The 72,089-nt window shown below is 36.5% G+C and overlaps 1 protein-coding gene and 1 pseudogene across 1 annotated transcript; both read right to left on the reverse strand.

Annotated features, from left to right (window-relative positions):
- Window positions 1-12,046: 12,046 nt before the first annotated feature.
- On the reverse strand, window positions 12,047-19,438 carry LOC127123361 (xylan glycosyltransferase MUCI21-like; annotated as a pseudogene).
- A 9,239-nt stretch (window positions 19,439-28,677) lies between these two features.
- On the reverse strand, window positions 28,678-35,848 carry LOC127123362 (xylan glycosyltransferase MUCI21-like). Its single transcript, XM_051053586.1, has 4 exons — window positions 35,806-35,848; window positions 35,660-35,709; window positions 31,700-31,799; window positions 28,678-29,909 (listed from the first exon to the last, which is right to left on the reverse strand). Exons 1-4 carry the CDS (start codon window positions 35,846-35,848, stop codon window positions 28,678-28,680), a joined length of 1,425 nt encoding a protein of 474 aa, XP_050909543.1.
- Window positions 35,849-72,089: the final 36,241 nt, after the last annotated feature.

Here is a 72,089-nt window from a genome sequence, read left to right on the forward strand (position 1 = left end):
GTACAAGTCAATTGAATCTTGGCCAATAAAAATGCCATGCTAGCAACATATCACCAGCCACGCATGCAAAACCCTAAAATTAACCAGACGGGGGAGCAACCGTCTTCTCCGGCGAGACAGGCGGTGCTCCGCCACGAAAATTCCCAGAAATGACCAAACCTTATACCAATGGAAAGATCTTTCCACGTAGAACACAAATCTACAATCACCTAAGCCTAAATCATCACCTATTGGACGGATCGAAGGAAAGAAAATTGGATCTACAAACTTTAACTTGACATAACTCATTCAATACTTAGCCAAATCAAAAACTATTTAAATCAGGATGATCAGCAATGAAAACTCTACAATATCATGTGCATAAAACAAAGAATTATGAGTTTCGAATTCAAACCTGCTTGAAGAATAGTCAATGGAAACAGTAGATTCAAGGCTTTGCAAGTGTTCAGATCTGCTCCTTTACTCTTGTTATGAAGTCTGGTACATGAATTGAAGCTTGACACGACCTAGATCTAGCTCAAATGGAAGTTTCCATGTTCATGTTCTTGATCTTGATGTGCTTGATTCTTGGCCAAAATCTTCAGATCAATGCTTGATTCTTCATCAATCACACTCAATAAACCAGAATATGCAAGAAAATCAATGAGTTGTGTGCAAAAATTTGAAGTTTCAATTGAGAGAAAATTTGGAGGGAAAGAAAATTTTGAGATCTAGAATGTGTAAGAATGAGCAAAACAGTTACAATTAAGCTTATATATGACATGTTAATTATGCTGTAATCATGATTAGGCATTGGCTAATGAAAATTTAATGAAAAATGAGGTGTATGACCAAATTGGAAAATTCACCTTATGCATGGCAATATGAACGTGAACAGTGCACATGCATGGTCCAATTACACTTAAAATCATCTCATGAGCATGATGGAATGATCAAAAAGCTTGTAGCATCAACCAATTTCAAATTCTTCATTTTCCCTCCAAAACACTCATGTATGCACCAATGATCATGTGATATTATTTCATGCAATGCAATGATGGATTTGGAAAATATAGGTCACAAGAAGCAAATTGCCAAAAGAGTGGCTCAATTTGGAGTTTTTAGCCAAAGTTATGGCATGTTGAACCTCCATGTACACTTTGTCATCATTTGAGCATAACTCCTCAACCATTCATCAGATGCTCATGATCTTGGACTTTTTGGAAAGAGGAGAGAAAGATCTTCAACTTTCATGTTGACCAAAAATTCATTTGAAGCTTATTTGATGTTGGAAAGTCAAGTTGAATGTGGTCTAAAAACTTGCCATTTTTGGAAACTTTCAATTACAAGTCACTTTCCAATTTTGGAAACTTTTGTCCTGACCTCAAAATCTTCAAGGTATGTGTTTGTAATGACAAGTAAACCTCTTTTGGACATGAATGAAGTGTCTCAAACCATTTCTCCCCCTCCTAGCCCTTAGTTGACTTTCTGTTGACTTTCTAGTTCTCAGATGACCTAGAAATGCTCTGATCAGCTTGAGCCTCCACCACTTGAGGAAATGGCTCAGAAATGAAACCCCAGCTTATACAAGCCCAATATAATGATCATATGACCCTTATCCCAATAGAATCCTCATCTCCTTGAGAAACCCTAGCTGGAATAGCAGTCATTGATTAGGGTTGACCAGAGGTCAAAACCCTAATCCAGAGGAACTGAAGCATGCACAGTGGAGCCCTTAAAGATGACATAATCATGATGATGGTAATATACCCTTGCCAACAAGATAATTCTCATCCTTCTTGAAGAACCAAGAAAACCCTAATTGAAGCACAAATCCTCAGATGGTTGGTGATCAATTTATGGAGACCCTCAGGCTTGAATCTCTCAACCTCTCTATCTTCTGAGAAAAACTTTGGAGGATGACCTTTTTATTTCTCATGATATGCAAAATGCAAATGCCTAATGCCCTACAAATGAAATGCAATATGCTAAACTAGTCCCAAGAAGAGGAGGGCAAATTTTGAGGTGTTACACTCGCCAACCAAAATTTTATCTGTGACAATTTTGTTATTCAATTCTAATCATTGTCTAACTTGTTTATGCGAGGTAAGGCCTCAGCGGATTTTCCTTTTGACGCAGATCCAGAAAGAACTCTTCGCGCTAGACTAAGACAAGATAAGAGAAAGAAACTGGAATTAGCAGAGAAAGCGGAGGGAGAAGTTGTTTCAGTGCACTAAGAGAATTCCGATTCAGACGCGGAAATAGTTCCTGAAATCATGGCTGCTAATCCACCACCACCAGAGAGACTCCTCGGTGACTATGGTGGAACCAACACCCCGGGTGGTCGTATGACAATTGTCAACCAACCGGTTAATATGGAACAATTTCAGCTGCATCCCAGCACCATTAATCAACTCGAAAGACGGTCCTTCTCTGGAAGAGTGAATGAAGATGCCAACAAGCATCTGCAAAGATTTTTAACCATGAGCACAACACTGAAAATGCCTGGACATAGCGAAGAAGCAGTCCGACTTCGTATGTTCCCATTCACTTTAGCAGATGAGGTTGAAGAGTGGTTCTATTCCTTACCTGCTGGTAGTATCACTACATGGGAGCACATGGAAACAACATTCTTGCAGGAGTATTTTCCCGCATCTGTGTCATTGCGTAAAAGATATGAGATCCTAAACTTCAAACAGAAGGAGGGTGAGTCACTAGGAGATGCCTACAAACGATTCAAGAGAATCCTAATGGCTTGTCCTACTCACAACATGGATGAAACTGAACAAATGCAAATGTTTGTCAATGGTCTTCGAATTCAAACGAGACAAATCCTTGATTCAGCAGCTGGTGGCTCAGCCAACTTTGCAACAGCCACCGGTATGAAGAAGATAATTGAAGCTATTGCCTCGAACGAGCATTTAGAGTTATATGACAGGGTATCAAGCAAATCTGCAGTTATTGACTTGAAGCTTGAAACAAACAAACAGGTGAAAATTGAAGAAGCTGTTGCTGCGGAGGTAGAGAAAAGGTTGAAAGCACTAAACATAGGTGCTCAGAAAGTGGCTCAAGTACAACAGGCACCGAGTGAAGTGTGTGACATTTGCAATGGACCACACAATACTGTTCATTGCTTTGCGACACCGCAACAGATTGAAGATATAAAATTTTTAAAGCAGAACAATCCCTACTCCAACACATACAATCCGGGGTGGAAGAATCATCCCAACTTTGCATGGAAAGATCAAAGAGGAAACGTGCAACAGCAGGCACAGGGTCAATATCAAAATCAATATCAGCAGCAGCAACAACAGGTACCTAAGAAGGCAGATTGGGAGATCGCAATTGAAAAGATGGCAGCTCACAACATCCAATTCCAAGAGGAGACTCAAAATAATCAGAAGAACACTACAGCATCCATAAAAAATCTTGAAATTTTGATGGGTCAAATCGCCCAACAATTAGCCTCAAACTCCCATGCACCTGGCACGCTTCCTAGTGGGACAATTGTTAATCCCCGTGATCAAAGTCACATTAAAGCTGTGGTCACCAGAAAAGGAAAAGCTAAGGAACCACAAGTTGACGAACAGGTTGAAGAAGATGGATTGTTGGAAGTTAACTTGGAGATTAGAGAAGAGCCAAAACAAACCGAAGAAGTAGTGGTCAAGCCGACAAGCCAGCAAGGGAAACAAAAACCAAAGATCATTCTTCCTTTTCCGACAAGAACAAAGAAGAAAGATCTCCATGATTTTTTTTGTGAGAAATTCTTAGAATTATTCAAGAAGCTCGAGATCAACATACCTTTTGCTGAAGCTCTGGAACAGATGCCGATCTACGCCAAATTCATGAAAGACATCATATCAAAGAAAAGGTCGATCGACAGCAAGCCAATCATGCTAACTGAAACTTGTAGTGCTATTTTGCAGGGCCTAAAAATTCCGATGAAGAAAAAAGATAGAGGTGCAGTCACTATTCCTTGTACCATTGGAGATAGATCATTCAAAAAGGCAATGATCGATTTGGGAGCAAGTGTGAGTCTAATGCCCCTCTCAATTTACAAAAAACTTGAGTTAGGGGAGGTGCAGGATACTCGCATGACACTGCAGTTTGTGGATTATTCTATGAAGAGACCATATGGTATAGCAACAGATGTTCTGGTGAAGATTGATAAATTTGTATTCCCGGTGGATTTTGTGATACTCGAGATGCCTGAAGATGAGGAGATTCCTCTCATATTGGGAAGACCTTTCCTGGAAACTGGAAGATGCATGATAGATATTGAGGAAGGAACCATGACCCCCAAAGTTTATGATGAAAAGCTCAAAATTGATGTGAGGGATACTATGAAATTCAAGGATGACGAAGGGGCGAGTAAAAGTATTGAAGTGTTAGATACAGTTTTTGCTCAATCTATGCAGATTACAACACCCAAGCTTCCTTTGGAGAGAGTTTTGAGTTTATCTATTTTTGAGTTTTGAGTTTAAAGGAACAATTCGACCTAAAACATCTTCAGAATCAAAACAGGATATAAAAAAGGGGATAGAGTTGAAACAATTACCAGAACATCTCAAATATGTCTTTCTTGACAATGAGGAAAAATGTCCAGCAATCATCAATTCAGGTTTGAGAGAGACCCAAGAAGGAAAGCTAATCAAAGTCCTAAAGAAATACAAGGGTGCTATTGGGTGGGCGATGGACGATTTGAAAGGAATCAGCCCGACGATGTGTATGCACAAGATTTTGATGGAGGATAATCAGAAACCGGTCGTCCAACCTCAAAGAAGACTGAATCCAGCTATGAAAGAAGTTGTTCGCAAGGAGGTTGTGAAACTTTTAGATGCGGGGTTAATTTACCCAATATCTGACAGTTCGTGGGTGAGCCCAGTCCATGTGGTACCAAAGAAGGGAGGGACAACTGTGATAAAAAATGAGAAAAATGAGTTGATCCCCACCCGTACGGTTACAGGTTGGAGAGTTTTCATAGACTGTAGAAGACTCAACACTGCTACAAGGAAGGATCATTTTCCTTTACCTTTTATCGATCAGATGTTGGAAAGATTGGTAGGTCATGATTTCTACTCTTTTCTGGATGGGTACTCAGGGTACAACCAAATTGCTGTGGCACCTGAGGATTAAGAAAAAACAGCGTTCACATGCCCGTATAGAATCTTTGCTTATAGAAGAATGCCATTTGGTTTATGCAACGCACCTGCGACATTTCAGAGGTGCATGACATCCATATTTTCCGATATGCTTGAGAAGCATATGGAGGTGTTTATGGATGATTTTTCGGTTTTTGGATCTTCTTTCGAAAATTGTTTGTATAATCTTTCACTTGTGCTGCAAAGATGTCAACAAACCAATCTAATTCTGAATTGGGAAAAATGTCACTTCATGGTGAGAGAAGGGATAGTATTAGGTCATAAAATCTCCCATCAAGGAATAGAAGTTGACAAGGCAAAAGTGGAAGTAATCGCCAATCTCCCTCATCCTGTGAATGAGAAAGGTATACGGAGTTTCTTGGGACATGCAGGATTCTATCGTAGGTTCATAAAAGATTTCTCCAAGATCGCAAAACCGTTGACCAGCCTGCTTGTGAAGGATACTCCATTTCTGTTTGACAAAAAGTGCAACGAAGCCTTCGAGACTCTGAAAAATAAATTGGTGTCTGCTCCTATAGTGATCTCGCCTGACTGGTCTCTACCCTTTGAGATAATGTGCGATGCAAGCGATATAGCAGTATGGGCAGTCTTGGGGCAAAGAAAAGACAAACGCCTCCACGTCATCTACTATACTAGTCATGTGTTGAATCCAGCCCAGATGAATTATGCAACCACAGAGAAGGAGTTATTGGCTGTGGTTTATGCCTTTGACAAATTTCAGCAATACTTGTTGGGAACAAAGGTAATTGTTTATACTGACCATGCTGCATTGAAATATCTTTTTTCTAAACAGGACTTTAAGCCAAGGCTGCTCAGATGGATCTTGCTGTTGCAAGAATTTGACCTTGAAATTCAAGACAAAAAGGGGTGTGAAAACACCGTTGCTGACCACCTGTCTCGAATGTCTCCGATTGAAGAGACGGAAGAGGAACATCCCATAAAGGACGAGTTTATAGATGAAAGAATCCTCGCGATGGTGGGTGTTCCTTGGTTTGCTGACTACGCAAACTACCTGGTAGGTGGAATAATTCCTGACGACTTTGATCATAACAAAAAGAAAAAGTTTCTTCATGATTGCAGGTTTTATTTGTGGGACGAACCATTCTTGTATAAGAAAGGGGTAGACGGACTAATTCGTCGATGTGTCCCTGAGGAAGAACAAAATGAAGTCTTAAAGGCATGTCATGACTCAGATTATGGGGGACACTTTAGTGGAGACAAGACAGCCGCAAAAGTCCTCCAATCATGGTTGTACTGGCCCACGTTGTTTAAGGATGCCCAAGTCGTTGTGAAGGAATGTGACAGATGCCAACGGACAGGAAATATTTCTAGGAAGAATCAGATGCCTCAAAAGGGCATGCTTGAAGTGGAATTATTTGATGTGTGGGGAATATACTTTATGGGGCCATTTCCACCCTCATTTGGAAAAAATTATATTCTGGTGGTTGTGGACTATGTCTCCAAATAGGTGGAAGCCGTAGCCCTCCCTTCTAATAACGCGAGAGCAGTGGTAAACTTCCTTAAACAAAACATTTTCTCAAGGTTTGGTGTGCCTAGAGCACTTATCAGTGATGAAGAAACATATTTCTTGAATAAGCTCATGGAGAACTTATTAAAGAAATATAATGTGAATCACAAGATTGCCACACCATATCATCCCCAAACGAGTGGGCAAGTTGAAGTGTCTAATCGGCAAATTAAAAAGATTTTGGAAAAGACAGTGAGTGCTTCACGGAAAGATTGAGCAATCAAATTAGATGACGCGTTATGGGCGTACCGAACCACGTTCAAAACACCAATTGGCATGTCTCCGTATCAGCTGATTTATGGTAAGGCTTGTCATCTTCCTTTGGAATTAGAGCACAAAGCCTTTTGGGCATCCAAGTTCTTAAATTGTGATCTTGCAAAAGCCGGTGAATCCCGAATTCTTCAACTTCACGAGTTAGAAGAATTTTATAATCAGGCATATGAGAATGCAAAGATATACAAGGAGCAAACACAGAAGTGGCATGATCAGAGAATCATCAGGAAAGATTTCTGGGAAGGACAACTGGTATTGTTGTTCAATTCGCGGCTCAAGTTGTTTCCTAGGAAATTAAAGTCAAGATGGTCTGGGCCATTTGTCGTGCATAAGGTTTTTCCCCACGGAGCAATAGAGATTAAGAACCAAAACAATGGAGATATATTCAAGGTGAATGGCCAGAGGCTGAAGGCATATTACAGAGGCCAACAACCCGGATTGATTGACCATATGCGCCTCGCCTAATGAGATGGGCAACCATCGAGCCATGCGACGTTAAACGAAGCGCTTCGTGGGAGGCAACCCACATGTTCGATTGTTAACTTATTTTGTTTTTTTTTCTTTTCTTTTCTGTATGGGTATGAAACGTTGTTGCAGGTAAGGAGAAAAGATGCCATAATCATAATCACTTCTCAGCGACAGGATGCCAGACCTAAGAAGCTTTGCAGAATTCAAAAATTGAGGAAAACAGGGCATCCACACGGCCACCCGTGTGGTGACACACGGCCGTGTTAATCAAAATAGTGGATTAACACGGGCGCCCGTGTGGTGACACACAGCTGTGTTAATTAAAACAGAGGATTAAGACGGGCGCCCGTGTGCAGGAACACGGCCGTGTTGTTTGTAACGGGTAAATTTTTCAAATTTTGTGATTTTGGGTATTTTCAATGTTGGGCCCCACTTGCTATTACATCTCTTCCCCACCACTTATTCTCACTTTTTCTGATTTTGGAAACCTCTCTCTCCCTCTTCCTCCATTGTTAACCTAGCCTCCATCAAATTAAGCTTCACTTTTCTCATAGCTCCACTCACTTTAACCTCATCTCACCTTCACAAAAATTGTTCCTCTCGCCGTCCTCTACACAGTGACGGTTGCAGTTTTCACTAACCTGTTCTTAGGATTTTGAGAAATTTTTTTCAGGTACCATTATGCCCCCAAAGCGTGCAAGCAAGGAGAAGGAGGTAGCCACGTCTTCTCGACCAAAACAACGGGTTAGACGCTCTACGAATCCTCAGGGCATTTTGTTTGACCAACCAAATCATCAAGAGAGGTATGTGATTCTCGCTAAACGTAAGCTCATTCTGACTCGATATATGTGTGATGCTACACTGGATGAGTTAGGTTTAAAAGAAGAGGTGCACCGCATGTTTCATAACATCGGTATGTTGGAATTCATGTAATTCGAAGCACCGACCTTCGCTCGGATCACCCTTGAATTCTTGAGTACGGTTGAGTTCAAGATGAGGAGAAGGTGGACAAATTCGGAGATGGAATTTTATGGGTAAATCACTTTCCGCTTGTTTGATGAAGATCACAAATTATCTGTTGAGGAACTTGGGAGTATTCTGAGACTCCCGGTATCTGGACCCGGAACCCCTTCAGACACTTTTTCTACGATTGATTTCTGGCAGGCTATTACAGGCAAAACTGGATATAACCCTAGCTCGGGAAAAGCTTCTGGAATTCATAACCCGTGCTTCAGGTATGCACAAAAAGGGTTAGCATGCACTTTGTTCGCGGGGTGATAGTACCGGGGTTGCTGCGAAGAGAGAGTTATTTTTTCTGTATTGCATGGCCCACAATGAGCGAATCAATGCAGCGGCTTTCGCCGCCAATCATTTGAAACAGGTTGGCCATGCAGCTACTGAGGATATTTCTGTTGGTGGTATGATCACGCAGATTGCGGGCCACTTTGGGTATGATCAACTCTTGATGGAAGAGACTGCAGTGATGGGCAAGACTAAGATTGACATGCACACGCTAGTCAATCAGCAAATGATTGCCATCAGGCCGACTCATTACGCTCTGATGATTCACAATGTGGAAGTGCTCGCACTACCAGCACCTGGGTCCATTAGCATTGCCAATGCTGCTAACTGGTTGTACACAGGTTCATCCCAAGCTGTAGGGGAAGATGCGCAGTTTGACCATGACCTTTCAGGTGAGGACATGGAAGAAGATGAGAGGCCAGCTACCCACGGTATGCCACCCCCACATGATTCGAGCCTACATGGTGAAAGCTCCTCTTTTATGTCTCAGGACCAGTGGGGTTGGATCCAGACGGAGATGGGAACTCTCCGCACCGAGCAAACCAGACAAGGTGCGGAATTAGATAGGCAGAGTGTGGAACTGTTCCGGCAAGGGACAGTCATGGATGACATGCAGGCCATGATGCAACGTCTGATGTTGCATTTCCCGCACGATCCCCCGCCTCCTCCACAATAGTGATCACTGTAAGTCCCCTTCGTGTTTGAATTTAAACATTGAGGTCAATGTTTAGTTCAAGTGTGTGTGTGTGTGGGGGGGGGGGGGGGGTTTCTCCTTTCATGTTTTTATTTTCTTTCAATTTGTTTTGTTTTTGTTATGTTATCATTATATTAGTATGTTTGTTTGTTTTGTTTGTTTTCTGTTCTTTTGGACCTACTGTGTGTACAGAGTGATGAGAAACGGTTGGACGAGCCCGGGATCAATGGTAGTGGATGAATGACACCCCTCAAACTTAGGCTGATAAGGCACCCCGGAAGTTGATGCAACCTTGAGAAAAGAAGTCAGACACAATTTGGGGACACCGGACCAAGAGAGCGGTATGGAAAGACCAAGTCAGAAAAGAACCACATGACACGAGGAGACTTCAGAGCTTGCAAGCTAACCAACATGGTGAGATCACAAAAAGTCAAACACTAAATATCAGCATGAGAGTTCAGCCAGGTATGACTTTATCACTCTGATTTTGCGTATGTCCTGTTGACACATCACAGCATGACAACATACACTGAGGGAAGTTGTTTGTTTAGCCAGGGCCTTTCTAACCATCCTTATCTGTATGTTTCCCTTCGTGAACCCCGTTGAGCCTTAGCCATTTTATTCATCATAAACCCCCTGTTAAGTTTTAATCTCATAAACCCCCTTTTAAGTTTTAATCATTCGTTTTTTTCCATAACTCGGTATGATTCTGTGAACTGCAAAATGTGCAATAAAACTAAGTTTGGGGTGGAAATCTTGAAAGAGAAGCAAGTGCACAATAAGAGATCAAATCTTGAAAGAGAAGCAAGTGCATAATAAGAGATCATACAAAAAGAAAAATAGTATGTATTTTCTTTAAAAAAAAAAGAGAAAAGAAAAAACAAAAGAGAAAAATGCACTTGCCGAGACTTGAGACTCTAACACATATAAAATGCTCAGAAAATTTGAGTAGAAAAAGAGTCAAAAGAATGAAATTAACCCCCAGAGTATACGTGATGCACGAGAAAAAGAGAAAGAAAAATCACACAACATGACTACCGAGTTCAAAACCCTTTGTTATCCAATTTTTTGTTTATCCCACCGTACCCAAGCCCCGTTACAACCTAAAAAGACCTCGAAAAGTGTGTGGAATCTGCTGTGGTAGTGACATTAGAATGTATTCAAAGTTAAGAGTTTGGTATTGCATACTGTGCTGTGAGTGTACACACCTAACCCTGAGAGATATTGTGAGTGTGTGAAAAGCTTGCAGGTGAAGAGGTTTCTGATGTGGAAATGTGGTAAACTGCCTGAATCGGAGAGACCTGAAACTCGATTGGAAAGGAAGAACACAAATGGAGAAAGACTAGGTTGCATTGTGGAAAATGAATTCGGGGGTGACCTTTGTTTGGACTCAATACATCACTTGAGGACAAGCAATGAGACAAGTTTGGGGTTGTGATCGGTCACCATTTCCATTGAATTCCCGCCGCTAATCCGACATATTTTCATCACTTTGGTAAGATTTATGTTTGTTTTTAGTTGCTTTGGAGTCATTTATCATGTTTTGTTGGTTTGGTATCGCATTGCATTCGATTACAAGTTTATGTCAAAAAGATCTCGTTTATGCTTCGTTTGGTAGTGTCATTGTTACAGGCCATTGCAAAGGTTTAAAAGCAATAATGATGAAGTTATGGATACTCAGAAAGGAAAAAGTATGAAGAAACAACAGGTCAACACGGGCACCCGTGTGCCACAACACTGCCCGTGTTGTTGATTAGGCAGAGCAACATGGGAGAAGAAAAATAGAGATCAACACGGGCACCCGTGTGTCACCACCCGGCCGTGTTGATTAAAACAGTGCATTAACACGGGCACCCGTGTGGAGGAACACGGCCCGTGTTGTTGCCTCTGTAGCTTGTGCTGAAAATAATTATAAGGGAGAGCAACACGGGCACCCGTGTGTCACCACACGGCCGTGTTGATTGGGTGCAACTTGGAAACCCTAACTTTTGCTTTGTGAACCGATTCTGCTCATTAAGGGTAGTTTGGACCTTTTGCTTGGAAGAGATTCATCTGAAGCTATAAGAAGGCTTGGAAGAGAAAGAAGAAGGCACTTTTTAACGGACGAAAGAAAACATTGCATTGGAGAAGATAACTAATACGAAGGATTTGAAGACGGTGAGATTCAAGGGCATCAACCATTGAAGATCAAAATCTCCTAATTCTTTGTAATGTCTAATCTTTACATTATGAATTCTTTAAGTACTATGAGAGGCTAAACACCCTCGATGCTAGGGGGGTGGTCCTGATGTTATCGCATGTTATGAATTTGAACAAATGATTTCTTGATTACTATGTTACTTATTTCAATTTAATTGTGTGATGTTATTATGCTTTTTTATCGGACAAATACAAATTGATCTATGACTTTCAATAACAGGATTGTGATTTTTAGGGTTTTTCACACAATTGGGTTTATGAATGCATCATCTAGGACTAGTAACTTTCGTAAATCACCGTAAACCTTGATATTATGTATGATTAAAACCAATGATTAATTGAATGGACATTTGAGTAATAATTGGTAGTTTAATAGTTTCTTCCTTAAGGACTTAAGTAAGAACATTCTGAGGTTAGGTGATTGAATGTTTCATATGTATTAAGGAAATCTTGACTGAATTCATAACTGGTTAAATCAACCACTCACCCTAGCATCTTTTATCTTAATCAATTACTTTTACTATTTTTGTGTTTACTATTATAAATTCCAAAACAACCAAACCATTATCCTTTTGTTCTGATAGAATCAAATTAAAATAAGTATTTCCTACGCAATCCCTGAGATCGATACTTGGAAATAAAACTCCTTATTACTACATCGGTAAAAATAGTACACTTGCTATTTTTCCGATCAAGGTTATAATAGAGAAATTGATCATCATATTGAGTGCTATGTGTGACACTCATCTTTTGTTTTGTATCGACTGATGTTAGACACGATTTACAAGAAGATATTTCAACGTGTGTAAGAATTTCTTCGACATACTTTTTCGATGAGAGAAATAAACCTTTTTGGTTGTGAGTGACCGCAATATCCAAGAAGTAGCTCAGGTGCCCCAAATATTTCATAACAAATATGGAACTGAGAAGTGAAGTGATAGATTGTCACAAAGCATCAGTAGATGTAGTAAGGATAATATCATCAACATAAAGTAATATGTAGGCCATGTGATTATCTTTCTTGTAGATGAAAAGGGAGTGACCACACTTGCTTTAAGAAAAACCAGTAGATAAAACATAGTCGGAAAACCGCTTATACCAAGCTCGAGGAGCATGTTTGAGTCCATATAGTGATTTGTATTTGGGTTGGGTTAAGTTTGAGTCAGTTGACTTGGATTTGGGTTGGGTTAAGTTTAAGTTAGTTGACTTGGATTTGGGGGCACCGGTGGAGCAGATGAGTCAGTTGACTTGGATTTGGGTTGGGTTAAGTTTGAGTTAAAAGGTGGTCTATAATATAGGGGGATAAGTCATTGTCTAAGAAGGTATATGTAGTGGGTTGAGGGGTATGAATATTTACATAAGGAAAAGAGGTTTCGTAAAATATAACATGATGAAGAATGATAATTTTATTTGAAGATAAATCTAGACAAGCCTCTATGATTTGACGGGTACGCAAGAAAGACGTGTGGTGTAGAGCAAGGTTTAGTTTCATGTATTATAATGGATGAAAAAAAAAAGGTATTTTTTATACAAATATTAAGAGGTGACTCAAAATTGATGGGTTTGCTAGGTAGAATATTCAAAAGGTGTGTTGTCATTTCTAGAGCATGATGCTAAAAATATGCGGTTAATAATGCATGAACTAATAATGTTCGAATAATATTGTTAATTGAATATATTTTTCGTTCGGATTTATCATTTTTAGAAGATGTATAAGTGCAAGACAAATGAAAATGGGTTCCATTATTTTCATACATTTTTAAAAAAATAATATTAACATATTCACGACCATTGTCACATTGAATGGTTTTTTATTTCCGGTTGAAATTGTGTGTTTATGTAAGCTCGGAGTTTTTGAAAACATGAATATACTTGAGATTTATTTGAGATGGTAAATGTCCACAAAAAGTTGAATAATTATCCAAAAATAGAATATAGTATTTGTGCCTAACGAGCTTAAAATGAGTGATGTCAATACATCGTTATGTAAAATATCAAATGGTTACAATGAACAGGCTACCCAAACTATTCAATTTTGAGTAAGAGTTCCCAATGAACAGGCTATCCAAACTCCTCTCCCGAGGGACTTAAACTTTCCTTGAGCAAGATCCAACACATGAATCTCTCCTAAGAGGCACAACTGAAGTCTATCCTAAGTGACTTAATTAAAAGTCTTATCCAAGTACTTGATAGAAGTCCCTCCCGAGAGGTCCAACGCCTCTCTCAAGGGACTTATAGTCACATCATCCAGGCTTAATATAACTTCTTATTTGGGACTTAAAGTTCCCATCAAATAGGCTATTTAAACTTCTTGCCTGAGGGACTTAGTGTTTCCTTGGGAGGGACCTAAAACATGAATCTCTCCCAAGAGGCTCGACCAAAGTCTAGCCTAAGAGACTTAATTAGAAGTCTTGTTTGAAGGATTAAAAGAAGTCTCACCCAAAAGGTTCATCGCCTCGCCTGAAGGACTTATAGTTTCATAAGCCAGACTTAATATTACTTCTCCTATGGGACTAAGAGTTCTCATCAAACATGCCATCTAAAATCCTCGCCAAAGGAACTTAGAGTTTCCTCGGGCGGGATTCAACATACAAATCTTGCCCAGAAGGCACGACTGAAGTCTATCCTAAGAGACTTAGTCTAAATTTTTGCCAAAGGGCTTGATAGAAGTCCCACCCGAGAGGTCTAAAGCATCGCCTAAGGGACTCACAGTCTCATTAGCCAGGATATGTAACTTCGCCTGAGAACCTAAAGCCCAGTCTTCCCGGTTCATCACACATATCACCAAGAAACTTAGAAACTTAGGCCTCGGGATACTCCAACGCTCTATGGTCTAAAAAACATTTCCTTATTTATCAAAATCCCTCATGCTTGAGGGATGTGTAATGTTATATTGTAAAGGCACTAACAAGGGTAAGAGCTTTACATCCCCTATGAGAGGTGACACACTTATTTCACCCTCTAAGCGGTACCGTCTCGCCCCAAGTACATTCTACTCACCCAGTTATGGGAAACAGGGGGAAGGATGTTCCTTGGTCAGAGAAAAGTCGTGGTCAGTAGCTGATCCATGTCTTCCCTAGGAAATAGGGATTAAACGATCCATCGATGATTTAGTGGACATGGATCCTTCCCAAGGAAAGCCTAGGCCTAAAGGTCTATACAAATATCTCCCCCCTAATGGGAGAACGAACATATGATAACTTACACATAACATTTTAAGCAATACGCTTACATATAGAGCCTCTCACATCACGTGAACAGATCCTATAAACCATTGTAAACATAGTAAAACCACCATATATGACTACTCGCCACCGCGGGAAAGCCCAATGTTATAAATTTATTAAGGCCTCTGAGTATCCCTTACCTTTGTAAGGATACCACACACACCTTAACTTTTTGACCAGTACAATTTTTTTTCTTCTGAGTTATATTAAATGGGATTGTAAAGTAATTTCTTCTACTTAGTTGAACAATTATGCATTATGAATAAGGATTTAACAAACTATCATTCAAGGTCTAAATGTTAATTATTTTATTAAATTATTAGTGTTGATTGTTTTATTATTGTTGCTAAAAAAGATTTAAATAGATCAATAAAAATTGGATTAAAATTTAGTTAATTAAGAATGCAATGTCAATAAAATTTATTGAACACAAATTTAATTAATTAATTATTTAATTAAATAAAAGACACAAAAAGATCAAATTGGGGGAAGGGTGTTACAAAAAAAACCATGGAAAAAAAGTCTAATAAACTATCTAACTAGTACTAGTATTCATAAATAATTTAGTTTTTTTGGTACACTTCAGTTAAACATTTTTTAAATCTACTTAAATCAATGATCACATTTTGTTTCTTCAAGTACACTAGTTGATTAGATTATTTTCCATCACGAAAAGTTTATGGATCATTAATCACTAAACTATCAGTTCCATATTTCCAAGATAAGCTCATTTCATTTGCCTCTACTTTGTACTCAACATATTTCAATCCTAAAATTTTAGTTGGTTTGTTGTAGTAAGTTTTTGAAGCCCACTCAAGTCCAATAGGCACAATCTGAACCAACATCGATCCTTGTCTAAGAAATAATAAATTTGTTAGATCTACACCATGCACCCCTAGCATCACATGGCTTGAATGAATCAACCTATAAGTATCAGCTACTGAGGAGTCTCTTGTTGTCTTTAAAGCATGTACATTGAATCATATATCTTCAGCTAACTTGATGACTTCTTCTTGATTAAAAATCACACGCGAATGTCCTTTTCTATTCACCAATGTTAAAAGGGGTCTACCCATATTGTCGGGATACATTAATGAAGTGTCTTTTTTTTATATATATGCAATTTTTAGGAATGCATGAATATCAAAGAGAATTTTAGGGTATGGTAGCAATTTAGGGTCTATTATCAATTGTTCATGCTTTATCAAATCTATAATTGCTAAGGAAAAACAATGTGTTATCGTGTTATGTTATTTGTTTGGATGATTATGTGGTGGGGACTAAATGCAGATAATAAATCAGCATACTTTATAAACCACCATACCTTACTGTCCATTATTATACGTATTGCATCTTCGTCAGGAGATAATAAATAAATGGGGATGAAAAGTGGTATGAGAATTCCATTCATATCATGGTAGAAGTTTGTAGAAGTTTTCGGTGTAACCATTCCCCCACTAAATACTAGTGCAAGGTTATGATGTGTTACACCATATTTAGATGAATATTTTTTAGGATATGATGTGAGGGTGATTTCACTAATTGGGATGAATTTTCTCATAGGTGTGAGGTTGAGTACTTGCATTTAGGTTCAAGGTAAAAAGAGTCAAACGAAGTTTGATTTAAATGTGTTGGACCATTCATTGTACATATATCAAAATCTTTAGGTTTAATTGCAATTTTGATCTTCTTTTTTTTTGGATTTTGGTCCCTTCATTTTAAAAGCCACGATCTTAGTCCACTTTTTAAATTTTTGTTGGATTTTGGTCCTTTTACAAGACTAAAATCTAACACAAAAACTTAAACAAGAACAAAAAAAAATATGATTTTTAAAATAGTGGGTCAAAACAAAAAAAAGAGTAAAATAGAGATATCAAAATTGCAATTAAGTCAAATCTTTATTAGAACGGCCACATGTGATTATTATAGTATTAACTTTCCAATTCAAATTTATGTGCAGGGTTTGAGAGCATTTGCCTAATTACATTTGCATAAAAAAATATGATTTTGTATAAAAATAAATAACAACTGATATCTAATATTTTAAGATTTTGTAAATATTTTTTTTCCATAATTACTTGTTATTATATTAAAAACCAAAATAAACCTAATTGATTTTATTATATTATTATTGACTTTTTCTAAAAAAAATAAAAAATATCTATGTTATACAGGCAAAAAAGAAAAGAAAAGAATGTTATATAAATAAATTATTCTAAAAATACGCTCAATATATGGTTAATGTAGAAAAGAATAAAAAAAAATTCTTAAAAATAATGCAATAAAGTTAATAAATAATTAAAAAATATTATCATAGTACATTCTTCAATTACTAATATAAGTAAAAATAAATAAATTGTTAATTAAACAATTGATGTATACACATAATAAAAGTTAATTTTATTTATAATAACAAATAAATGGTCTAATTAATAAAAAAGGACCGCAAATTAAATTATCATTGACTTTAACTTCAATTGTAAATATTAAATAAGTATGAGTAGAATCAAAGTTGAGTATTGAGTCAAAAATAAAACTTTAGAATTTTGTTATAGACTCGTAAAATTTAACTTTTTTATAATATAATTTTTTCAGAAATTATATATATTTTGTGCTCTTCTCAATATTTAGAAAAATATATTTAAAAGAGCGTTGTTGAAATTTCTAAAAATAAAAAATGGTTAAATGTTAAGTACATATTTTATTATAGAGGAGAACTTAAAAGTCTGTTATCTATAAGTATAATTTTTAAAAATGTTCTTCTCATTATTTTTTTAAAAAATAACATAATTAAAAAAGCATTCTAAAAATTTCTAAAACTAAAAAATAATTAAATATCAAATATTTTAATATACAAGAGACCTTAAAAGTTTGTTGTCTATGGACCTTAAAATTTCTAAAACAAAAAAGTAATTAAATATCAAATAACTCAATTTATTTTCTTTTTCAAGGTTGATCCACCCTATAAAAAAGTTCATTGGATCTTCAATATTTATTGAATAACTATATTAGGAGATTTGAAGAAAGATAAGAATAAAATTAGACAATTATTGATGACTGCATTCAAGAGAGTAACCCCTCCTCCCAATGATAAATTTCTGCCTTGCCAAACTACCAACTTCCATCTCAGCTTGTCCAGTACAGGATTACAAGTAGATCTCCTCCTCGGGCTCACGCCAATGGGAGTTCCAAGGAAATTAAAAAAAGGGAAGGATCTTATTTTGCAAGCTAAAAACATATAAGTTGCTTGCAGATATGAAGCAACAATGTTAACTCCAAATAAGTTGTTTTTATTATAATTTACACTCATACCGGAAGTCATTTCATACCCCCTTAGAATAGATTTTATACTCCAAATATTTTCTAAAGAGTCACCCGTAATAACAACCGTGTCATCCGCGAATTGAAGCAATTCAAATTTCAGGTCAACATCGAACTTAAATCCCTGAAAATGACCTTGATGAGACGAATTAGAAACAAGAACTGCAAGATCTTGCACTGCCAATAAAAAAGAAAAGGAAAAATTGGGTCTCCTTGGAGAATACCCCTTTCAATGTCAAAGTCTTTGCTGGGACTCCCATTCACAAGGACCGACATCGAGCTTGAGAAAACTAGTGCTTTCATCCACCGCATTCAAGAATTTCCAAACCCCGGTCTCTTCAAAATAAAATGGAGATACTCCCAAGAGACATTGTCAAAGGATTTTTCAAAGTCAATTTTCAAAAGACGGCATTTTTTATTAAACATTTTAGAGTAATCCACCACATCGTTCAAAACCATAATGCCATCAAACATGTAACTTTGAGCAAAAAAAAGTCGATTGTGGCTTAGAGATCAAACCATTCATCACCTTCTTCAATTTATTGAATAAAAGATTTGCAAGGATCCCATACAAACTTACAATCAAAGAAATAGGTTTGTATTCTTTCACTAATCAAGGGTTTTCCTTCTTTGGAATAAAAGCTTAAAACAACGCCATAATTTTCTTAGGAATCTCGACGTTCCAATAAAATTCATTCACAAATCTCATGGTGTCTTTCTTAAGAATCTCCCAACAAAATTTAAAGAATGAGCTTTTGGGCCTGGACTCTTATTCCCTAAATCTCTCAAAATCACATCTTTTACTTCCTCGAACAAAAAATGAGCTTCCAATCCTCTAATCTCATATGAATTTAGCTGCTTAAAGTTAACTCCTTCAATAGTAGGTTTCCTCTTGTGAGACTCTTTAAATCTTTCTTCAAAGTGATTATGGACTACCAGCTTAATATCCTCAACTTTAGACACCCTTTTTCCTTATGTATCAAGGCCAACAATGTTTATTTCTATAGAATCTAGTCTTCATGAAACCCTAGAAAAATTTGGTGTTTGAGTCCCCCTCTTTAATCCACTTATGTCTTGATTTTTGTCTAAGAATGCTCTCCTTAAAATGCAAATATTCTCAAACTTTACTAGAGGCTTCACGCCTAAGCTCTGCCAAGCTAAGCGGATCAATGACCAAAGACTCGTCAGCTACTTGATGATCTAAATCATTGAGACTCTTCACCGTTTCTTCCAGCTCTAGGTCTAAAATACCAATAACCTCCCTATTCCACTCCCTAAACTTCATATTTAAGATCTTCAACTTTTCTAACAAAATGAAATCCGCTTTGCATGAATCTTAGAAGCTTTCCATATTTTTTCCACAAAAGGAAGGAACTTAGGGTGTTCCAACCAACAATTGAATATTTTAAACTAATTTGGGCCCTAATTTTACTCATTATACTTAATCCAAATTGGGCAAATGATCCGATAAATCTCTATCATAGAGTCACCAGAAGATACAACTTCAAAGTTAATTCGAGGGAGTTGGGAGAAGGGGACCTGGTATTGAAGTAAGTAGTTATGCCCACATAACATGGAAAACTACAAACCAAATGAAAGGGACCATATAACATATTTCAAAAGTTTCCATATCGGGTATATAAGTTACATCAAATTAGACTGACAACTCCTACCTAGAACTTGGAACATTATCCATCTTTAAAATTATTTTAGTTAGTGTTGGTTCTAAGTGTTGACAGCAATTTTGGTAAAACAAAGAGTGTTCACAAGATGTTATGTGTGATGTCTTAACATGAGATATCCTATGTACCTGCTGGAGTTCAAAAACATGATCATGCAGAATTGTTTCAGAATGTCATAATGACATGGCATCTGATGATATGTACCTGCTGGAGTTCAAATGGAAAACATGATCATGCATGATTGTTTCAAGATGTCATATACAATGTCATGGCATCTGATATGGTTGTACCTGCTGGAAATTAATAATGGAGTTATGGACTTATGCAGGATTATTCCAGGATGTCAGACCCGATGTCATGACATCCTGTACACATAACATTCAGTGTGAATGTCTGGTGTTTTGTGATTGCACAGTTAATGACAATCTATGTATGATTGAAGATCTGATTTGCAGGCGCATTCAATCATGGATTACAACCTGATTTACTTATTTTCCAAGGAGATCTAACCAGCTGTCATGAGAAGATTTGATTGGAAAATAGATTTAGGGTTTTCAAGATGTCCAAGCCCATCTGAAAGCTTCTATAAAAAGGGACTTGGAGAACCTATTTTAACATACAACCAATACAGAGCGAAATATTGAGAGAGAGCTAGGGTTTGTATCTTGTTTAGTCGTGAGACTTGTAAGCCATTCAAGTCACCATTGATGATTGAATTGGTCTGATTTGTGGTTGTAATTTGTCACTCTAAAGCTGTTAAGAAAGAGTGTGTGTCTACTTGATCAAAGTTGTGAAGCAAGATCAAGTGTGTGTCTTCTTGATCAAAGCTGTTAAGCAAGATCCAGAGTGTGTCTTCTTGATTGAAACTGTGAAGTAAAATCAAGAGTGTGTTATTGAAAAGTGTTTTCTTTTTTCAAGGGATTGTTGTTTAAGATCACAGGTGTGATTGTAAGGAAGTAAGTGGGTTCTCATATCTAAGAGTGCTTAGGTAGAAATTGCACGGGTAGAGATTAGGTGAGAAAGACTGTAACTTGTTGAAGTGTACGGAGAGTCTTTGAACTGATTCTATTTTAGTGGATTTCCTTCCTGGCTTGGTAGCCCCCAGATGTAGGTGAGTTGGACCGAACTGGGTTAACAATTGCTTGTGTCTCTCGCATTACAATTCTTTATCTTTATCCTGTTTGCATAACTCAGATATTAGTGTCGTGACATTACCTTCGACATCTCATATCTGATACCAGAATTTCAATTGGTATCAGAGCAGTCATCCTGCTCTGGTTCTGGGTGAGATCTAGGGACAATACTTTCTGGTACAATGGAGAGAGATGGAGGATCTGTTCACAGGCCACCAATTTTGGATGGATCCAACTATGACTACTGGAAACCTCGAATGGTAGCCTTCCTAAAATCTCTGGATAATAAGGCTTGGAAGGCTGTGTTAACATACTGGGAACATCCAGTTGTTACCAAGAATGGAGAAGCTATTATTGATAAGAAGGTTGAAGAACAATGGACCAAGGAGGAGGATGACCTAGCCCTTGGGAACTCTAAAGCATTGAATGCTATGTTCAATGGTGTAGATAAGTATATCTTCAGATTGGTAAACAACTGTGAAGTGGCTAAAGATGCTTGGGACATTCTCAAAACCACTCATGAAGGCACCTCTAGAGTGAAGATGTCTAGACTACAACTTCTCACTACCAAGTTTGAAAATTTAAGGATGAAAGAAGATGAAAATATTCAGGAATTTCATATGAATATCCTTGAAATTGCTAATGCCTCAAGAGCCCTGGGTGAGAAGATGTCAGATGAAAAATTAGTGAGGAAAATACTCAGGTCACTCCCTAAGAGATTTGCCATGAAAGTGACAGCCATAGAAGAGTCTCAAGACATTTCCAATATGAGAGTTGATGAGCTAATTGGATCCCTTTAAACATTTGAGATGGGAATGTGTGATGGATCTGAAAAGAAAGCCAAAAGCATAGCATTCAAGTCAAACACTGAGGAGGAAGAGGAGGAAGGTGGTCCAGATATTGATGAAGATCTGGCAGATGATGCAGCAATGCTGGGAAGACAGTTCAACAAGTTTGTGAAAAAGATGGATGTAAGATCTAAGGTTAATGTCAAGAACATCGCATCTGACATTAGTAAATCCAACAATATTAGAAGAAGAACAAGGTCAGATGAAAAGCCCAAAGAAGAAAAAGGAGTTCAGTGATATGAATGTGATGGGTATGGACACATTAGAACTGAATGTGGAACCTACCTCAAGAAGCAGAAGATGAGTCTTGCTGCCACTTGGTTTGATGAGAGTGAAACAGAAGAATCTGCAAATCTGGCAACTGCCTTGACTGGAAGATGGGGTTCTGATGAAGACTCAAGTAATGATGAAGTAACCTTTGAAGAGTTGGCCACTACCTACAGAAAGCTGTGTCACAAAAGTGTAGAGTTGTGTAAACAGGTTGAAAGCCAGAAGAAGGAAATAACTCAACTTGAGAATGAAAAGGTAGAACACTTGGAAACCATCTCCAAATTAAAAACAGAAGCAGTGGTTCTGAATGCCAAGCTAGATGAAAGTCAACAAGTTGAAAGCTAGAAGATAGTACATCTGGAGAATGAGAAGGCAGACCATGTGGAAACCATCTCCAAGTTAAAAACTGAATCTATGTTCTTGAATTCTAAACTAGAAGAGATGACCAAGTATGTAAGAATGTTAAACAATGGATCTGACTCCCTAGACAAGATTCTCCAAACTGGAAAAATAACAGGAGACAAATCTGGCATTGGGTATAATGAATCTAAGCCTGAGTGCAGTTACACTGGTTGCAAACCTCAAGCCAAACCTAAATGTAGCCATAGTAAAAGCAAACCTGTGATGTCACATCATATGTCACAACATCAGAAGAGAAGACAGCAGAAAGGGAAACACCAAAGATGGAGATGCCATTACTGTGGGAAATTTGGTCACCCGAAGCCCTTCTGCTATAAGCTGTATGGTTATCCTAGCCCTGTTCATCATCAGACTCACTATCAACCCAGACCCAAATAGCACAGGCCTGTCAACAAGAAGGAATGAGTTCCTAAGACTAATGTTACAAGTCTAATAGCTCACATTCCCCTCAGAGTCTCAGCCAAAGAAGATTGGTATTTTGATAGTGGATGCTCTAGACACATGACTGGAAATAAAGACCTGCTAACTGACCTTCATCCTCATGCCATAAGCTATGTAACCTTTGGTGATGGAGCAAAGGGTGAAATCAAGGGGATAGGAAAGCTTGAATGCCCTGAAGTTCCGAAACTTGACAAGGTCCTACTTGTCAAAGGCTTGACTGCAAATCTAATAAGCATCAGTCAACTATGTGACCAAGGTCTAAATGTTAACTTCACTAATCTGAATGTCTGATTACCAACAAAGAAAGTGAAGTAATCATGGAAGGAGTCAGAACCAAAGACAACTGTTACATGTGGAACTCTCAAATTAGTCACTCCTCAAAATGTACCTTAGTCAAGGAGAAAGGGATGAAGATGATTATATCTGCTAGAGAAACTCCCAAATTGAAAGTTTGTGGGAAATGTCAGACAATGATGTCACACCAGAAACTCAGACTTAACATCACTTCCAAAGGGTTGAAACTCCTCCATATGAAGTTGATGGGACCCATGCAGGTGGAAAGCCTTGGTGGAAAGAAGTTTGCAGTGGTGGATGATTTCTCCAGATACATTTGGACCAAAAACAAATCTGATGTGGTTGAAATCTTCAAAGATTGTTGTCTGAAACCTCAAGGAGAAAAGCTCATGGTGGCTCAAACATATGTGGATAATATTGGGTTTGGTAGGAGGTCAGATCAGATGGTAGAACATGTTGCTCGTCAAATGAAGTCTGAAGTTGGGAAGAGCTTTGTTGGACTTGGGCTACAAGTCAAGCAGATAGAAGAGTCTATTTTTCTATCTCAAAGCAAATGTGCCAAGAACAATGTTAAGAAGATTGGCATGAAGAGTGCAAGGACTCCTGCTCCTACACATTCGAAAGTATTCAAAGATGAAAATGGTGTTTGTGCTATATATAAAGCTGAATACATAGCAGTTGGAAGTAGCTGTTCTCAACAGGGTTGGTTGAAACTAATGGTGACTGAACACAATGTCACACAAGATGTCAGGACAGTGTACTGTGACAACCTGAGTGCTACAACTATTTCTAAAAATCCTGTTTAGCACAGCAGGACAAAGCACATTGATATTAGTCATCACTTTATTAGAGAACTTATGGAAGAGAAAATCATAGCACTAGAGCATGTTACTACTGAAATGCAATTAGCTGACATATTTAGAAAAGCTTTGGATGCTAATCAGTTTGAATGTTTAAGAGGGAATTGGGGATTTGTATTCATGAGAATTTATAGCAATTAAAGTGGAAATTTGTTATACAGAGGAGAGTTGTTATAGAAAGGGAGATAGGGAAGGAGGCTGTAGAAGTGAAGGAGGTTATGGAATTAATCAAGTTTGTTGGTTTGATGAAAACAGTTAGTGCATTGCCCCAATGTTTTGAAGGTTTAGTGGAGGAGTTTGTGGTGGTGAATATCCCATAGGATATTTTTGACAAGAATAACAAAGAATTCTGCAAGGTCTTTGTGAGAAGAAGGTGTGTAAGGTTCTCCCTAACTATAATGAATAAGTTCCTAGGGAGAGGAACAGAAGGAGCTGTTGAGTTAGAAGCCACAGACAATGAAGTCTGTAGGACAATCACTGCTGGTCAAGTCAAAGAATGGCCAAGAAAGAAGCATGACACTGATGAGAGAGTAATTGATTTGGAGGAAGCGAGTTCAGAAGAGGAAGATGACACTTTGGTTCATCACTTGAAACCAAGTGTTGCAAAGAAAATGAAAACCAGGAAAGGCAAGATTGTGGTTGAGATGTTGACAGCTAGAACTAGTAGGAAGGCTGCTGCTGTAGGTCCTTTTAAATCATGGAGTAAAGTAGAGGTTCAGAAGAGGAAAATCAGAGAAAGCTTTGATTTTAAAGATGATATCAAAGACGATGTCCCAGACATCTCACCTGCTAAAAGGCAAACTGTTAGAAAGTCTCCAGCTAAGGTTGCAACTGTGCATTTCGACAACATTTCCTTCCATCTGGAAGATGGTGAAGCCAAGGAGTCAGATGCCCATACCTCAAGTGAGAGGTCTAATTCTCAAGATCAATCTAGTGGCAGTTCTGAATCTGAAAGTGAAGAAGATGCTACCTCCTCAGACTAAGTTGTGGTGATGGTCTCCCTGTTATGATGACATGTGTGCTGTTCTGGATGCTGTTATGACTGTTTTGGAAGCTTGGATATTTTGTTTCTGTTGAAATGTTTGTATTTTGTGGCAGTCCTTACTGATGCCTTGATGTAATATTTGGGCTCTTAATGAGTTCCATGGATTTCTAATTATCTCAGCTATTACAGCTGTGTATAATTATGGTGTGTATCTCCTAGCATTTATGTTTTAAGTCACCTTTGGTCAATTTTGACTAAAAAGGGGGAGAAGTGATTATGTGGAGAGCTGCAGTTAAATATGTGGTTATAGATATCTGCAGTGCTGATGTAGCTAGCTAGGCTAAACAGATGACAGCTGATGATGTTGAATAGAATGATGTTCTATGATGTTCTGTTCTGTGATGTTGGAGGAGATGTCTGATGTAAGACAGAATGATGTTCTGTTCTGTGATGTTGGAGTAAATGTTTGATGTAAGACAGAATGGTGTTTTGTTCTGAGATGTTGGAGGAGATGTCTGATGGTCTGTGCAAGCTCTGTGTTGTACAGGTGATGTTGAAGGAGATGTCAGAAGGAGGTTCTAAATGTTAACATGTTGAAGGAGATGTCAGAAGAAAATTCTGAATGTTAAAGGAGATGTCAGAAGGAAATTCTGAATGTTAACATGTTGAAGCAGATGTCAGAATGATATTCTGATTGTTACAGGTGTTGTGGTTACATGTGCTATTATTATTAAAGGAGATGTTTGTATTGCACAGATTTAGGGGGAGAAGTAGTACCCTTGTGCATTTGTGTGTTTTACTAGTTGCCTTTATAACTAGTAATTCTGTTTGTGTAGCACAAATTTAGGGGGAGAAGAAGTACCCTTGTGCTTGTGTGTATTACTAGTAGCTATAGCTAGTAATTGTGTTTGCTGCTGCTGCTATTTAAATTGTTGTTTAACTGTTGATAGTTTGCTTGTGAACAAAATGGACAGATATATGTTTTAGCCAAAATTTGCCAAAGGGGGAGTTTGTTGGTTCTAAGTGTTGGCAGCAATTTTGGTAAAACAAAGAGTGTTCACAAGATGTTATGTGTGATGTCTTAACATGAGATATCCTATGTACCTGCTGGAGTTCAAGAACATGATCATGCAGGATTGTTTCAGAATATCATAATGACATGGCATCTGATGATATGTACCTGTTGGAGTTTAAATGGAAAACATGATCATGCAGGATTGTTTCAAGATATCATACACAATGTCATGGCATCTGATATGGTTGAACCTGCTGGAAATTAATAATGGAATAATGGAATTATGCAGGATTATTCCAGGATGTCAGACCCGATGTCATGACATCCTGTACACAGAATATTCAGTGTGAATGTCTGGTGTTTTCTGATTGCACAATTAATGGCAATCTATGTATGATTGAAGATCTGATTTGCAGGCGCATTCAATCATGGATTACAACCTGATTTACTTATTTTCCAAGGAGATCTAGCCAGCTGTCATGAGAAGATTTGATTGGAAAATAAATTTAGGGTTTTCAAGATGTCCAATCCCAGCTGAAAGCTTCTATAAAAAGGGACTTGGAGAACCTGTTTTAACACACAACCAATACAGAGCGAAATATTGAGAGAGAGCTAGGGTTTGTGTCTTGTTTAGTCGTGAGACTTGTAAGCCATTCAAGTCATCCATTGATGATTGAATTGGTCTGATTTGTGGTTGTAATTTGTCACTCTAAAGTTGTTAAGCAAGAGTGTGTGTCTACTTGATCAAAGCTGTGAAGCAAGATCAAGTGTGTGTCTTCTTGATCAAAGTTGTTAAGCAAGATCAAGAGTGTGTCTTCTTGATTGAAACTGTGAAGTAAAATCAAGAGTGTGTTATTGAAAAGTATTTTCTTTTCTCAAGGGATTGTTGTTTAAGATCACAGGTGTGATTGTAAGGAAGTGAGTGGGTTCTCATATCTAAGAGTGCTTAGGTAGAAATTGCACGGGTAGAGATTAGGTGAGAAAGACTGTAACTTGTTGAAGTGTACGGAGAGTCTTTGAACTGATCTTTGAACTGATTCTATTTTAGTGGATTTCCTTCCTGGCTTGGTAGCCCCCAGATGTAGGTGAGTTGGACCGAACTGAGTTAACAATTGCTTGTGTCTCTCGCATTACAATTCTTTATCTTTATCCTATTTGCATAACTCAGATATTAGTGTCGTGACATTACCTTCGACATCTCATATCTAATACCAGAATTTCAGTTAGATTATTGTAATTTCTTGAGATACATAATTATTTTTACCTATGAATAATTTCTGGAATGTTTATGATCCACACAAATATTTTCTCAATATTTTGCATGTTAGACTTCATGGCGAATATCATTTCCGCCTTTCAAGGCAATATGTTGTATGCTGGACTTCGTGGCAAAGATCACTTCCGCCTCTTAAGGAAATATTTTGTATATTGGACTTCATGGCGGATATCATTTCTGTTTCTTAAGGAAATACTTTGTATGTTGGACTACATAGAGAAGATATTTCCTACCTCTTAAGGCAATATTTCATATGCTGGACTTTATGACGAAGATCTTTGCCGCCTCTTAATGCAATATTTTGTATGTTGGACTTCATGGAAAAGATCCTTGCCGCCTTTTAAAGCAATACTTTGTATGTTGGACTTCATGGAAAATATTCTTGCCACCTCTTTAGGTAATATTTCATATGTTGAACTACATGGGGAATATCCTTGCAGCCTTCCACGACAATATGAATGAATTATATAAACTCCACGCCCGAGGGACTGAGAGTTTCCTCGTGTCAGATCCAACAAATGAATCTCTCCCAAAAGACGTGATTGAAGTCTAGCCTAAGAGACTTAATTAAAAGTGTTGTCTGAGGGCTTGATAGATGTCCCACCTGAGAGGTAGGACACATTGCCTAAGGGACTTATACTCTCATCAACTAGGCTTAATATAACTTCTTTTGTGGGACTAAGAGTTTCCATCGAACAAGCTATCCAAACTCCTCGCCTAAGGGACTTAAAGTTTCCTTGAGAAAGATATGAGTAGGTCCTCTAAACCACTGTAAAACAACCATATAAGGCTTCTAGCCACCGCGGGAAATCCCTTACCACCCAAAAATGTTATACACTTACTAAGGCCTCTGAGTATCCCTTACTCTTGTAAGGATACCACACACACCTTTACTTTTTGACCAATATAATTTTTTTCTTCCGAATCATATTAAATGGGATTGTAAAGTAATTTCTTCTACTTAGTTGAATAAATATGCATTATGAAGAAGGATTTACTTATTTGAATAAATATGCCTTATGAATAAGGATTTAACAAACTATTATTCATGATCTAAATGTTAATTATTTTATTAAATTATTTGTGTGGATTGTTTTATTATTGTTGTTAAAAAGATTTAAATAGATTAATATAAAAATTGGAATGAAATTTAGTTAAATAAGAATGCAATGTCAATAAAATTTAAAGAACACAAATTCATTAATTTATTATTTAATCAAATAAAGGGCACAACAATCTCGATCAAATTGAGGGAAGGGTGTTACAAAAAAAACTATGGAAAAAAAGTCTAACAAACTATCTAACTAGTACTAGTATTCATAAATAATTTAGCTTTTTTGTACACTTCTGTCAAGCATTTTTTAAATCTACTTAAATCAATTATCACATTTTGTTTCTTCAAGTACACGAGTTGATTAGCCCATTTTCCATCACGAAAAGTTTCTGGATCATTAATCACTAAACTATCAGCTCCATATTTCCAAGACAAACTACTTTCATTTGCCTCTACTTTGTACTCAACATATTCCAATCCCAAAATTTTAGTTGGTTTGTTGTAGTAAGTTTCTGAAGCCCACTCAAGTCCAATAGGCACAATTTGAACTAACACCGAACCTTGTCTAAGAAATAATAAATTTGTTAGACCTGCACCATGCACCCCTAACATCACATGGCTCGAATGAATCAACCTATAAGTATCAACTACTGAGGACTCTTTTGTTGTCTCTAAAGCATGTACATTGAATCCTATATCTTCAGCTAACTTGATGACTTCTTCTTGATTAAAAATCACACGCGAATTTCCTTTTCTACTCACTAATGTTAAAAGGGGTCTATCCATATTGTCAGGATACATTAATGAGGTGTCCTTTTTTATATATGCATTTTTTAGGAATGCATGAAAATCAAAGAGAGTTTTAGGGTATGGTAGCAATTTAGGGTCTATGATCAATTGTCCATGCTTTATCAAACCTATGATTGCTGAGGGAAAACAATGTGTTGTTGTTATGTTATTTGTCTGGATGATTATGTGGTGGCGACTAAATGCAGATAGTAAATCAGCGTACTTTTTTAACCACCACATCTTACTATTTATTATTACAAGAATTACATCTTGATCATGAGATAATGAATTGATGGTGATAAAAAGTGGTATGAAAATTTCATTCATATCATGGTAGAAGTTTCCGGTGTATCCACTCCCACTAAATACTAGTGCTGGGTTATGATGTGTTATACCACATTGAGATGAATATTTTTGTGGATGTGATGTGAGAGTGATTTCACTAATAGAAGACATTGCATCTTTACTATTTTTTAGAGGATAAGGATGAATTTTCTCATGGGTGTGAGGTTGAGTTCTTGTATTTGGGTTCAAGGTATAAAGAGTTAATGAAGTTTGATCTAAAAGTGTTGGATCATTCATGGTACATATATCAAAATCTTTATTAGAACGGTCGCATGTGATTATTGTAGTATTGACTTTCAAATTTGAATTTATGTGTAGGTTTGAGAGCATTTGTTTGGTTACATCTGCATAAATAAAAAAATTGTAAATATTTTTTCCCATAATTACTTTTTATTATATTAAAAACAAAAATAAATCTAATTGATTTTTTATTGATTTTTTCTAAAAATAATAATAAAATATTTAAGTTATAAAAGGCAGAAAAAATATAGAATGAAATTATATAAATAAATTATTCTAAAAATATGCTCAACATATATGGTTAATGTAGAAAAGAATAAATATTTTTTTCTTAAAAATAATACAATAAAGTTAATAAATAATTTAAAGAGATTATCACAATACATCTTTCAATTACTATTTCGAGAAAATTTAGATACGATTCCTTAAGGGGGTGGTTTTAATTAAATTCAATAAAAATATGACAAATATACTTCAGAAAGTGAAAATAGAAGGAAATTACATATAGGAAAAAATTATACACTTATTATATTTTTGTTGAAAAATAGTCAAAATCATATCGAAAAAATTATCTATAATATAAGTTTTCTCCTTACTATTATAAGGAAAATTAATTTTGTTTTTTGTAATTAAACAATTGATAATATATACATAATAAAAGTCAAATATATTTATAATAACAATCAAATGGTCTAATTAATAAAAAAGGACTGCAAATTAAAATCATCCTTGACTTATATTGTAAATATTAAATAACGACTACTATAAGTCAAAAATAAAACTTTATAATTTTGTTATACACTCGTAAAAGTAAAGTTTACTTTTTCTATAAGAAATTATTTTTCAGAAACTGTATACATTTTGTGGATTGTGTGCTTGAGAGGCTGACCAAATATATCAATATCTAGACTGAAATTTATAATTAGGTCTTTTAAACCTAACAGTAACATTTTTAGTAAAATAAATATATTTTAACTTAATTTTTGTAGGTTTTTTAAAGTATAAAATCATTTATTAAATTATTGTAATTGATATTTTAAAACTGATTTGAAATCTATAATAAAATCAATTCATAATTGCTCAATATTTAAAAAAGTTATAATTAAAAAGCATTGTTGAAATTTCTAAAAATAAAAATAACTAAATATCAAGATTTACTATACAAGAGAGCCTAGATATTTGTCATCTATGATTAGTAATTTTAAAAATGTTCTTCTCAATATTTTTTAAGAAATCATAATTAAAAAAGAATGGGCGAAATTTCTAAAATTAAAAATAATTAAATATCAAGTATTTTACTATAGAAGAGAACATAAAAGTTTGTTATCTAAAAATGTAATTTTAAAAAATGATCTTCTCAATGAATTTTTTAGTTAAAAATCTTAACTAAAAAAGCATAGTCAAAATTTCTAAAAATAAAAATAATTAAATTCAAGTATTTTATTAATATAAAAGTTTGTTATCTATAAATGTAATTTTTAAATTAACAATACACATCTTAAAGACATGTTAGTACTCAATTGCCATGAAAGTTAATCAAACAAGTTATTGAATTTTTTTAAACTATAGAACCAACAAAAATCTATCACATGAGTAAAATAATATATATATATATATATATATAGCCATCTAAGAATTGTAAGCATCTAAGAAAAACAGTAAGCAAAAACAAAATAGTATATAGAACAATACTTGCATGGATTAATCTTAATATAATTGATTAAAATTGGCAGAGCCATCTTTGAGGTTAAATATAACATTTATATATAATATCTTAATATTCTTGATATAATATTTTACTGTTAAATAAAACCTTTTAAAATAAAATTCACAACTAAACTAAAACTAACTTTAATTTTTATATAACAGAAAAAAGAGTTTATTGATTAATTACCTCTCATAAAAGTTATCTGGAGAATGAAGATGATTCCAAGTAGTGCAAACCATGTACCCCATATTGACAATAATATTGTCTTCCCTTCCATCACAGCACCCTGAAAGAGAAACAAAAAGTATGAGTAATTCTGGTTCTATTCTATACACTAATTCTCGAAGGATTATTTGCAAAGAACTCAAAAATTGTTGAATGTAAATTGCTTATCTAAGGAAACGAGTTCTTTCTTACCTGATAGCTAGAACTCTGTCTCTGGCTTAGTTTCCCCACATTTATATAGATACAAAATTGATAAGGAAAATATAGATATAAAATTAAATGGGCCTAGCACATAGTATTCTTACTTATTTTATCCATTGATAGGTAGCTTGAGTATTATTGTACTTCTTAAAAATATTTACCAGTGTAAAAACAAATATTTACCAAATAATTATATGCATAAATATACTTTTTAAAATTTTAAATAAAAATAAAATTATTTTATTCATTTGCATCGAATTTGATAAAAATGAGATTTGATTCAATTGATGAGATAATAGAATTTTGTTTTTTGTTTTTTGAAAAAGAAATTAGAGTTGTTTTTCTATTGTGTTTGAAGTCAATATTATTTGGTTGAATGCAATTATATGTATTTGACCCAAAATTTCAGTTTGTGAATTTCTATCACGTTATTGAATAAAAAGAGTTTATTGTATTTTATCAATTTTATTAAAAGTATGTTATTGAACCTTATTTTAGTCGATTTTTAGTTTGTGTCACTACTGTAATATATTGTTTCATTGAAATTAGGGAAATTAGGGATGGCAAAACATGGTGTCCGCCCCACCCTGCTCCACCTTAAATCGGTTAAAAATAAATGGAACGGACAAACTTGTCAAAAATAATTGAATTTAAAAATCTTAATCGTCCTGTCAAGGTGGTGAATTGTCTGTCTATTAATTGTTTGTCTAAAAATAATGAAGTACAATCAGAAATACGTCATTCATATGTTTTTAAATATTCAAAATACGAGAAAAATGATATATAAATCATTCTAAAAATAAAAGTTGTTAAAAAAAACTTAAATGTTAAATCTATTAAAAAAATAACTTAAAAAACCTATTATAATTTTAATTGTATTACTTTTATCCTCTATTACTAAATAACAGGTATCTATTTTGACTAGTTTCTACGTTGAATGGATATTTGTTAATATTTTTTATTTAGAAAATTAACTATTATCAAAAATACAAATGAATCCTTCAACATATTTCTAATTCTAATTGTCATGTCCTTTATAGGATAAAATTCTATTTATTCAAAAAAACTGAGTTGTCCATTTTTTTATAACCATTCACGCAATATAATTAAATTTTGTGATATGTCATTATTTTCTTAAAAGAACCCTTACACATTTTTGTTTATTCTAAAAAATTGCAAGCTGTCAATTGTCAAATTTGTCTTTTTTTATATCACTATATTATTCGTATTACATTTTTAGAAATTTTAAAAATGAATCATAATTTTTTTTAAACATACAAATTATATAGTGTTTCTCATATTTATGTTTGGGTGATTTCTTGTTAGAAAAAGTTGATACCCCTAGATTAAAACTATTTCTAAAGAGTTTTTGTTTGGTCCCACTTGTATTCTTCATCTCTTATTTTTATTGGATTTGATCTTTGATTTTAAAAAATATATACAAATTATATATTGGACAAATGTTTGATGGTTACTTATTGATTAGTTAAATTTATAATTTTTAAAATATTTTTGGTTTTAATCGACTAAAAGCTCGATACGAGTAAGATCTATCGTGCTCAATAAGGGAAAACTAATTAAAATTATCCATCATATATAACTGGCATACGTAAAATATAACATATACATTTTCTTTTCAAACGTACATTTTTTATCCATTCTTGGACTCTATAACTAACTTGACCGTTGGAGTACTAACCTTGAAGGTCCATCCGAACACCGACATGTTGGTGATTCATACCATCGCATGAGGAGTCCATCGCTACGAATCAATCATAATTATGGTTCCCGTACGGAACAGTGACACCATTTGTGTGAAACGACAACTGGTTCCTACAAAATTCCACGATTACTTCTCATTTGGTACAAAAGCCAGATCACAACTAAATCACTCTAGGAAAAAGAAATTCACCTCGACCTCGCGCTAAGAAGCTCCTTCGAACCTTCCGATCCGACATCTATTCCAAGTCTTATAATTAGGGAGATCGTGAAAGGAACATTATATCAATAACGATTTTTTACTTTCAGACCTCATCCTATAAAAAAAACTAAACCGAAAGAAGTTATGGATCAATGTTATCACGACAGAGGAACCGAACTTCTGACACAATGTTTGAAATTCATCCCTATCGTCACAACATGTAACACTGCACTTGAATGGTCAAGCGGAAATGGAAACTCGACTGGTTTGACAAGTTTTAAGATGAACATGAAGGGAGGTTTCAAGCGCATAGGATGAGTAGAGGTGAGAAGAGAAAAACTCGCACATCTAGCAAATTAGGCAACAACTAGCGATGGGTGGAGTACATGCCAAATCTAGTTCTAGAGTAAATGATAAGGAAACTAGATATACATATTTCATTACTGTTCAATCCAGGATAGTGTCGTCAAATTGCAATGGAGTTCATCTTCAGATCTCACGGATAAAGAGCGTCGGAAAGGGGACGACGATGTGGCTACTAGTAGATCCAAAATATCAAAACATGTGGCGACTTGATGGCCAAGTCAGGATATCTTTGAATCTAAGTGAAGGTGGCAAGAAACACAAGAAAAAGAGGGAAGGGTTAAATTGGGTTTCTAGAAAAGAAATCTTTTTTAAAACCAACACAATCAAATAGTAAAACGAACAAGAAAAACAACACAATTATTTTTATCCTGATTCGCTGTTAACAAAGCTACCTACAGTCCACCCGCCAATGTGATTTTGCCTTCTCAACAAGGACTTAATCCACTATAATCGAAACTGATTACAGACACCACAAAGACAACCCGCATTTGTCTTATTGAGTTTATCTGACTAAAACCTAGTCACTCAAGGAATAAACTCAAACAAATGAGATTTACAAGAATGTGTTTACAAGATTGCTTCTAAGAAAGCAAATTAACACAAGTTTAATACAATGAAGTTCTCACACAATAACGAACAAAAGCTCTATATGTGTTTACAAAAACTATACAAAAATAATATCAAACTCAACAAAATCGTTATAATACAGTAACACTAATTTTGTACCCTTCAATTTTCTATAATAATTTTTCTAGAAACAAGTCATATAAAAATGTGTTGAAACATACAATTTATATAAGAAACAAAAGTTTAACAATAATCAACTAGTTAACTAAATTTAATTTTGTTTACATCTTCTAAATAAAAATTAAAATATTTATAATATATTAATTTAAGTCAATAACATAAATTTAAGTAAAAAATTGACATTGAATTTCCGTCTGAACTGTTTTTTACATTACTATAAGACATGTAATATTTTTAGTCTTTAGTAATATTTAATGTAAATAAAATAGGTTTTATGTAAATTAAATAGTATTTAATAATATTTTAATATAAATTAAATCGGATTTAATTTTGTAGAATCAATACTGATTCAACACTTATATATATATATATATATATATATATATATATATATATATATATATATATATATATATATATATATATATATATATATATAATATATATATATATATATATATATATATATATATATATATATATATATATATATATATATATATATATATATATATATATATATATATATATATATATATATACACACACACGTGCGAAGAAGGTAAGACAATTATTCTATTATGGTGTCAAACTAGATTCAGATCTATAACAATAACCTTTTGTTTATCATCTTCTTCAACATTCATCACCACTTTCTAGGAATGAATCTACCTCACCCAACTAACCTCCACCGCCATAATAACATCACTCACCATACACTCCTTCATCACCATAACTACACATCAACCAACATTATCTCCAACTCCACAATCATAAACTTTTTCTCCAGAACTCACCATTATGCCTAACACGACTTCTCTCCATCAAATACCTACACCTAATCCTCCTTTAGCCAACCATCCATTCTCTCCCATAATTGACCACCGGACTGTAATGTGGCAACTTTAAGTCTCACAACTCCTTAGTATCCACATATTATAAAATGGTCATGAAAGATGAATATGGTGTTCTTATTGAAAATAAGACACGGGAGTTAGCACCACGACCTTCTAATGTTAACATTAATTTCTAAATTAGATTGAAAGGATATATGTTTATTGAGTTGTTGGTGAACTAAACATTCCACATAAGTTATAATAAACTCAAATAAATATATCACCATAGTTAGAAGCTATAACCGTGGTGAAATGTTGTACGTTAACTTGTTTACTATGGTTGAGTTGTTAAACCGTTGTGAAATGTCTAAAAATCTCTAAAAATGCTAACTCAGGGTATCGAATCCATGACCTCCTGATTTTACCACAGTTGGATTCTACAACTGTAGTGATATGTTGCATACTACTGTGTTTTTCCCATGGCTATCAGCCCATGATAGTAACGAAGGCACATACTACCACACCCTATGTTACCATGGGCATACAACCTTGGTGGAATCTTTCTTCCAACTGTGGTTAAATGTTATTTTTGTAGTAGTGAGGAGGTTTATTCAATTTTGGAGTTGAAGGAATCATCAGGTTGCTCGTATTTATATCGCATTGCAGTTCATACAAATACATTTGATGAGGAAAGCTTGTCCCAACGTGTGGTTGGAGTTGATGATGAAGTTTTTTCTAGATTCAATAGAGGTTCTTCGAATAAGGTTCTAGATGGTCCTTGCCATCCCACCTGTTTGCCCAACTTTTGGGAGACAAATTTTTGATCTATTGACATGACTAATGGGGACCATAGGCGTCAGGTATGTCTTGAACATGATGTGACTCATCAAAATAGAGGGTATGTGGTAGGCCCCCTTCCTAGGTTGTTGGAAAATATGGATATCTTCTTGCTTCAATCTGAAACACGCGGAAGTTGCTTTAAACCATGTTAATCACTCTCATTCCTCCATTTTTCATGGTCAATCAAATGGAGAGTGCTTATCAAGTAATCCTTCGTATACTTTTATAGCCAATATTGCCAACCTACGCGGCTTCTCGAGTGGGTATTTTTTAGGGTCTGATAAATCCACATTCCCTCTTAAGTTATGGGCCTCTGACCCAATTAAAAAGTGAAAGCCTAAGAGTATTTTTAGATCCAGTCCTAATTCTTTATGTTTCTTGGCAGGCATTAATTCTTTTAACATCCAAAAGTTGTCTTCATCTTTACACCCCACCTTTAGTTTGGATATCACCCCCTCGCTTCACCATAATTTCTCTTCACCATATATATTTTGGACATAGTCACTTGGAATTTATGATTTACCTATTCCTTCATTTCTTAACTCTCGAATAATGGATATGGGTTCTTTACATTTTCAGGTTCCAGAAATTGATGTGGAGATTACTTCTGAGAGGTTGTCGTCATTGCATACCACCCTTCATCCTACCTCAAATTTTACAGATTACACCCAACTAGTTCCTTCCTCTATGGGGATAGAGTCTGATATCTCTTAGTTGGAAGGTGCTTTATATTTATTGCTTTCATATTTATCTTCTAAAGTTCCAGACTTAGGTATTAAACCTATTTCGTGCAGTTACCTCCTTTGCATGCCACTCCTAAACCAATCTCAAGTATTGTTAAGTCTTCTAGTTCATCTGGTTTTTTTATGCCTTGTGATTTCACTGGCTTGTGTTTGCAGGATAGTGTTTGTAACACCCTTCTAAAATACCCCAATAATTAATTAAAACAACAAAATATAAATCAGAGTAGATATGCAATTTCAGGGTGTCACACTTGACACTTCACACCATTCACCCAAATAACCTGTCATGCTCATTTATTAATCAAAATAAAACATTGCACAATTCGCAGCGGATAGAAATCTAACAACATACAAACCATGTAACACATTACATGTAAAATTGTTCAACAACCAAAATTGAAAACAAAGTAAAACATCCCGTCCCGATGTTACATATACCAGAGCATGACCCACTAAGGAACTACACTAGACTCCAAGCACTAGCTTCTACTCAATCACTGCTCGTTACCTGAAACATAGTTGTAAGGGTGAGTTCCTCAATTGATATAATAAGCATTATGAAATATCATGTAATGCTAAGTAAATTAACACATTTCATCACTCTAATCATATCACACATTCAGCAACGGCAACATCAACTCATAATCATACTCAACACAAACACAAAACACACGTATAATATTGGAATACATCCATTCATATTATACGCCATACATACATTATGAAATGAGACTCCATGCATGCGGTACCGACTATTCGTGAACACATAGTTCAACCTCACCGATCAAACCCAGATACGGCTACCAAGCTCACTAGTCCCACTCATTTGAGACCTAGTGACTCACTCACTAATTCCTCACCATGGGAATTAGCTACCACCATAAAGGCCATGCTATGCACGCTAAATCACCTAGCATGCAAACATCAACAACAATCCACAATGGACATATGCTCACACTCTAAGCCATAAACAGTCCATCCACAATTGCATACATAATAGATATATTCACAGCATTATGCATACCATCACACATCATCAGCATATTTATCACATAATCATATCATGTCATGCCAAATAATAAATCATAGCATTAGCACACTCTACTAATACCTATACTGCTCAAAACAACGGGAAAAGATCCCTACTATATCATACATCAGCTAAATTACATCACTCAGCTGAAACGACCAAAACTGCACCACAACATGCTCAGAAAAATCAAACTTCTGCCCATACGCGTATGCCTCATGCCCATACGCGTATGGCACATTTCCTAGCCAAGCCCATACGCGTATGGCCTGTCTCATACGCGTATGCTACCCGTACCACTTCTCCCATACGCGTACCAACAGAGACAAAACTACGTTAGAACATCATCTTCTTCATTCATACGCGTATGACCTCACCCCATACGCGTACCAGGCCATCTCATACGCATATGGCCTAGTGTCATACGCGTATGGCCAGAAACCAAAATTCCAGATCTGCTATGGTTTTTTCTCTGCTACGAGATTTCTCAGATCCAACCTCCCACAGTCCAATTTTTACACAGCATTCGTTCATATTATCTAACACAGATCATATCCATTCAATTTCACAATTTCTAACCTTATTACATCTAATTCCTACGAATTTCTTCAATTATAAACCCATATCTCATCCATCCATAAGTTCACAATTTGCAACATTCATCATCCTAATTAGAGTCGATTCAATGGCTTATTACTACCCATTACATGTTAACCCATAATACCCATTAAACGACGATAAACCCCCCCTTACCTGAGTTAATCCGGCAAATCCTTTAGCTTCAAGCTTTTCCCTTCTTCAACCCTTCTTCTCTTGCTCTTCCTTTCTGCCCTTTTTCCACTTTTGAGTCGTTTCTCTCTTTTCACGTGAAAAAAAACCCTTTTTACTAAATGGGACTCTTTACTGATTCCAAAAATTGTTCCAATTCCAACTTTATTATTCCAATAATAATAATCCAATAATATTCCAATTATTTAATTAAATTAATAAATATACTAACAATAATATATATGAATGGTTTATCTTTTATTTTGAAAAATAATACCCTCTCATTCATATTATCATCATAATATACTATTAAACTTAAATTAAATAATTATCATATTTTATCGGGGTGTTACAACTCTCCCCCACTAAAAGAGTTTTCGTCCTCGAAAACATACCTCAAGCGAATAACTCTGGATAAGACTCCTTCATCTGACTCTCAAGTTCCCAAGTCACATTGCCACCTGCTGGTCCTCCCCAAGCTACCTTTACCAAAGCAATCTCTTTACCCCGCAACTGCTTCAACTCTCGATCCTCGATCCTCATAGGTGATGTTTCAACAGTCAGGTTATCTCTCACCTGTACATCATCTACTTGAACCACATGCGACGGATCAGGAATGTACCTCCTCAACTGAGACACATGAAAAACCTCATGCAAATTCGCAAGTGACGGCGGTAAAGCGATACGATAGGCTACCTCCCCTATCCTCTCCAAAATCTGATAAGGACCAATAAATCGAGGTGTCAACTTCTTCGACTTCAAAGCTCGACCAACCCCAGTTATCGGAGTAACACGAAGAAACACATGATCTCCCTCTTGAAACTCAAGTGACTTCCTCCTCTTGTCGTGATAACTCTTCTGACGACTCTGAGCAATCCTCATCTTCTCCTGAATCATCTTAATCTTTTCCGTAGTTTGTTGAACAATCTCCGGTCCAACCACAACACTCTCACCAGACTCATACCAACATAAAGGTGTCCGACATCTCCTACCATACAAAGCTTCAAACGGTGCCATACCAATGCTCGAATGAAAACTATTGTTGTAGGTAAACTCAATCAAAGGTAAATAACAATCCCAAGCACCTCCCTTTTCCAAAACACAAGCCCTCAAAAGATCCTCCAGTGACTGAATCGTCCTCTCAGTCTGACCATCAGTCTGCGGATGATATGCAGAACTCAATCTCAGCTTAGTTCCCAAAGCCCTCTGCAAACCTTCCCAAACTTCGATGTAAATCTAGGATCTCTGTCCGAAACAATACTCGACGGAATACCATGCAAACTTACAATTTTCTCAATATACAACTCAGCTAATCTCTCTAACGGATAATCCATTCTGATCGGAATGAAATGAGCCGATTTTGTCAATCTGTCAACAATCACCCAAATAGCTTCAAAATTCTTAATTGTCCTCGGTAAACCAGAAACAAAATCCATACTGATACTATCCCACTTCCACTCTGGAATAGCCAACGGTTGCATTAGCCCAGACGGCTTTTGATGCTCAATCTTTGACTTCTGACAAGTCAAACAAGAATAAACAAAACTCACAATTTCTCTTTTCATTCCCGGCCACCAAAATAACTTTTTCAAATCATGATACATCTTCGTAGCCCCAGGATGAATACTCAGGCCACTACGATGTCCTTCCTCAAGAATACTCTTCTTAAGTTCGGTAACATCCGGAATACACACCCGATTACCAAATTTCAAAACACCATTCTCATCAACTCTGAATTCACCACCTCGACCTTGATTCACTAGAGTCAACTTATCAACCAAAAGCACATCGGATTTCTGACCCTCTCTAATCTCATCCAGAATACCACTCGTTAACTTCAACATTCCCAATTTAACACTATTGTGAGTACTCTCACACACCAAACTCAAGTCCCTAAACTGCTCAATTAAATCCAATTCCTTAATCATTAACATAGACATATGCAATGATTTCCGACTCAATGCGTCAGCCACTACGTTTGCTTTACCCGGATGGTAATTCAAACCAAAGTCATAATCCTTCAGAAACTCTAACCATCTCCTCTGTCTCATATTCAGCTCTTTCTGATCAAACAAATACTTTAAACTTTTATGGTCACTGAAAACCTCAAATCTTGACCCGTACAAGTAATGCCTCCATAATTTCAGAACAAATACCACAGCTGCCAACTCTAAATCGTGTGTCGGATAGTTCCTCTCATGAACCTTCAGTTGTCTCGAAGCATAAGCTACAACCTGCTTATTCTGCATCAAAACACCACCCAAACCCAACAATAAAGCATCACAGTAAACCTCAAATGGTTCCGACGGACTTGGTAATATCAGAATAGGAGCAGTAGTTAACCTTCTCTTTAACTCCTGGAAACCTTCTTCACATTTTGAGTCTCAAACAAACGCTTTCCCCTTTCTAGTCAACATCGTCAACGGTAACGCCAACTTAGAAAATCCCTCAATGAATTTCCTATAATAACCTGCAAGTCCAAGAAAACTCTTTATCTCAGAAACTGACTTCGGAGCTTCCCACTTAGATACCGCTTCTATCTTAGAAGGATCAACAACAACACCACCTCTTGAAACCACATGACCAAGAAAACTAACCTCTTCTAACCAAAATTCACACTTGGACAGTTTAGCAAATAACTTCTTTTCTCGTAGAACTCCTAAAACCACTCTCAAATGTTCAGCATGCTCTTCTTCGGATTTCGAATACACCAAAATATCTTCAATAAACACCACAACAAACTTGTCTAGGTACGGATGGAAAATCCTATTCATATACTCCATAAATACCCCAGGCGCATTAGTCACACCAAAAGGCATTACAGAATACTCATAATGTCCATACCTTGTTCTGAAAGCAATCTTCTGAATATCCTCAGTTTTCACACGTATCTGATGATACCCCGATCGCAAATCTATTTTGCTGAACACACTCGCACCAACCAACTGATCCATCAAATCATCAATCCTCGGCAAAGGATACCGATTCTTGATCGTCACTTTATTCAGTTGCCTGTAGTCCACACACAACCTCATAGTACCTTCTTTCTTCTTAACCAATAACACTGGTGCGCCCCACGGTGACACACTCGGACGAATAAATTTCTTATCCAACAGATCTTCCAGCTGACTCTTCAATTCAGTTAACTCAACAGCAGGCATACGGTACGGAGCCATCGATATCGGCCTAGTACCAGGTACCAAATCAATCGAGAACTCAACTTCACGCTCTGGCGGTAATTCATTCACTTCTTCAGGAAACACATCAGGAAAATCACACACCACGGCTAGATCGCAAATCACCAACTTATCTTTAGCCTCCAAAGTCGCTAACAGCATAAACAACTCTGCCCCACCTGTTACTGCCTCATTCACCTGCCTTGCTGATAGAAACAAACTCTTTCCTTCCTCAATCTCAGGAAAGATCACAGTCTTATCAAAACAGTTGATATAAACTCGGTTAAACACCACAGTTCATACCCAGGATAACATCAATCTGCACTAGTGGAAGACATACGAGGTCCATCCCAAAGTCTCTACCAAAAATACTCAAAGGACAATTCAAACAAACTGAAGTAGTAGTCATTGAACCCTTCGCAGGAGTATCAATCACCATACTCCCATGCATCTCAGATATCTCTAATTTAAGTTTCACAGCACAATCCAAAGATATAAAGGAATGAGTCGCACCTGTGTCAATAATAGCTACAAGAGGAAAGCCATTAATATAACACGTACCTCGGATCAAACGATCATCCGCAGAAGTCTCAGAACCCGATAAAGCAAAGACCTTGCCTCCCGACTGGTTCTCTTTCTTCGGCTTAGGACACTGTGGACTGATATGACCCACCTCTCCACAGTTGAAACAAGTCATAGTCTTCAACCGGCACTCTCCAGCCAAGTGACCACCCTTGCCACACTTGAAACACTTCTTCTCAGTACTGGTACACTCATGGATACGATGTCCAGCCTGACCACATCTGTAACACTTAGCAGGGGCACTGGAGTCTCCCCCACTAGGTCTCTTCATCCCACTCTGTCTCTGGAAACCTTTGCCAGCTGCATACGGTTTCCCACGATCATTCTGATTCTTGCCTTTCCTATCAACCCTCTGCTGATAGCTCTCCGCTCTGGCCTTGGTATCCTGTTCAAAAATCCTGCAACAGTCAACCAAGTCAGAAAACACTCTAATCCGCTGATACCCAATAGCCTGCTTGATCTCGGGACGTAACCCGTTCTCAAACTTCACACATTTTGAAAATTCCCCAGTAGCCTCATCATAGGGAGTGTAATACTTCGACAGCTCTGTGAACTTAGCAGCATACTCAGTAACAGACCGGTTGCCCTGCTTCAATTCTAAGAACTCTATCTCTTTCTTTCCTCTGACATCCTCTGGAAAGTACTTCCTCAGGAATCTCTCTCTGAACACCGCCCAAGTGATCTCAGCACTCCCAGCAGCTTCCAACTCAGCGCGGGCAGCAACCCACCAATCATCTGCTTCCTCTGACAGCATATGCGTACCGAACCTGACCTTCTGGTTATCGGCACACTCAGTCACTCGGAAGATCCTCTCGATCTCCTTCAACCACTTCTGAGCACCATCTGGATCGTATGCTCCCTTGAACATTGGAGGATTGTTCCTCTGGAACTCACTCAGTTGACGAGCAGCTCCCAGTCCCACAACATTCGGATTCCCTCCAAGTACTCCAGCTAGCATACCCAGAGCCTCAGCAATCGCAGCATCGTCTCTACCTCTTCCAGCCATCTCTAATCTGAGTTAATCCAACAAGCTAAAACAATAAGTACTGATAGGGTTACACAACACCTATCACATACAGGGGAACAGAATAATTACGACTCGACTCGACCGACTATGCTCTGATACCACTAATGTAACACCCTTCTAAAATACCCCAATAATTAATTAAAACAACAAAATATAAATCAGAGTAGATATGCAATTTCAGGGTGTCACACTTGACACTTCACACCATTCACCCAAATAACCTGTCATGCTCATTTATTAATCAAAATAAAACATTGCACAATTCGCAGCGGATAGAAATCTAACAACATACAAACCATGTAACACATTACATGTAAAATTGTTCAACAACCAAAATTGAAAACAAAGTAAAACATCCCGTCCCGATGTTACATATACCAGAGCATGACCCACTAAGGAACTACACTAGACTCCAAGCACTAGCTTCTACTCAATCACTGCTCGTTACCTGAAACATAGTTGTAAGGGTGAGTTCCTCAATCGATATAATAAGCATTATGAAATATCATGTAATGCTAAGTAAATTAACACATTTCATCACCCTAATCATATCACACATTCAGCAACGGCAACATCAACTCATAATCATACTCAACACAAACACAAAACACACGTATAATATTGGAATACATCCATTCATATTATACGCCATACATACATTATGAAATGAGACTCCATGCATGCGGTACCGACTATTCGTGAACACATAGTTCAACCTCACCGATCAAACCCAGATACGGCTACCAAGCTCACTAGTCCCACTCATTTGAGACCTAGTGACTCACTCACTAATTCCTCACCATGGGAATTAGCTACCACCATAAAGGCCATGCTATGCACGCTAAATCACCTAGCATGCAAACATCAACAACAATCCACAATGGACATATGCTCACACTCTAAGCCATAAACAGTCCATCCACAATTGCATACATAATAGATATATTCACAGCATTATGCATACCATCACACATCATCAGCATATTTATCACAGAATCATATCATGTCATGCCAAATAATAAATCACAGCATTAGCACACTCTACTAATACCTATACTGCTCAAAACAACGGGAAAAGATCCCTACTATATCATACATCAGCTAAATTACATCACTCAGCTGAAACGACCAAAACTGCACCACAACATGCTCAGAAAAATCAAACTTCTGCCCATACGCGTATGCCTCATGCCCATACGCGTATGGCACATTTCCTAGCCAAGCCCATACGCGTATGGCCTGTCTCATACGCGTATGCTACACGTACCACTTCTCCCATACGCGTACCAACAGAGACAAAACTACGTTAGAACATCATCTTCTTTATTCATACGCGTATGGCCTCACCCCATACGCGTACCAGGCCATCTCATACGCGTATGGCCTAGTGTCATACGCGTATGGCCAGAAACCAAAATTCCAGATCTGCTATGGTTTTTTCTCTGCTACGAGATTTCTCAGATCCAACCTCCCACAGTCCAATTTTTACACAGCATTCGTTCATATTATCTAACACAGATCATATCCATTCAATTTCACAATTTCTAACCTTATTACATCTAATTCCTACGAATTTCTTCAATTATAAACCCATATCTCATCCATCCATAAGTTCACAATTTGCAACATTCATCATCCTAATTAGAGTCGATTCAATGGCTTATTACTACCCATTACATGTTAACCCATAATACGCATTAAACGACGATAAACCCCCCCTTACCTGAGTTAATCCGGCAAATCCTTTAGCTTCAAGCTTTTCCCTTCTTCAACCCTTCTTCTCTTGCTCTTCCTTTCTGCCCTTTTTCCACTTTTGAGTCGTTTCTCTCTTTTCACGTGAAAAAAAACCCTTTTTTACTAAATGGGACTCTTTACTGATTCCAAAAATTGTTCCAATTCCAACTTTATTATTCCAATAATAATAATCCAATAATATTCCAATTATTTAATTAATTTAATAAATATACTAAAAATAATATATATGAATGGTTTATCTTTTATTTTGAAAAATAATACCCTCTCATTCATATTATCATCATAATATACTATTAAACTTAAATTAAATAATTATCATATTTTATCGGGGTGTTACAGTGTTCTAGTACCTACTTTGGAGAAAGACTTGGATACCCTGAGACTTATCTTGTCTATTAGCCTTGGAGATACTTCTCTTCCTAATGCTACTCATTTAGAGCATCTTATTTTATTTCCTTCTGGGTTTTCAGAGTGTGTTGAGATCATTGATAATAAATTGGCTTTGAAACTAGTTAAGTTAGGTAAACAAATAGGTTGTTCCTTTAAATTGAGTGAAGGGGAATCAATAGCTAGACTAGTTGGGCTAGTGATATAGAGATTGCCAACAAAAGGTTGCGCAAATGTCTAGAAGCCGTTCTCGATATTGATATGATCCTATAATGTTTGTGGCCTTATAAGAAGGATTCAAATTCTAGGGTTAAGGAGTTTATTTATTCTAATTCCCTAGACTTTGTTTCTATCCAAGAGACTAAGCTTAGTGAGGTGTTAGCCTTGTAACGGTAAATTCATGACCATTAAGCCATGGATAAACTTAACGTCAATAAAACCAGAGTCGCCACCACGCTTTTATTGTTTCCAAAGGAAAAGGGAAAAGTACGAACAAAACCCAAAGATAAGAAGTTTTCAAATCAAAACTAATAAAATGCCAGAGATTACAGGTAAGGGGGTTGGTTACACAGAGGGAAGGTGTTAGCATCCAAAGTGTCATAGGTACTCCTAAGGAGCCCTTTTTTATGTGTGTATGTGTTTTTGGTATAAAATGATGTTTGCAATAAATAGAGTGTGGGGATGAGAAAATAATTCATTAATTATATTTTTGTGTTTGACAAGACCTTCGGACTTGTGCCTACGTACCAACATAAAAATGAGAGATCAAAACCTCGTAGTTTGTGGTATCAATTTCAAAGTGAGTAAATTGCTTTTAACAAAAAATTTAGTTTGAAAGAGGCACAAAAGGCCTAAAAGAGTTTGAATGAGTGTTAGTTCTTTTTGTCTTTTTTTGAAATTTTAAGTCAATATGATTAGATTCATTTACAAGTTTGATTTAAGAAAAAAGTTTAAAAGTGCAATGACATAAGGCCAAAGTTTCTAGTTTGTAATAAAGTCTAAGTTTAGAAATTACAAGCAAAGAAGATTTTGAAAAAAAGGGGGGAGAGATTTGAAATTTAAGAAGTGGGGGGAGATGAAGAGACTAATCCTAAGCAAAAATTTAAAAGTTAAGAGTTGAAAAGATCTGACCAATGAGATGCAATCCGATAGACAAGAATGTCATATAGAAACCCACTTTTCCTTTGGACTTTAAAATCAAGCAATATCAATACACAAGTAGCAAGATGGAGAGCAAGGAATCAAATAAAGATAGCCACATCCAAGCTAGCAACTTCACAATCTTCTACATAATCTTCCCCATGTATCAGATGGCATACTCCTTAAATGGCTCAGAATAAGGCATTAGACACAGGTTCAAAGTAACATTTGCATCAAGGCCATGTAGCAGATGAACTCATGAGGATCTCAACACTTGCATCAGATGAAAGTTCAATTCTCAATGACTTGGTTTCAGAAATATTGGCATTGGCCAAGTCCTTTTGTATAGGGAATGTTGCCTAATTCTAAGTCCAAAGCTCAGATCAAATCCAACATTCCACACAAACATTTTTTTAGGGTTTTTGTTGTTTATTAAGTATTTTAAGATCCTAAGACCACAAACACAAACAAGATACACAAACAAATATGTACAATCACAATATATGGCTCAAGTGAGCAAAGAAAAAATGACATTAAAATAAATAAGTTAAATGATATGTATAATGACAAATAATAAATGACTTGAATTTAAAGTGCATAAAAGTAAATGACTTTGAAATTAAAAGTTAGTCAGATGTTAGTTGATTAGAAGTTAGTGAAGTTTTGCTTTTTAATTGTTTAAGTCATTCTTTGGAGAACACTCAACCCTCTATTCACAAGCATGGATCCTTGAACCAAGACATCTTCCAAAGGAAGGAAAAAAGGCTAAGTTTCCACACAATACCATGAAAGGGGGGAACTTACAATCTCACTTACTAGAATCTTATGCTTTTGGGTCAAAATTTAGCGCTATGTTAAGCAATCGTAATTTGACTTGTGCAGAAGTCACAACTATCTGAGGTCGGGCAATAATTTTTTTGGTGTTAATGCATGTTAGAGATGGTATAATGAACCATGCTCCTAAAACATACCACACACATAAAGAAAATGATCAAATGATGGACCTAATCTCATCCATACTTGTATTGGTTCATCTAACATGAAGTTATTGATGAACCAATTAGCCTTAGGATATTGAGACTTCATTGGTCAATGAAAGGGATGGGATAGAATGGGATTTAAGATGAAGAGGGAGGGGAGATGAGACAAACACAAATTGGTCATGGGAGGAATTTTATCAAATTAAAATTATTCATTCATTTTGGGAGATGAAATATACATTTCATCAATCCCCTAAATCCAATGATTTTAATCCAACAAAAGTTAAATCAACCTTGACCAAGGCCTAAATTAAAATGGCTCAACACAATTTATTCACAATTAAACAATTAAAAATCAAATTAAAATGCATTTAAATTAAATTATGTTTGATCAAAAACCTAAAACCTCTTCAAAACACCAAATAAATGGCCAAGAGATCTATCATAGGTCAAACAAGGTCAAAGGACCTTAGAGAAAAAATTTCATTATTTTTGAAAAGTCAGAAGTATTTTTAAACAATTAAAAATATGCATAAAATAATTAAATCATGAAAAATATCAATATTGATCCAAAAAATAATTTTAATTTAGAAAATGAAAGATAAAAATATTTGAATTTTTTTGGTGAAAGTCCCATATTTTTTGGATCAATAATGAAATTAATATGAATTAATGAAAAATAAAGCAATTAAAAGGAATTTTAGAAATTCAAAAATACGTGGACCATCTGATCTCCCTGATTAATTGAGGTGGCAGATCAGATGGTCCAAAGCGCGCGTTCTATGTGTTCCTTAGTCAAATGAGATGCACACGTGGTAATCACTTTGGATGACTGAGATTAGAACACGGGACTCAGATTGAATGGTTCTGGGCAAGCCAGCACACCACCGGAGCCCTAGCTCCGGTCATCTTCTTCGGCGAGGACCAACAGACTAGTCCAAGTTCAACTCAAGAAAAAATGGAAAATGAGTACACTATTTTGAAGGAAAAATGCTCAGGAGCACGAATATGGCCTCAATTTTGTCTAATTCCAAGTATATGAAAAGATACAGGGAATTGAATTTTGAGGATCATGAACCGAGTTGCTTAGATTTGACCTCAAAGCAACTCAATATTCTTGCCTACATTGGTAGGCCTTCAGACAACCAAAAATGAACAAGAATAGTGGAGAATTGAGTGAGAATCGAAGAGATGAAAAATCTGAAAATTCACCTTCAATGGAGCTTCAGATTGGCATGATCTTGCTTCCAATTATGCTTGGCCTTGCTTCATATGCTTGGTGGAAGATAAATAGATCAACTAAAGGGATGGACTCTTGGAGTTTCAATCTCAAAACAGATGGAGAATTGAAACTCAATTTTCAAAGAAAATCCTCAAGTTTATCCTTCAATGGTGAGGGTTTGGGGTTTCTGAATCAAATCTTGGGCATGAGGTCCTCAATTCTGAGCATGAGAGATTCTATTTATAGCCATAGAGAATGATATTTGCACACTTCCAATTTTGGCAAAAATTTAAAATTCCTCTTTACATGGTTGCATGGGCGTGCATGATGCCCATGAAATGATGGCATCTGATCCATAATCCAATGTGTAATGTACTGAAATTATCTTGGAAGCTTATGCAAGTGTGTATGGAAATTGGACCTTGAAAATATCCAAATGGTGCTTCAACTTTCACCCATGCGCAAGTACCTCATACTTTGTCCAAATGAGATGATTTTGGACTTTTTGGAAAGGTGAGATCAAGAGGGACAACTTTCATGTTGAACAATTTTTCATTTGAAGCTTGGATCATGATTAATTTTGAGGTGGAAATTTGGGAAATCAAACATATTAAAAAAAAGTCTAAGTACCAAGCCATATGTTCACTTCTTCCACCTTGAATAACTTTTTCTATGGATTTCAAATGAGAAAAGTTCCTTCATAAAAGTTGTAGATTTTTTAAACCTCTTCAATTTAGTCACAAATTTGGCCTTATTTGGATTTGGAATGAGGGAGTTATGCATTTTAGAAATTGAGGAAAATCACTTGTTTAAAGGCATTGGCCCAAAATGACCTATAATGTTTCCTCTTGGCACATGCATTTGCAAGTTGAATTTTAACTTCCTCCAAACATCAAAGTTGAAGTAGACATCTTGAATTTGATCATGAAGTTTTAACGGATTTAATCTCATAAAAATTGAGCAAGTTATGGTTTTGGGAAGTTGACCTCCAAACTAGGGTTTAGACAAAATGACCTATAATCTTTCATCATAAAAAATGACTTTACAAGCAAAACTAGCTCTAGAACTCAACATGAAAGTTGTTTGGAATTTAAATTAGAGTAACGTTTTTCTTGGAATCATTTCCATATGACAAAAAATGTAGGAGATAGGGTCTAGGGAACCCCAGTTTTGACCAGTTGACTTTCTCTGGTCAACCACCATGAACAACTTGCTAGCTTTATATTCCCTTGACTTTTGGGACTTATGGAGGATCATATATGCATAATATGATGTAATGTGAAGTATCCCTTGAAATATTTTATCAATTGTTGAAGAAACTTGTTGAAGAAGTCATACAAGATACCCAGATGAATTAGGGTTTCCAAGGCATACAAACTCCAAACTCTTGATGATTTCTTGATTAAAATGACATGTGAAGGTCATGAGGATTCATGTATGATAATTAGAGACAATGTAAACCAATTCTTTATTGAGCTCCTTGCATTGAGGGTCTTAAACCCTAGATATGAGCTTGATAGAGCATAGGTGAGCATAGACACTACCTACAAAAGCACAAACTATACAATGACATATTTTTGGTATTTTGGTTATTAAAAATAATGAAAAAAGAAGTATGATACAAACAAATGTGCTTTGTGATCTCCCCTAATGCAAACCCAATGAATAAGGGGTAATGATAATACCAAGGTGTGATCCCAATGCTAATGCATATGATGAGATGGCATGAGGGATCTTGTTGGTGTAAGCCCTAGAGGCCAATACTTTTGGTACTTGTATCGAATTATTTATTAATAATAAAAGAATTTTTCTTTATTATGGTTGTTTAATAAAGTCCCTGGAATAGATAGTCCGTTTAATGTATCTAGTGTGACTTGATTATGAGAACACATTAAACATAAGGACACTATGCTTAAAGTATCCGTAGTCGAGCTTTATTGTGAAGTGGGATAACATTAAAGCATTGAGACTATTATGTTTGTAGACTGATGATCACATCTCATGGATCATGGATAAAGAGTTATCAAGTCTTAAACATAGGTATGAATATTAAGAGTAATATTTATACCAGATTGACCCGCTATGAGAATACTATATAGAAAGTTATGCAAAGTGTCATAAGTTATTCTCATGGTGATAATAGTGTATACCACTCTTCGACCTGAAACCACTATGGATCCTAGATGTAGAGTCGAGTGCTTTATTGCTGATCCAACATTGTCCGTAACTAGATAACCATAAAGACAGTTGATGGGTACTCCACAAAGCATGCTGAGGGACATGAGTGTCCTAGATGGAATTTGCCCATCCTGCGTAACAGGATAAAGGTCCATGGGCCCAATGTTGAACTGGACAAGGATGACACGGTCTATACCCTGTGTTCAATATAGACATAAGGGCAAATGGGTAATTATAAACATAATTATTATCACATGAGGTTTTGTCAGATCACATGACATTTTCGTGTCTTGGGTAGCAGTGATGTGTTGCTAGATACCGCTCACTGTTTATTATGTTAAATGTGTGATTTAATATAATTGCCAACATCGCGAAAACCTACAGGGTCACACACAAAGGACGGATTGATGAGAAATAGAGTAACTAAGGAACACCGTAAGGTACGGTGCACTTAAGTGGGAGACGAAATATGGTAAGGTACCAAATACTTAAGTGATTTTGGCATATTATGAGATATGGGCCAAAATACACTTAAGTGGGCTTTTTAGCTTGAAGTCCACACAAGTGGTTCTATAAATAGAATCACTTGGGTAGAAGCATTGTCACTCCACTGAGACTCAACTCAAGTGAAGAGTTGGAATTTCGTTTCTCTCTCTCTCTCTCTCACTCAAAGCCTTTATTCGTACCAGCTAGCACTGAGATTAAAGGAATCCGTTCGTGTGGACTGAGTAGAGACGTTGTCATCGTTCAACCTTCGTGATCACTCCGTGGATCTGTATCAAAGGTTTTGATCGTTACAAGAGATCTGCACCAAAGGTTTGAATCGCCACAAGAGATAACGATTCTATCACTGATCATGCCCATTCGTAAGGATCATTAAAGGAGAAACTTTTAAATTCCGCTGCGCCTTGGATGGAAATTCCTTCAGATCTTAGGGTCAAAATTGGGTTCCTACAGCTGCCCCTATTTAAGGACGTTCTAACTGAGGATATGAATGTTAAAATCTTTGTATCGACTCAGTAGAATGGACTTAAATAACAATAATAGAAGCAAATTTTGGTCCCTAAGAGACCTCGTGATGCATATGATATGAATGTTAAGAGTAATCTTTGTGGGGAAAATGTTGCCACAAAGGAAAAGAATCCTGAGAGACTGAAAGTCTGCAGGAGCGTAGTGCGTTTCATAAGGAAAACTCATTGGGGAGACAGAGACTCTAGGGGATAAAAGAGTTTGTGCGTAGGCCAGACTATGACTTAAAACTACTGGGGGACATGAGGGATTCCATGAGAATAAATCAATGGAAAGACTCAGTCGGGGGAAAAAGGAAAGTCTGCAGGAGAAACGGGTAAATCAGGACAAGGCTGAAGTACTTGATCCAAACAAGGGACAGCGATTTCGCTGAGGAAATATGCACTCAAACTCAACTGGGGAAGAAGAGATCTTCAACACAGGAGTAACAGAAGTATATCATCCACTACCGATTATTGGGTAAGGAGATAGCAAAATTCTGACAGAGAGGACATCCGTTACCGGTTAGTGGTAAACATATCAAGGATGACTCGCTGAGGGCAACCAGGAGGTGTATTCATTACCAGTTACCGAGTAAGAATAACCTGCTGGGGAAAAGCCAAAATAGGATTTACAACTACCAGTTACTAGGCAGAAGACCACAAAGAAAAAGAATATCCGTCACTGGTTAAAGTGAACATATCAAGGATAGACTCAAAGGGAAGAATATCTGTCATCAGTTGAGATGAACATATTAAGGATAGACTCCAAGGAGAGGAATAGGAATTATATCTATCAGTTACTGGATAGAAAACCAAAGAAAAGAGAATATCCATCATCATTTAAGATGAACATATCAAGGGGAAACATGATTTACAATTACCGGTTACTAGGCAGAAGACCACAAATAGGAGGAAATCCGTCATCGGTTAGGATGAATATTCCAAGGATTGACCCTATGGGGAAGGAAATAGGGATTACAACTAACTTTACTGGGTAGAATACCAAAGAGAGAATATTTGTCACCGACTAAGATGAACATATCAAGGATAAACTCAAAACAGGGAAGAAAATATTCGTCATCGGTTAGGATGAACATGTCAAGGATAGACTTCCTAGGGAAACGTGAGAACGAATCCGCTGGGGGAAAAATAGATTACTCTTACCGGTGTTGGGCAAAAGTAAAATACTCTCAAATAGAGAAGAATATTACCATTCATTGGGTAATAGACTCTCAGGGGATCAAAAGCACCCGTCTAGGTAAGATCTAGAAAGAAACAGTCAATTAAAGACTCAACCCAATGAGGACATAACTCAGGGGGAGTGGTGTGAGCAAACTCTTTACTTTGAATAAGTTTTGAATGATAGCAAATTGTGTGATCATTGTCTAATTGTTGGTTGTGCATTATTTCACATGTTTCATTTGTGTTTTTATCCCATACTATTGTTTCATGTCCATACATATAGATCCGCATTGATACAATTCTTTAAAAGAACTCATAAAAACTGTTTTGTGTTAGCATGTATCAATACATGTTCTTTTGCATCGATACATACACCTGTTTTAAATCACAAAACGTTTTTGGTTCAGTATGTATCGATCCCTAGAGCCTTGCATCGATACATAAACTTATTTTAAATCACAAAACGTTTTTGCTTCAGTATGTATCGATCCATACGACTCATGTATCGATACATGGACAGGCAAAATGCTCTATGGATCGATCCATACGAGCCTTGCATCGATCCATGTTAGTTGAAATGTCTTATGTATCAATACATACGAATTATGCATCGATCCATGTTAGTTGAAATGTCCTATGTATCAATACATACGAATTATGCATCGATCCATGCTTACTTAAATTCCCCAAAAACTCATTAATCTTACAGTATGTATCGATGCATACCCTCATGTATCAATACATAAGTCTGTTTTATGTTCTAACAGCTTCTGTTTTGCATATATATAAGAAGTATTTGTGACAGCAGAAAGTGAGGAATTCTGAGAGGGAAAAACAGTTGAAACACCAATCAAAGGAGTGTGTAGCAGCAATTGTTTTGAGCAGTTAGAAACCTGAAAGAGACTTCATCTTCTTCATCTTCTCAATCTCTTTTCTTCAAGAACATCAACACATAATCATTCTTGTTCTTTGGATTAAAGGATCATCGAGATAACGTTTAGTGGTACGATCAAGGATCTAGCTGAGGTGTTCAGTGGAACGATCGAGGATCTAGCTGAGTTGAAGATTGAAGGGGGTTTCGAGGAAAAACCAATTGGTTTGTCCTTCAAGAACTGGAGTGTTCTTGCGGGTTTGTCAGTCACGTTTGCAGAATAGATTCAGCCGCAGCGTTGCGTTTGGAAATCGGGGGATTTCGCAAACAGGTCGTGGAACCGGTGAATTGTTTGCAATTTCTTGCAGGAAATCTTGATCGAGCTCAGATCAAGTGGAGGTTTCATACAAGAAGAAGTTCTTGGGATTTAGAATTCTGTCTGTGTATTAAAACCTTGTATCAACGAATTCGGCATTATTGATAATTACAGTTCTCAATTTCATTTGAAATTGAGAGGGAGACGTACCCACACGCGAGGACGACGTGGGGAACTTCCTTACCAAATCTCTGCGTATCGTATTCTTTCCTTATCTCTTTTTATGTTTTACAACAGTCTTGCAAATTCAGTTGGTGTTGTGTGGCTGTAATTTTAGTGATACAACAGTGGCAAGAAAACATCTTTATCTAAACGCCACCACTGTTCATCATTGATCACATACACACCAAGTGTTTGTCAAAACTGTCAGCTGAGTTTTATTCATTGGAATCAGAATTTAATGATAAGTGCATTCAATTTGATAAGATTCTAGTGTTAATATTTTCTGTCATTCCTATTCAAATCCAGCATTAAATTCGCGTGTCCGGTTTTCTAGTAGCGGTTCAGAATAGACGGAAGTCGATTCGGGACTGAAATTTTCCGCCAAGTTTAAAAACTCTGATAAAATATTAAATCCATTTATTTTCAAAGAGGTGATCTATTCACCCCCCCTCTTGATCACTAGCCACACCGTCTAACAAGTGGTATCAGAGCGCCGGTTCGCTGGTGCTTTGTGGCTGCCTGTAACAGTATGGATTCTGAACCAAAGGGGGCGTATAATAGAGCGCCTATTTTCAACGGTGAAAATTACGGCTACTGGAAAGACTGCATGCGAGTTCATATAAATTCTGTGGATAGGCTAGTATGGGCTGCCATCGAAAATGGTCCTTTTCAAATTACTATGACAAATGCGGCTGGCGCCATAGTTCCTAAACCAGAAGCTGATTGGAATGAGAAAGATGAGAAAAAGTGGTCGTGTGATTGGAAAGCTCGAAATATGCTAATTTCAGCACTTGGTGTTGATGAGTATTATCGGGTATCTCATTGCACGACAGCTAAAGAAATGTGGGATGCTTTAGAAGTTGCCCATGAGGGTACTACTGAAGTAAAACGGTCCCGCATTAACACACTAAATCAAGAGTTTGAGCTCTTTCGCATGAAACAAGGAGAATCTATCTCCGACATGCAAAAGAGATTCACTCATCTCACAAATAGGTTGAATGCACTTGGAAAACCTGTTTCCAATGAAATTGCTACTAATAAAATTATGAGGTGTCTTAGCAGGGAATGGCAACCTAAAGTAACAGCTATTAAGGAAGCCAACGATCTAACGAGACTTTCGATTACAACTCTGTTTGGAAAGCTGGAAGAACATCAGCAAGCATTAGAAAGTCTTGAAAAGTTTGAGAACAAAAGTAAGAAGGAAAAGGAGAAGAAAAGAGACAAAGAGGGAGAGAAGAAGCCAATAGCTCTTGTGGCCTCTAGCTCTAAGTCCTCACAAAAAGAGCAAAGTGACAATGATGCTAGTAGTGACAAAGATTCGGATGATGAGGAAATGAGACTTTTTGTAAGGAGATATAATAGATTCATTCGAAAGAATGGAGTCAAGCATTCCGACAAAAACCTCATGAAGTTTCGAAGACAATCTACAGATTCAAAACAGGAAGAGAATAAGAAGAGTAGAGGAAAAGGATCTTGTTATAATTGTGGTAAATCTGGACATTATAAAACAGATTGTCCTATGAAGTATAAGGATCAAGGAAAAGCTCCACCAAAAGGGTACAGCAAACAAAGAAGAGCTTACATTGCATGAGAAAGTGATAATGATTCATCAAGCACACAAAGTTCAAGTGATAGTGATGAAACCGCAAATCTGTGCCGTACGGCTCACACCAAAAATCTGTCCTACCACAAGAAGAAAATCAATGATAAAAAGGTAAAACAATCCTATTATAATAATTTCTCTTCTATGTCTTTTTCTAAACTAAAAATAGCTTTTGAAAAACTGCATAACGAAGCTGTAGATGCTTTTAAAAGATTATCTTTCGATAAACAAATCTTTTCATTTCTGGAAGGTAAAGTATACAAAGCTGAAAAAGATTTAGAATGGTTAAAAGCTAGTATTGCAGAAAATTCAAAAATTATTGACATTGATGGATGTAGTAAAGTTAGGTATTATGAAGCTTGTCATATTTGGCAAAAAGAGGTAAACACTCTCAAGGTCAAATTGGAAAAAGCTTTACAACCTAAGATTACTTATGCCGTTGACTTTAGGTTGTTTAAGAAGTCATTAAATCCACCATATGCAAAATACTCTTTTATTCCAAAGGATTTAATGAACAAGAATAAACAAATACATCATCATGGTTTATGTCATTATTGTTGTCGTGCTGGCCATACCATTGAGAAATGCAAGTTTAGGAGATTTCTTGTCCCTAAAGGTATTTATCAATGGAAGCCAAAAGGCAACCATGTTAGCACTTACCCACTTGGACCCAATGAAAATTGGGTACCAACTTCTCTCTTTTGATATTGTAGGATGAGTGCCTTGCTTCCGTAGATAGGAGATGGTTTCTTGACAGCGGTTGCTCAAGGCACATGACCGGTGACATATCGCTTTTTATAGACTTCTAAGCAAAGAAGAAGGGATATGTTACTTATGGAGACAATAACAAAGGAGCTATACTTGGCAAAGGTAGTGTAGGTAATCCCTCTACCACTACTATTTCTGATGTCCATTTAGTAGAGGGGCTTAAACACAATTTGTTAAGCATAAGTCAATTGTGTGACAAGGGTTATAAAGTTTCTTTCACAAAAACTTGCTGCATAATTGAACATGCTGAACAGAAAGTTATGTTTAAGGGAGTAAGAGTATACAATAAGCATTTACTTACTGTTGAAGAATCTGTCCATGTTTCTTTTGATGAGTCTTATCCGAAAAGTTTCGGAAAAGGTATTTCTTTTGATGACGCAGGTGTATCTACAGAAGACATACTCAAGGAAGCTGTTTCGGAAACTGATCAGTCCAGAACAGCTGCCCATGATAAGGAGGAAGATACTAGTCATGAAGAAAATGAGGAAGAAAAGACAGCTGAAGTGAATGATCTTCCAACAGCTTGGAAATCCTTAAAAGACCATCCTATTGACAACATCTTGGGAGACATTTCAAAGGGAGTAATGACTCGTTCTAAGGTAAGTAATTTTTGTTCTCACTTCGCTTTTGTTTCACAAGTAGAGCCTAAAAATGCCAAAGAGGCCTTGATTGATGAATTTTGGCTAATGGCCATGCAAGAAGAGCTTAATCAATTTAAAAGAAATGACGTTTGGGAACTTGTCCCTCGTCCGCGAGATCATCATATCATAGGCACTAAATGGGTTTTTAGAAATAAACTTGATGAAAACGGAGTGATAACTAGGAACAAGGCACGTCTAGTAGCACAAGGGTATAACCAAGAGGAGGGCATAGACTATGAGGAAACTTATGCTCCAGTTGCTCGCCTTGAAGCTATACGTCTCTTGCTTGCCACACTAAATCAAGAGTTTGAGCTCTTTCGCATGAAACAAGGAGAATCTATCTCCGACATGCAAAAGAGATTCACTCATCTCACAAATAGGTTGAATGCACTTGGAAAACCTGTTTCCAATGAAATTGCTACTAATAAAATTCTGAGGTGTCTTAGCAGGGAATGGCAACCTAAAGTAACAGCTATTAAGGAAGCCAACGATCTAACGAGACTTTCGATTACAACTCTGTTTGGAAAGCTGGAAGAACATCAGCAAGCATTAGAAAGTCTTGAAAAGTTTGAGAACAAAAGTAAGAAGGAAAAGGAGAAGAAAAGAGACAAAGAGGGAGAGAAGAAGCCAATAGCTCTTGTGGCCTCTAGCTCTAAGTCCTCACAAAAAGAGCAAAGTGACAATGATGCTAGTAGTGACAAAGATTCGGATGATGAGGAAATGAGACTTTTTGTAAGGAGATATAATAGATTCATTCGAAAGAATGGAGTCAAGCATTCCGACAAAAACCTCATGAAGTTTCGAAGACAATCTACAGATTCAAAACAGGAAGAGAATAAGAAGAGTAGAGGAAAAGGATCTTGTTATAATTGTGGTAAATCTGGACATTATAAAACAGATTGTCCTATGAAGTATAAGGATCAAGGAAAAGCTCCACCAAAAGGGTACAGCAAACAAAGAAGAGCTTACATTGCATGAGAAAGTGATAATGATTCATCAAGCACACAAAGTTCAAGTGATAGTGATGAAACCGCAAATCTGTGCCTTACGGCTCACACCAAAAATCTGTCCTACCACAAGAAGAAAATCAATGATAAAAAGGTAAAACAATCCTATTATAATAATTTCTCTTCTATGTCTTTTTCTAAACTAAAAATAGCTTTTGAAAAACTGCATAACGAAGCTGTAGATGCTTTTAAAAGATTATCTTTCGATAAACAAATCTTTTCATTTCTGGAAGGTAAAGTATACAAAGCTGAAAAAGATTTAGAATGGTTAAAAGCTAGTATTGCAGAAAATTCAAAAATTATTGACATTGATGGATGTAGTAAAGTTAGGTATTATGAAGCTTGTCATATTTGGCAAAAAGAGGTAAACACTCTCAAGGTCAAATTGGAAAAAGCTTTACAACCTAAGATTACTTATGCCGTTGACTTTAGGTTGTTTAAGAAGTCATTAAATCCACCATATGCAAAATACTCTTTTATTCCAAAGGATTTAATGAACAAGAATAAACAAATACATCATCATGGTTTATGTCATTATTGTTGTCGTGCTGGCCATACCATTGAGAAATGCAAGTTTAGGAGATTTCTTGTCCCTAAAGGTATTTATCAATGGAAGCCAAAAGGCAACCATGTTAGCACTTACCCACTTGGACCCAATGAAAATTGGGTACCAACTTCTCTCTTTTGATATTGTAGGATGAGTGCCTTGCTTCCGTAGATAGGAGATGGTTTCTTGACAGCGGTTGCTCAAGGCACATGACCGGTGACATATCGCTTTTTATAGACTTCTAAGCAAAGAAGAAGGGATATGTTACTTATGGAGACAATAACAAAGGAGCTATACTTGGCAAAGGTAGTGTAGGTAATCCCTCTACCACTACTATTTCTGATGTCCATTTAGTAGAGGGGCTTAAACACAATTTGTTAAGCATAAGTCAATTGTGTGACAAGGGTTATAAAGTTTCTTTCACAAAAACTTGCTGCATAATTGAACATGCTGAACAGAAAGTTATGTTTAAGGGAGTAAGAGTATACAATAAGCATTTACTTACTGTTGAAGAATCTGTCCATGTTTCTTTTGATGAGTCTTATCCGAAAAGTTTTGGAAAAGGTATTTCTTTTGATGACGCAGGTGTATCTACAGAAGACATACTCAAGGAAGCTGTTTCGGAAACTGATCAGTCCAGAACAGCTGCCCATGATAAGGAGGAAGATACTAGTCATGAAGAAAATGAGGAAGAAAAGACAGCTGAAGTGAATGATCTTCCAACAGCTTGGAAATCCTCAAAAGACCATCCTATTGACAACATCTTGGGAGACATTTCAAAGGGAGTAATGACTCGTTCTAAGGTAAGTAATTTTTGTTCTCACTTCGCTTTTGTTTCACAAGTAGAGCCTAAAAATGCCAAAGAGGCCTTGATTGATGAATTTTGGCTAATGGCCATGCAAGAAGAGCTTAATCAATTTAAAAGAAATGACGTTTGGGAACTTGTCCCTCGTCCGCGAGATCATCATATCATAGGCACTAAATGGGTTTTTAGAAATAAACTTGATGAAAACGGAGTGATAACTAGGAACAAGGCACGTCTAGTAGCACAAGGGTATAACCAAGAGGAGGGCATAGACTATGAGGAAACTTATGCTCCAGTTGCTCGCCTTGAAGCTATACGTCTCTTGCTTGCCTATGCGTGTTCTAACGATTTTAAGCTTTACCAAATGGACGTAAAGAGTGCTTTTCTAAATGGTGTCATAAATGAAGAGGTGTATGTCTCACAACCTCCTGGTTTTGAGAATGCTGAAAATCCAGATTATGTTTACAAATTAAAACGAGCTTTGTATGGTCTTAAACAAGCCCCTCGGGTTTGGTATGAAAGGCTTAGCAAATTTCTAATTGATCATGGATATTCAAGAGGTAAAATGGATAATACTCTCTTTATTAAACACAAGGGAAAGCGCATTCTTTTAGTTCAAGTTTATGTAGACGATATAATTTTTGGTTCAACTAACATACACTTGGTCGAAGAATTTTCTAAGGTTATGCAGGGTGAATTTGAGATGAGACTCATGGGGGAGCTGAATTACTTCCTAGGACTGCAGATAAAGCAACTTGATGAGGGTACATCAGTGTGTCAAACGAAATACTGCAGAGAACTACTCAAGCGCTTTGGAATGAATGACTCAAAATCAATTGACACCCCTATGCCTACCAACGGAAATCTAGATAAGGATGAGCATGGTAAGTGTGTAGATGTCAAAAAGTTCAGAGGTATGATTGGATCTCTTCTGTATCTTTCTGCTTCTAGACCTGACATCATGTTTAGTGTTTGTATGTGTGCACGATATCAATCAAATCCTAAGGAATCACACCTAAAAGCTGTTAAGCGCATATTTAGATATCTTCATGGAACACCTAAATATGGGCTTTGGTATTCCAAAGGAAGTGATTGTAATTTAGTAGGTTACTCCGATTATGATTTTGCTGGCTGCAAATCAGATAGGAAAAGCACAAGTGGTACATGTCACCTGTTTTCAAACTCCTTGGTAAGTTGGCATAGCAAAAAGCAGGTATCTGTGGCTTTGTCAACTGCAGAGGCTGAATACGTTGCAGCCGGTAGTTGTTGCGCTCAGATTTTGTGGCTAAAGCAACAACTACAAGACTTTAACATTCAACTCAAACGTATTCCAATAAAATGTGACAACACTAGTGCCATAAACCTTACTAAAAACCCTGTTTTACACTCACGCACTAAACACATAGAGATTAGACATCACTTTCTTCGCGACCATGTTGAAAAAGAAGACGTTGTATTTGAGCATGTTGATTCTAAAAATCAGCTTGCTGATATATTCACTAAACCTTTGGCAACGGAACCGTTCTTCAACATTCGTTGTGAATTAGGGATCTTAGATCTCTCTCAATTGATGTCTTAAGCATGTTTCTTCTTATTTATATTATGCCTCACCTTGGTTGATGAGATTTATTTTAGCTATCATTTATACGTCACAAGATTACACCAACAGAGGTAATATCACTCCTTTCTACACTTCTTTTACAACTATGTGTATGTTAGAACAAAATTCCTTACTCTCGTTTATGTAAATTTCTTTGCATATATTGGTTGAACATTAAAATCTGATTTGTGAATCATACTTGGGCATAATTATCATGACATACTTCATAATGCATATCCATACTGCATAAAAGTACTTAAAAATTTGGTGTAGCATCAGTATGTATCGATACGAACATGTATGTATCGATTCATATCTTTCTCATTTCAAATCTGTCAAAATTGGTTCAGTATGATTGCCTGAGTTTTTTTTGGTGCACCTTATATGTCCTGGCTTATGTAAATGTTAAACACTTTCTAATGGTTAAATGCTTATTTCCTCCTGCTTACTTCCGGTGTTATTGCCCTTATTTGTCATTCTTTGTGAGTGATTCTTTACTTTGTAAGCTTCATTCTGTGTGATTGTTAGCTTATTTATCATTTTTGCTGTGTCCTGCTACATGTTGCCTTGATAGAACTGTTTTTTTTCTTTTTGATGTTGACAAAGGGGGAGAAATGCAGATGTTGACAGATATGCACAAACTCAGGGGGAGTATCACACATCTTGCTAAAAATTTGCCATCATCTAAAAGGGGGAGTGGTGTGAGCAAATTCTTTACTTTGAATAAGTTTTGAATGATAGCAAATTGTGTGATCATTGTCTAATTGTTGGTTGTGCATTATTTCACATGTTTCATTTGTGTTTTTATCCCATACTATTGTTTCATGTCCATACATATAGATCCGCATTGATATAATTCTTTAAAAGAACTCATAAAAACTGTTTTGTGTTAGCATGTATCAATACATGTTCTTTTGCATCGATACATACACCTGTTTTAAATCACAAAACGTTTTTGGTTCAGTATGTATCGATCCCTAGAGCCTTGCATCGATACATAAACTTATTTTAAATCACAAAACGTTTTTGCTTCAGTATGTATCGATCCATACGACTCATGTATCGATACATGGACAGGCAAAATGCTCTATGGATCGATCCATACGAGCCTTGCATCGATCCATGTTAGTTGAAATGTCTTATGTATCAATACATACGAATTATGCATCGATCCATGTTAGTTGAAATGTCCTATGTATCAATACATACGAATTATGCATCGATCCATGCTTACTTAAATTCCCCAAAAACTCATTAATCTTACAGTATGTATCGATGCATACCCTCATGTATCAATACATAAGTCTGTTTTATGTTCTAACAGCTTCTGTTTTGCATATATATAAGAAGTATTTGTGACAGCAGAAAGTGAGGAATTCTGAGAGGGAAAAACAGTTGAAACACCAATCAAAGGAGTGTGTAGCAGCAATTGTTTTGAGCAGTTAGAAACCTGAAAGAGACTTCATCTTCTTCATCTTCTCAATCTCTTTTCTTCAAGAACATCAACACATAATCATTCTTGTTCTTTGGATTAAAGGATCATCGAGATAACATTTAGTGGTACGATCAAGGATCTAGCTGAGGTGTTCAGTGGAACGATCGAGGATCTAGCTGAGTTGAAGATTGAAGGGGGTTTCGAGGAAAAACCAATTGGTTTGTCCTTCAAGAACTGGAGTGTTCTTGCGGGTTTGTCAGTCACGTTTGCAGAATAGATTCAGCCGCAGCGTTGCGTTTGGAAATCGGGGGATTTCGCAAACAGGTCGTGGAACCGGTGAATTGTTTGCAATTTCTTGCAGGAAATCTTGATCGAGCTCAGATCAAGTGGAGGTTTCATACAAGAAGAAGTTCTTGGGATTTAGAATTCTGTCTGTGTATTAAAACCTTGTATCAACGAATTCGGCATTATTGATAATTACAGTTCTCAATTTCATTTGAAATTGAGAGGGAGACGTACCCACACGCGAGGACGACGTGGGGAACTTCCTTACCAAATCTCTGCGTATCGTATTCTTTCCTTATCTCTTTTTATGTTTTACAACAGTCTTGCAAATTAAGTTGGTGTTGTGTGGCTGTAATTTTAGTGATACAACAGTGGCAAGAAAACATCTTTATCTAAACGCCACCACTGTTCATCATTGATCACATACACACCAAGTGTTTGTCAAAACTGTCAGCTGAGTTTTATTCATTGGAATCAGAATTTAATGATAAGTGCATTCAATTTGATAAGATTCTAGTGTTAATATTTTCTGTCATTCCTATTCAAATCCAACATTAAATTCGCGTGTCCGGTTTTTTAGTAGCGGTTCAGAATAGACGGAAGTCGATTCGGGACTGAAATTTTCCGCCAAGTTTAAAAACTCTGATAAAATATTAAATCCGTTTATTTTCAAAGAGGTGATCTATTCACCCCCCCCCTCTCGATCACTAGCCACACCGTCTAACAAGTGGTATCAGAGCGCCGGTTTGCTGGTGCTCTGTGGCTGCCTGTAACAGTATGGATTCTGAACCAAAGGGGGCGTATAATAGAGCGCCTATTTTCAACGGTGAAAATTACGGCTACTAGAAAGACTGCATGCGAGTTCATATAAATTCTGTGGATAGGCTAGTATGGGCTGCCATCGAAAATGGTCCTTTTCAAATTACTATGACAAATGCGGCTGGCGCCATAGTTCCTAAACCAGAAGCTGATTGGAATGAGAAAGATGAGAAAAAGTGGTCGTGTGATTGGAAAGCTCGAAATATGCTAATTTCAGCACTTGGTGTTGATGAGTATTATCGGGTATCTCATTGCACGACAGCTAAAGAAATGTGGGATGCTTTAGAAGTTGCCCATGAGGGTACTACTGAAGTAAAACGGTCCCGCATTAACACACTAAATCAAGAGTTTGAGCTCTTTCGCATGAAACAAGGAGAATCTATCTCCGACATGCAAAAGAGATTCACTCATCTCACAAATAGGTTGAATGCACTTGGAAAACCTGTTTCCAATGAAATTGCTACTAATAAAATTCTGAGGTGTCTTAGCAGGGAATGGCAACCTAAAGTAACAGCTATTAAGGAAGCCAACGATCTAACGAGACTTTCGATTACAACTCTGTTTGGAAAGCTGGAAGAACATCAGCAAGCATTAGAAAGTCTTGAAAAGTTTGAGAACAAAAGTAAGAAGGAAAAGGAGAAGAAAAGAGACAAAGAGGGAGAGAAGAAGCCAATAGCTCTTGTGGCCTCTAGCTCTAAGTCCTCACAAAAAGAGCAAAGTGACAATGATGCTAGTAGTGACAAAGATTCGGATGATGAGGAAATGAGACTTTTTGTAAGGAGATATAATAGATTCATTCGAAAGAATGGAGTCAAGCATTCCGACAAAAACCTCATGAAGTTTCGAAGACAATCTACAGATTCAAAACAGGAAGAGAATAAGAAGAGTAGAGGAAAAGGATCTTGTTATAATTGTGGTAAATCTGGACATTATAAAACAGATTGTCCTATGAAGTATAAGGATCAAGGAAAAGCTCCACCAAAAGGGTACAGCAAACAAAGAAGAGCTTACATTGCATGAGAAAGTGATAATGATTCATCAAGCACACAAAGTTCAAGTGATAGTGATGAAACCGCAAATCTGTGCCGTACGGCTCACACCAAAAATCTGTCCTACCACAAGAAGAAAATCAATGATAAAAAGGTAAAACAATCCTATTATAATAATTTCTCTTCTATGTCTTTTTCTAAACTAAAAATAGCTTTTGAAAAACTGCATAACGAAGCTGTAGATGCTTTTAAAAGATTATCTTTCGATAAACAAATCTTTTCATTTCTGGAAGGTAAAGTATACAAAGCTGAAAAAGATTTAGAATGGTTAAAAGCTAGTATTGCAGAAAATTCAAAAATTATTGACATTGATGGATGTAGTAAAGTTAGGTATTATGAAGCTTGTCATATTTGGCAAAAAGAGGTAAACACTCTCAAGGTCAAATTGGAAAAAGCTTTACAACCTAAGATTACTTATGCCGTTGACTTTAGGTTGTTTAAGAAGTCATTAAATCCACCATATGCAAAATACTCTTTTATTCCAAAGGATTTAATGAACAAGAATAAACAAATACATCATCATGGTTTATGTCATTATTGTTGTCGTGCTGGCCATACCATTGAGAAATGCAAGTTTAGGAGATTTCTTGTCCCTAAAGGTATTTATCAATGGAAGCCAAAAGGCAACCATGTTAGCACTTACCCACTTGGACCCAATGAAAATTGGGTACCAACTTCTCTCTTTTGATATTGTAGGATGAGTGCCTTGCTTCCGTAGATAGGAGATGGTTTCTTGACAGCGGTTGCTCAAGGCACATGACCGGTGACATATCGCTTTTTATAGACTTCTAAGCAAAGAAGAAGGGATATGTTACTTATGGAGACAATAACAAAGGAGCTATACTTGGCAAAGGTAGTGTAGGTAATCCCTCTACCACTACTATTTCTGATGTCCATTTAGTAGAGGGGCTTAAACACAATTTGTTAAGCATAAGTCAATTGTGTGACAAGGGTTATAAAGTTTCTTTCACAAAAACTTGCTGCATAATTGAACATGCTGAACAGAAAGTTATGTTTAAGGGAGTAAGAGTATACAATAAGCATTTACTTACTGTTGAAGAATCTGTCCATGTTTCTTTTGATGAGTCTTATCCGAAAAGTTTCGGAAAAGGTATTTCTTTTGATGACGCAGGTGTATCTACAGAAGACATACTCAAGGAAGCTGTTTCGGAAACTGATCAGTCCAGAACAGCTGCCCATGATAAGGAGGAAGATACTAGTCATGAAGAAAATGAGGAAGAAAAGACAGCTGAAGTGAATGATCTTCCAACAGCTTGGAAATCCTCAAAAGACCATCCTATTGACAACATCTTGGGAGACATTTCAAAGGGAGTAATGACTCGTTCTAAGGTAAGTAATTTTTGTTCTCACTTCGCTTTTGTTTCACAAGTAGAGCCTAAAAATGCCAAAGAGGCCTTGATTGATGAATTTTGGCTAATGGCCATGCAAGAAGAGCTTAATCAATTTAAAAGAAATGACGTTTGGGAACTTGTCCCTCGTCCGCGAGATCATCATATCATAGGCACTAAATGGGTTTTTAGAAATAAACTTGATGAAAACGGAGTGATAACTAGGAACAAGGCACGTCTAGTAGCACAAGGGTATAACCAAGAGGAGGGCATAGACTATGAGGAAACTTATGCTCCAGTTGCTCGCCTTGAAGCTATACGTCTCTTGCTTGCCTATGCGTGTTCTAACGATTTTAAGCTTTACCAAATGGACGTAAAGAGTGCTTTTCTAAATGGTGTCATAAATGAAGAGGTGTATGTCTCACAACCTCCTGGTTTTGAGAATGCTGAAAATCCAGATTATGTTTACAAATTAAAACGAGCTTTGTATGGTCTTAAACAAGCCCCTCGGGTTTGGTATGAAAGGCTTAGCAAATTTCTAATTGATCATGGATATTCAAGAGGTAAAATGGATAATACTCTCTTTATTAAACACAAGGGAAAGCGCATTCTTTTAGTTCAAGTTTATGTAGACGATATAATTTTTGGTTCAACTAACATACACTTGGTCGAAGAATTTTCTAAGGTTATGCAGGGTGAATTTGAGATGAGACTCATGGGGGAGCTGAATTACTTCCTAGGACTGCAGATAAAGCAACTTGATGAGGGTACATCAGTGTGTCAAACGAAATACTGCAGAGAACTACTCAAGCGCTTTGGAATGAATGACTCAAAATCAATTGACACCCCTATGCCTACCAACGGAAATCTAGATAAGGATGAGCATGGTAAGTGTGTAGATGTCAAAAAGTTCAGAGGTATGATTGGATCTCTTCTGTATCTTTCTGCTTCTAGACCTGACATCATGTTTAGTGTTTGTATGTGTGCACGATATCAATCAAATCCTAAGGAATCACACCTAAAAGCTGTTAAGCGCATATTTAGATATCTTCATGGAACACCTAAATATGGGCTTTGGTATTCCAAAGGAAGTGATTGTAATTTAGTAGGTTACTCCGATTATGATTTTGCTGGCTGCAAATCAGATAGGAAAAGCACAAGTGGTACATGTCACCTGTTTTCAAACTCCTTGGTAAGTTGGCATAGCAAAAAGCAGGTATCTGTGGCTTTGTCAACTGCAGAGGCTGAATACGTTGCAGCCGGTAGTTGTTGCGCTCAGATTTTGTGGCTAAAGCAACAACTACAAGACTTTAACATTCAACTCAAACGTATTCCAATAAAATGTGACAACACTAGTGCCATAAACCTTACTAAAAACCCTGTTTTACACTCACGCACTAAACACATAGAGATTAGACATCACTTTCTTCGCGACCATGTTGAAAAAGAAGACGTTGTATTTGAGCATGTTGATTCTAAAAATCAGCTTGCTGATATATTCACTAAACCTTTGGCAACGAAACCGTTCTTTAACATTCGTTGTGAATTAGGGATCTTAGATCTCTCTCAATTGATGTCTTAAGCATGTTTCTTCTTATTTATATTATGCCTCACCTTGGTTGATGAGATTTGTTTTAGCTATCATTTATACGTCACAAGATTACACCAACAGAGGTAATATCACTCCTTTCTACACTTCTTTTACAACTATGTGTATGTTAGAACAAAATTCCTTACTCTCGTTTATGTAAATTTCTTTGCATATATTGGTTGAACATTAAAATCTGATTTGTGAGTCATACTTGGGCATAATTATCATGACATACTTCATAATGCATATCCATACTGCATAAAAGTACTTAAAAATTTGGTGTAGCATCAGTATGTATCGATACGAACATGTATGTATCGATTCATATCTTTCTCATTTCAAATCTGTCAAAATTGGTTCAGTATGATTGCCTGAGTTTTTTTTTGGTGCACCTTATATGTCCTGGCTTATGTAAATGTTAAACACTTTCTAATGGTTAAATGCTTATTTCCTTCTGCTTACTTCCGGTGTTATTGCCCTTATTTGTCATTCTTTGTGAGTGATTCTTTACTTTGTAAGCTTCATTCTGTGTGATTGTTAGCTTATTTATCATTTTTGCTGTGTCCTGCTACATGTTGCCTTGATAGAACTGTTTTTTTTCTTTTTGATGTTGACAAAGGGGGAGAAATGCAGATGTTGACAGATATGCACAAACTCAGGGGGAGTATCACACATCTTGCTAAAAATTTGCCATCATAAAAAAGGGGGAGTGGTGTGAGCAAATTCTTTACTTTGAATAAGTTTTGAATGATAGCAAATTGTGTGATCATTGTCTAATTGTTGGTTGTGCATTATTTCGCATGTTTCATTTGTGTTTTTATCCCATACTATTGTTTCATGTCCATACATATAGATCCGCATTGATACAATTCTTTAAAAGAACTCATAAAAACTGTTTTGTGTTAGCATGTATCAATACATGTTCTTTTGCATCGATACATACACCTGTTTTAAATCACAAAACGTTTTTGGTTCAGTATGTATCGATCCCTAGAGCCTTGCATCGATACATAAACTTATTTTAAATCACAAAACGTTTTTGCTTCAGTATGTATCGATCCATACGACTCATGTATCGATACATGGACAGGCAAAATGCTCTATGGATCGATCCATACGAGCCTTGCATCGATCCATGTTAGTTGAAATGTCTTATGTATCAATACATACGAATTATGCATCGATCCATGTTAGTTGAAATGTCCTATGTATCAATACATACGAATTATGCATCGATCCATGCTTACTTAAATTCCCCAAAAACTCATTAATCTTACAGTATGTATCGATGCATACCCTCATGTATCAATACATAAGTCTGTTTTATGTTCTAACAGCTTCTGTTTTGCATATATATAAGAAGTATTTGTGACAGCAGAAAGTGAGGAATTCTGAGAGGGAAAAACAGTTGAAACACCAATCAAAGGAGTGTGTAGCAGCAATTGTTTTGAGCAGTTAGAAACCTGAAAGAGACTTCATCTTCTTCATCTTCTCAATCTCTTTTCTTCAAGAACATCAACACATAATCATTCTTGTTCTTTGGATTAAAGGATCATCGAGATAACATTTAGTGGTACGATCAAGGATCTAGCTGAGGTGTTCAGTGGAACGATCGAGGATCTAGCTGAGTTGAAGATTGAAGGGGGTTTCGAGGAAAAACCAATTGGTTTGTCCTTCAAGAACTTGAGTGTTCTTGCGGGTTTGTCAGTCACGTTTGCAGAATAGATTCAGCCGCAGCGTTGCGTTTGGAAATCGGGGGATTTCGCAAACAGGTCGTGGAACCGGTGAATTGTTTGCAATTTCTTGCAGGAAATCTTGATCGAGCTCAGATCAAGTGGAGGTTTCATACAAGAAGAAGTTCTTGGGATTTAGAATTCTGTCTGTGTATTAAAACCTTGTATCAACGAATTCGGCATTATTGATAATTACAGTTCTCAATTTCATTTGAAATTGAGAGGGAGACGTACCCACACGCGAGGACGACGTGGGGAACTTCCTTACCAAATCTCTGCGTATCGTATTCTTTCCTTATCTCTTTTTATGTTTTACAACAGTCTTGCAAATTAAGTTGGTGTTGTGTGGCTGTAATTTTAGTGATACAACAGTGGCAAGAAAACATCTTTATCTAAACGCCACCACTGTTCATCATTGATCACATACACACCAAGTGTTTGTCAAAACTGTCAGCTGAGTTTTATTCATTGGAATCAGAATTTAATGATAAGTGCATTCAATTTGATAAGATTCTAGTGTTAATATTTTCTGTCATTCCTATTCAAATCCAACATTAAATTCGCGTGTCCGGTTTTCTAGTAGCGGTTCAGAATAGACGGAAGTCGATTCGGGACTGAAATTTTCCGCCAAGTTTAAAAACTCTGATAAAATATTAAATCCGTTTATTTTCAAAGAGGTGATCTATTCACCCCCCCCCCTCTCGATCACTAGCCACACCGTCTAACAAGTATGGATTCTGAACCAAAGGGGGCGTATAATAGAGCGCCTATTTTCAACGGTGAAAATTACGGCTACTAGAAAGACTGCATGCGAGTTCATATAAATTCTGTGGATAGGCTAGTATGGGCTGCCATCGAAAATGGTCCTTTTCAAATTACTATGACAAATGCGGCTGGCGCCATAGTTCCTAAACCAGAAGCTGATTGGAATGAGAAAGATGAGAAAAAGTGGTCGTGTGATTGGAAAGCTCGAAATATGCTAATTTCAGCACTTGGTGTTGATGAGTATTATCGGGTATCTCATTGCACGACAGCTAAAGAAATGTGGGATGCTTTAGAAGTTGCCCATGAGGGTACTACTGAAGTAAAACGGTCCCGCATTAACACACTAAATCAAGAGTTTGAGCTCTTTCGCATGAAACAAGGAGAATCTATCTCCGACATGCAAAAGAGATTCACTCATCTCACAAATAGGTTGAATGCACTTGGAAAACCTGTTTCCAATGAAATTGCTACTAATAAAATTCTGAGGTGTCTTAGCAGGGAATGGCAACCTAAAGTAACAGCTATTAAGGAAGCCAACGATCTAACGAGACTTTCGATTACAACTCTGTTTGGAAAGCTGGAAGAACATCAGCAAGCATTAGAAAGTCTTGAAAAGTTTGAGAACAAAAGTAAGAAGGAAAAGGAGAAGAAAAGAGACAAAGAGGGAGAGAAGAAGCCAATAGCTCTTGTGGCCTCTAGCTCTAAGTCCTCACAAAAAGAGCAAAGTGACAATGATGCTAGTAGTGACAAAGATTCGGATGATGAGGAAATGAGACTTTTTGTAAGGAGATATAATAGATTCATTCGAAAGAATGGAGTCAAGCATTCCGACAAAAACCTCATGAAGTTTCGAA

The sequence above is a fragment of the Lathyrus oleraceus genome, chromosome 2 (genome assembly GCF_024323335.1).
Source record: "Lathyrus oleraceus cultivar Zhongwan6 chromosome 2, CAAS_Psat_ZW6_1.0, whole genome shotgun sequence".
NCBI lineage: Eukaryota > Viridiplantae > Streptophyta > Magnoliopsida > Fabales > Fabaceae > Lathyrus > Lathyrus oleraceus.

Bases quoted from the DNA above. Each gene is read 5' to 3' on its own strand.
- LOC127123362 (XM_051053586.1), bottom strand. From the start codon at position 35,848: ATGGGAGAGAATGGATGGTTGGCTAAAGGAGGATTAGGTGTAG. The intron at 35,710-35,805 runs GTATTTGATGGA...GTTGATGTGTAG, and splicing joins TAAAGGAGGATTAGGTGTAG to TTATGGTGATGAAGGAGTGT. The intron at 31,800-35,659 runs GTTAGTTGGGTG...TTTCTCTTTCAG, and splicing joins ATGTTATTATGGCGGTGGAG to GGTGCTGTGATGGAAGGGAA.